Source organism: Enhydra lutris, unplaced genomic scaffold, assembly GCF_002288905.1.
Source record: "Enhydra lutris kenyoni isolate GAN:26980312 unplaced genomic scaffold, ASM228890v2 scaffoldscaffold1, whole genome shotgun sequence".
Lineage (NCBI taxonomy): Eukaryota > Metazoa > Chordata > Mammalia > Carnivora > Mustelidae > Enhydra > Enhydra lutris.
In genome coordinates, this window is record NW_019154085.1 from 14,129,531 (window position 1) to 14,201,204 (window position 71,674).

At 41.2% G+C, this 71,674-nt stretch overlaps 1 protein-coding gene across 3 annotated transcripts; it reads left to right on the forward strand.

Annotated features, from left to right (window-relative positions):
* Nucleotides 1-12,054: 12,054 nt before the first annotated feature.
* LOC111143108 (NOP58 ribonucleoprotein) lies at nucleotides 12,055-42,805 on the forward strand. 3 transcript variants are annotated; one of them, XM_022496610.1, is made up of 16 exons: nucleotides 12,110-12,357; nucleotides 19,747-19,823; nucleotides 21,635-21,687; nucleotides 21,894-22,010; nucleotides 24,324-24,445; nucleotides 27,380-27,516; nucleotides 29,964-30,028; nucleotides 31,161-31,295; nucleotides 32,259-32,404; nucleotides 33,163-33,289; nucleotides 34,845-35,008; nucleotides 36,520-36,654; nucleotides 36,853-36,914; nucleotides 39,689-39,822; nucleotides 42,019-42,185; nucleotides 42,539-42,805. In XM_022496610.1, exons 5-16 carry the CDS (start codon nucleotides 24,338-24,340, stop codon nucleotides 42,587-42,589), a joined length of 1,431 nt encoding a protein of 476 aa, XP_022352318.1. In that variant the 5' UTR covers nucleotides 12,110-12,357; nucleotides 19,747-19,823; nucleotides 21,635-21,687; nucleotides 21,894-22,010; nucleotides 24,324-24,337; the 3' UTR covers nucleotides 42,590-42,805. The 3 variants fall into 3 exon arrangements, with proteins under 3 accessions (XP_022352301.1, XP_022352318.1, XP_022352309.1); XM_022496593.1 differs by lacking the exon at nucleotides 21,894-22,010 and having other exon boundaries at nucleotides 12,055-12,357; XM_022496601.1 differs by lacking the exon at nucleotides 21,894-22,010 and having other exon boundaries at nucleotides 42,043-42,185.
* Nucleotides 42,806-71,674: the final 28,869 nt, after the last annotated feature.

Sequence of the window (71,674 nt, forward strand, 5' to 3'; positions counted from 1 at the left end):
CTATTCCCCCAGGACTCAGTAGACACATAGTCTGCTGCTCAAGTAATCTCAGGCAACAATTTTGCCAAACGTTTTGCCACTGCATCTCACGACTAACCTTCTTTCCATGGACAGATTTTAGATGCACCGCAGCCCATGACCCAGTTACTGTGTAGATGCCGCATTGGTTTGTTGGTCTGTTTGTTCTTATAGTTGTATCCTACTGTAAGGAGTGAACAAAACACATAAAGCCTCTACTCTTACTGAGCTTACATTCTGGAGTATTCCTCTAACTTGTCAGCTGGTTTTATTTTAGGAAGGGCATGATTGTTTTAAATTGTGCTTGGGATTTGTTTTCATCAGGTACAGTAAAACATGGAGACACAGCAACTGTCATAAAGGAAGAAGTGTTTTTATACTCACGGATCCCTAGAAGCAGGGGGCACACAGCACATCACAGAAGACCAAACAGCAACCATCATGAGGCAGACAAGATGGGGCTGGGAGGAGGGAAGGCAAAAGCTTTTCTTTTGGTTTTCTCAGGAAGGAACAGGTGAGGCAGGGTAAGCAAGCTGAGCAGTTTAGGATTGGATAGTTTGACTTCTGTGAGCTCTCCGCAATAGGTGTGGTCCCCAGATGCCCAGTACCTGGCCCTGGAGTGATTTAGGGCAGAAGGTTAGGGTCCTGAACTGCAGGAACCTGACCAAAGGAGGTGTGGACTCAGGATTCATTGGTTTGCATATCAAAGACCTTTTCCCAGGAAAGTCCTTGACGGTCTCCAGGAATTTGCTAACTCTGGAAGGGGCATTCCTTGCTGGGTCCTTAAGGTCCCAAGACGTCAAAGCATCATAAAATATAAAACATTTTTTTTTAAAGATTTTATTTATTTATTTGACAGAGAGAGATCACAAGTAGGCAGAGAAGCAGGCAGAGAGAGAGAGAGAGAGAAGCAGGCTCTCTGCAGAGCAGAGAGCCCGATGCGGGACTCAATCCCAGGACCCTGAGATCATGACCTGAGCCGAAGGCAGCGGCTTAACCCACTGAGCCACCCAGGCGCCCCGAAATATAAAACATTTTAAAAGGTGAGGAACACTGGGGGCCCCAGCTGGCTCAGTTGGTAGAACCTACAACTCTTTGATCTTAGTACTGTGAACCCAAACTCCACATTGGGTATAGAGATTTCTTTAAAAAAAATTTTTTTTAATCTTAAAAAGAATTTAAGGGGCACCTGGGTGGCTCAATTGTTAAGCCTCTGCCTTCCGCTCAGGTCATGATCCCAGGGTCCTGGGATCGAGCCCCGCATGGGCTCCCCGCTCAGCAGGAGGCCTGCGTCTCCCTCTCCCACTTCCCCCGCTTGTTTCCTCTCTCGCTGTGTTTCTCTCTGTCAAATAAATAAATAAAATCTTTCTTAAAAAATTTAAATGTGAGGAATACTGATCTCTCTGACTAGAAGATAATCCTATTCCCTACCTAGTTCCCTTCGCCTGGATCAGTCCCGTCCACTTAGCAGCACTCAAATGATACCTCCTTCAGCCACATTTTCTCATCCCCAAATATACATCATCCGTATTCAAAAAGCATCAAGATTTTGCACACTTCCTTCCTCTCTCTCATCTTCTCTCTCTCCTGAATTTCTCTTAAGGCAACCCCAGACGTGTCATTTCATCCATACATACTTCAGAATGCATTCCTTTAAAAAAATGGCTATTTTCTTAAATTACCATATTATTTAGAAATAAAATCACTCTTCTCTTTTAAAAGAGTAATTAGTATTTTGAGTTACGGTGCTTCTCTGTGGTAGCCAGAATAACCCCCACCCCCACCCCCAAAATGTCCATTTTTAGTCTCTAGAACCCATGGACATGTTACCATGCATGGCAAAAGGGACTTTGCAGATGCAATTAAGACTCTTGAGATGGTATAGTTATCCTGAATTATTCAGATGGGCCAAATATTATACAAGAGTCCTTAGAATTAAAAGAGGAAGGCAAGATAGCCAGAGTCCGAGAAGGAGATGGGACAGCTGGAGCAGGGCCAGGAATGTGAGAAACCTTCAGAAGTTGGAAAAGGCAAAGAAACAGATTCTCCCCTGGAGCCTCCAAGCTCTAGCTGTCCTAATGACGCACTGATTTTAGCCCAGTGAGGCCAATTTTTCTTTTCTTTTCTTTTTTTTTTTTAACTTATTTGACAGAGAGAGACACAGCGAAAGAGGGAACACAAGCGGGGGGTGGGGGGAGGGAGAAGCAGGCTTTCTGCTGAGCAGGGAGCCCGATGCAGGGCTTGATTCCAGGACCCTGGGATCATGACTTGAGCCGAAGGCAGACACTTAACGCCTGAGCCACCCAGGCACCCCAGGCCCATTTTTTACCTACAACTATAAAATAACAAAATCTGTGCTGTTTTAAGCCACTAACTTTGTGGTAATTTGCTACAACAACACTAGCAGACTAATGCACTTTGTATGTGAATATGAATGTATTCTAGCTGACTTAAAAGTACACTATTACTGAAACATACATCTATCGATAACTGATAACATCTTGATTATATATAATTACTTTATAGAAATTGAGCTTTCTTTTTCTTTTAAGATTTTCACCCAACATGGGGCTTAAACTTACAACCCCAAGATGAAGAGTTACATATTCTACCAACTGAGCCACCCAGGAGCTCTGAACTTTTCTTTTATTGAGCAGTTCTTTGTAATTTTGAGCTTGAGAAACAAGAGAACTTTCATAGTCGTGCTGAAATAATTAAGTATCTGGAGAATGCCAAAGATATTTAATTATGATTAGCATCATCTCCTTTAACCAGGTGAAAGTAAACTTCTTTGTGGTTCATCCATTGCTACCTAGGAAACTCCAAATAAAGTTTAAGTGTAACTGTTTTACTATTTTGAATTTGAGGTTTGAGTGTAAGAACAATATTTTAAAATCTTATTTTTAATTTAATTTAATTTTAAAATTTTTCATTTTTTAAAGATTTATCAGAGAAGACAAGATATGAACATAAGTCATATAAGCATTAATATTTATAAGCCAATCAAAATAAGAGTTCTGTTAAACTTTAGATAAGTGGGGACACCTGGGTGGTTCAGTGGGTTAAGCCTCTGCCTTCTGCTCAGGTCATGATCTAGGGGTCCTGGGATGGAGCCTTGAGACAGGCTCCCTCCTTGCTAGGGAGCCTGCTTCTCCTTCTGCCTGTTGCTCCCCTCCTTGTGCGTGCTTGCTCACTCTCTCTCTCTCTCTGGCAAATCAATAAATAAAATCTTTTTTAAAAACTTTAGATAAGTTATAATCTAATTTATATATATTTTTTGGAAATGGGCAAAAGTCTACTGCATGTTTACTCAGAAAATATTTCACACAATAGAAGAATCTTATGTAAATCTTGGGCAAGCTAGGAATTTCAGAAGAATTTTATAACGGGATTTCTCCCTTTGTCATTATGCATTGTGTTTTGTAATACTTTTAAGTCAGGCTATGGACCAAACTAGGGGCATAACTTTAAGATTTATTAATATCTTGTCCATACATAAAGCTTTGCTCCAACTTGGCTTAGTTCATTTGTATATTTCCATAAGGCTTTCCTATTTCCCTTTGAAAAAGGGAGAGAGAAAAAGTCATGCTTCTAGAACCCTTTAGATTTCTTGAGAGATCATGAAGCTCCAGACAAGTCAGAAACATCAAGTCTTCTCTAGATTTCCATTCTATCACGCATTCAGGCTCATTCATGTAGCTGTTATATAAACCAAATGAATCACTTTTTTTTAAGATTTTATTTATTTACTTGAGTGAAAGAGGGAACATAAGCAGGGGAAGGACAGTGGGAGAGGGACAAGCAGTCTCCCTATTGAGCAGGGAGCCTGACATGGGGCTCTATCCCAGGACCCTGAGATCATGACTTGAACTGACATCAGATGCTTAACTAGCTTAGCCACCCAGGTGCCCCTCAAATGAATCATTTTAAAGTTCTCTTATCTCTTCTCTAAATCTATATGCCTGGAGTTAACCAAACTGCAAAGTTTACAGCCAACTGTCATGTTTAGGGAACACACAGTCCTCCACAAGATTGTTCTTACTCTGACACTAAATGCAAATTTTAAGGGGTTCCCCAAATCACCTTGAGGCTTGATAGTGTACTTGAATGACCCAAGGAATTTACTGAAAGCTGTTGTACTCATGGTTACAATTTTTTAAAAGATTTTATTTATTTATTTGACAGACAGAAATCACAAGTAGGCAGAGAGGCAGGCAGAGAGAGAGGGAGGAAGCAGGCTCCCTGCTGAGCAGAGAGCCTGATGTGGGGCTCGATCCCAGGACTCTGAGATCATGACCTGAGCTGAATGCAGAGGCTTTAACCCACTGAGACACCCAGGCACCCCCCATGGTTACAATTTTTCTAAAAGATTTTATTTATTTGAGAGAGAGAGAGAGACAGAGATAGTGACAGAGAGCACAAGTGGGGAGGAAAGGGAGAAGCAGGCTTCTCGCCAAGCAGAGAGTCCGATGCAGGGCCCAATTCCAGGACCCTGAGATCATGACCTGAGCCGAAGGCAGACATTCAACCAACTGAGCCACCCAGGCGCCCCCATGGTTATAATTTTTTGCTTTTAATTAATATCCACACCCAAAGTGGGGCCCAAACTGCCAACCCTTGAGACCAAGAATTCCAATTCCACTGACTGAGTCAGCCAGGGGATCCTCATGGTTACTATTTATTATGAGGAAATGATAAATATCAAAATCAGCCAATGAAAGAAGCACAATAAGGCAAAATCTAGGAAAGCTCCAAACACAAAATTTCCAACATCCTCTCCCATCGAGTTAGTATGTTGTTACTGTCCCAGCGTTTGTGTTTGACAATATTTGTGGACTTCCACCAACCAAGGAAGCTCCCTTGACCTTCCAGGTCCAGAGTTTTTATTAAGGCTTCATTACATAGGCATGACTGATTGATTGATTGTCCACTGGGTTGAACTCAGTCTCCAGCTTAGTCACATGGTTGGTCACATGACCAACCCCGACCCTAAACAAAGACACTTCTTTCAAACAGAGATTACCTCCCAGAAGCCAAGAGCACAGGCCAGACCTCTCTTTGAGAAAAGTCAAATTACTTCCCACAGATCTTTGAAAAGAATTTCAGTTTTTTTCTTTCATTGCATTCATTTTCTTCCCTTAGATGGTAATCCTTCTGATTGCATACAAATGACAGATTTTTATGATCAATTAGTTTTCAATAGTTTTCAGAGAGAGGTGGGTAGTCACAGATATAAATATAAATGAGCCTGGGTGGCTCAGTGGGTTAAAGCCTCTGCCTTTGGCTTAGGTCATGATCCCAGGGTCGAGCCCTGAATCGGTCTCTCTGCTCAGCAGGGAGCCTGCTTCCTCCCCTCTCTCTCTGCCTGCCTCTCTGCCCACTTGTGATCTGTCTGTCGAGTAAATAAATAAAATCTTTAAAAATATATATATAAATGAACCATTATAAAGGCTCCCGACTTTTCTCTTTCAGTGAAGGAAAATATTTTCTTCATTTATGCACAAACAGAAAACTAGTAGCCACAGTTTTCCAATTCAAGGGCTGAAAGGAAACACAGCGTATAAAATTCACCAGCTGGTTATGGCTGTTCCAGATGTCAAAGAGTTGTTTTCTGTTCACAGACACATAGAATGTTTTTAAGCTCATAATGACTCACAGAACAAACAAAAAGACAAACCAACAAATAACCAAAAAATAAAAAAAAAATTTAAAAAAGACAGCTACTCATGTATATTAACTGTATTCAATTAAAAAAAAAAAAAAAGACAGGGGCTCCTGAGTGGCTCAGTGGGTTAAGCCTCTGCTTTCAGCTCGGGTCATGATCTCAGGGTCCTGGGATCGAGCCCCGCATCAGGCTTTCTGCTCGGCAGGGAGCCTGCTTCTGCCTCTCTCTCTCTCTGTCTACTTCTGATCTCTCTCTCTGTCAAATAAATAAAAAAAAAATCTTAAAAAAAAAAAAAAAAGACAGACTTTCTGACTTCTGCTACCCAACCATGACCAGACTCCCTGTGTCTGTCTGCCATCTGGCCTAGAACAAATGGTTATATCGTAAACAAACAAATAAATAAGTGCCAGATTCCATGTTTCTGCCACCAGCAATTGTACACAAATCAAAACCAGAGCTACATCCAGACCTGGTCATAAACTAGAAACAGAATCAAACAGAAAAAGAATTTGAGCGAAGTGCTATAGCCACAGGAGAGTGAACTCAGAAGCTAAGAAGATTACATCCAGGTAAAAATAGCCCACATGGTACCCTTCTCTGGCACTGCAGTCAGTCGAGATCTGATAGGTAAACTCTACCTGGCTTCCCAGTGGAATTGGTAGAACTGCTGAGGAAGTCTAAAAGAGAAAGTCATTTAGGAAAAAATTTACTTGCCAAGGAAGTTATTAAAGGGGCTAGTATTTAAAACACTTGCTCATCACAAACCAAAACGATACAAAAGAACCAAACATGTATTAAAAGGAAAATACTCATTTAATTTGGTTACCAAGGTTATTTAATAAAAAAAAAAAAGCAGCTTTTTCACATGAATATCTCATCTATCGAGCTTTTCCCTGTCTGCAGGTATTAACATAGCAAAAGGGAGGGATGGAGTTGTTTTTGTTTGAGAGTATAATTTACATTAAATTGCAAGATTTCATTTAACTAGGGATCTACAACAACTAAAATCTGGTTGTGTTCTGTTTTGTGTTTGTTTTCTTGGGGGACAAGTGGCGTGTGTGTGTATTTATTTCCTATCTGTAGGATGCGATATGCATGTTTACTCCTTTTTTTAATATTTTATTTATTTATTTGACAGACAGAGATCACAAGTAGGTAGAGAGGCAGGCAGAGAGAGAGGGGGGAAGCAGGCTCCCTGCTGAGCAGAGACCCCCCCCAATGTGGGGGGGTCCCATCCCAGAACCCTGGGATCATGACCTGAGCCGAAGGTAGAGGCTTAACCCACTGAGCCACCCAAGCACCCCTGCATGTTTACTCTTAGTGGAAAGAAAGCATGTCAATTTTGTTCCACATTTTTTAGTTTCCTTCTTGATCTCTCCCTCCTCTGGTCTATTTGAATTACAGTCCTTTTTTTTTTTTTAAAAGATTTTATTTATTTATTAGACAGAGAGAGAGAGAGACAGAGACAGACAGACAGAGTGAAAGAGAACACAAGCAGGGGGACTGGGAGAGGAAGAAGCAGGCTTCCAGCTGAGCAGAGAGCTCTAAGCGGGGCTGGATCCCAGGACACTGGGAAGGTAGTTGCTTAATGACTGAGCCACTCAGGCGCCCCTGAATTACAGTCTTAATTTAATTTAATTTAATTACATGGTAATCATTGCCATTTACTGAGCACTTAAGTAAGGTCAACAAAGATATTATCTTGCTTAGTAGTCACAATAACTCTGTGAGGTAGATGTTACTCCTATTTTACACACAAGAAAAGTACCAAGAAGTTAAATCATTTACCCAGGGACCTAAAGATCTGTTAAGTAGTAAGAGGTGAAGCCGAGATTTGGACTCTGGCTTACTTTTGCTGTGTTGTAATTGTGTTGTACTAGTCTGCTTTCCCCACAAATCAGCAGCAACTTGAGGGCAGGGATTATGTATTCCATATCTTTGACCAGAACAAAGTATAGGGTCTAGAATGTAGTAGATATATAAGTGAATGAGCTATCCTTTTTTTTTTTTTTTTTTTGAGAGAGAGAGAGAGAACATGAGCAGGGGAAGGGGCAGAGGGAAAGGGAGAAGCAGACTCTCTGCTCAGCCAGGAGCTCAATTGGGGCTCAAAGGCAGATGCTTAGCCAAGTGAGCCACCAAGGCATCCCATGAATGAGTTACCTTTCAGTATTTTAGAATTTTTAAACATGCATAGGTCTTATTTTTGGAAAAGCTACTTTGAGCTCATTGTGGGCAAGGAATGTTGAAGTTAGACTTGAGGTACTAATGTCAAAGATTAGAGGCCAGCTAACAGTCTTTTCAGGCCCATATCAGGATGTCGTTCAGGGTCTGGACCTTAGCCTTATAAGTAAGAAACTCAATTTTGACCAGGAATCCAGAGTTGATTAGCTTAGAGAGGATTGTTCATTTTGTCCAAGTTCACAAGAAAATGAGGAAAGAGGGGCACCTGTGTGGCTCAGTGGGTTGAGCCTCTGCCTTCGGCTCAGGTCATGATGTCAGGGTCCTAGGATGGAGCCCCGCATCAGGCTCTTGGCTCAGTGGGGAGACTGCTCCCCCAACCCCTGCCTGCCTCTCTGCCTACCTGTGATCTCTGTCAAATAAATAAATAAAATCGTTAAAGAAAGAAAAAAGAAAATGATGAAAGAGCGTAATGGTAATTAACTGGTCAGAGATGAGACTTTTTTGGGCTGTTCAGAGTTAGGTGACACAGCTTCCCAGAACACAGATCACTTCTGTGTTCTCTAGGTAGGCTACCCTCTCTGAAGGCTATCCAAACTGTTATGTCTCATTGTTCTGGAAATCTTTTTTTTTTAATTCAGGAAACTTTTTAACTAAAATAGTCAGGAACTCAATTGAAACATGCTCTTACATAGGATCTATAGTACATAGGGCAAATAAGGGAAAGTCATTAATATTTTCATTTAGGGGGTGCCTGCCTGGTTCAGCCCATAGAGCGTGTGACTCCTAATCTCAGGGTTGTGAGTTTGAGCCCCACTTTTGGTGTAGAGATTACTTAAAAATAAATTCTTTCAAAAAAAGAAAAGATTTTCCTTCAAATACTGATCTGAAGAGGGTTTCTGAGGAAACCCTCAGAAAATGCCAGGCTGGAGAGATGACAACAGGCTCATGAAAGGAAATCATCCTGAATCTGGTTGCATGAGCCAGATTGAGCAGGAAAGAAGGCATGGCTGTTAGAACGGGTGGCCTGAGACTTGAGCCTGTTTCCAACCCATGTCCTAACTGCCTCTTTCTCCTCCCAGTACCATGGGCTCTTAAAGGAGAGGACTTTGGCAAAACAAAAAATATGTCTCACAAAAGAACAGGTGAAGAAGCACCAAGCTGCTTCCCTGCTACTTGGAGAGGAACAAGAACCCTTGAAGGTGGTGTCGTACAGAAAATGGGCCATGGTGTGGGCAGCACCTGTGTTCAGTGATGTGGCAGCTGTCACCAGAAAGACAGCGCTACTAGCAGACAGCAGAGCACAGGCAGCAGCTCAACAATTCTATGACAGAAACAATCTCTACGGCCCAGCCTCTGGGGATTCCTAAAGGAAACCATGAAGGAGGTTGTGTCATCATGGGTTCTTAACTTCTTTGAAAAGGCAAGTGAGGGTAATAATTAGAGTACTTGTTGCCTAAGTTTGTTGTGAGAATTACATCATATGATGAGCATTGAAAACAAATACTAATTGTTACATTGATAAACATGTTAATTCATTAATTTTAAATGGGGTCATTTATTAGTCAATACTGTCATACTGGTCATATTGGTCATACTGTTCTGAGAACATACCAGGCACACTCTTGCTTGGGTGTCTTTAAATAAACTGTTCTCTTTGCCTGAAATAATTTTCCTCCAGATATTGTGAGAGCTGGCTCCCTAAAGTCATTTATTCAAATGTCAACTCAATGAGGCATTTCCTGGCCATCCAGGAATATCTTATTCCCCTATCCTGCTTTCTTTTTCTCTGTAGCACCTAGTATTCTCTAATATACTAGATATTTATTTAGTTTCCCCTCACTAGAATATAAGTTCCATGAAGTGTGGAGATTTTTCCATGTTTTGTTCACTCTTATGTCCTTAGTGCCTATAAGAATGTTTGACAGAGAGTAAAGACTCCTATCTGTTGACTACATAAAGATGTTTACTACTTGAACGACATGAAAGATCCAAACATCTCCTTCCGTTTATTACAAGACACATGGGAGGTCTCAGAACAAAAGGATATATTTTGCTAATATCAGTTGGTCCCAAGAAGTACAGGGAGCCTGTATTAGCGCCTTGAAATTTAATCCCATTATTCATTCCAGTCTTTCATTCACTCATCGCTAGTCATATTTATGGAGTCCCTACCATGAGCCAGATACTAGCTTGGTACTGGGCATCTATCAGTGAAATTTCATGGAGCTTATATTCTAGCTAGGTCAGGGTTGGGGCTAGACGGTGGGGAGAGAACCGAAGAACCATGTTTCTTATCTTTGTCGTTTCACCATGCTAAGTCATTACTGAAGTTATAAGTCCGTCTTCTGGGTTATCTATACTCTCCCATGTTCTCCTCCTCATACTTCTTTGTGCTATCTCCCCTTGACCTAGTACTTTGTTTAATCAAGTATTAAATCTCTTATTTTTCTCTTGCAGCAGGGAATTTTCAGACAATTACTGTATTTGGCCAAGATCCAAATCCAAATCCAGAGTCAGCTCTGAACCCCGCACTAAAGCAGCACTGAGCTGATTATATAAATGCCAACGTGCAAAGACAACTTCTCGGAGAAGCCACAGTAAAGAGGGTGCTCCGTGAATAAGTGGTTTCATTTCTCTCTGAGTAAAGGATGGAAGCTTTATTTATTTATTTTTTAAATATTTTATTTATTTATTTGACAGAGAGAGATCACAAGTAGGCAGAGAGGCAGGAAGAGAGAGAGGAAGGAAGCAGTCTCTCCCCTGAGCAGAGAGCCCGGTGGGAGCTTGATCCCAGGACTCTGGGATCATGACCCGAGCTGAAGGCAGAGGCTTTAACCCACTGAGCCACCCAGGCGCCCCAGGATGGAAGCTTTAGAGGCAAGAAAAAGAATTTTACTTCCTGCAAACATTTATTCATTAAATGGTTAAGTTTTTTGAAGAGGGGCACCTGGATGGCTCAGTCGGTTGAGCATGCGTCTTTTGATACTGGGGTTGTAAGTTTGAGCCCCATGTTGGGTGTAGAGATTACTTAAAAAAATAAAATCTTAAAAAAAGAAAACTAGACCAATAAAGATATATCTTATGAAATGATATGATACCACAAACAGATGCACTGCTTCCACTTCAGCCATCTACCCTTCCTTTCCCAGTGAAGCCATTTTGGTTTCTTTTGCCTCCCTGACCACACTGAATCCTACAGGTATAACGAACAATGTTCTTGTCTGTGCCGTAGATTCCCCCATCCCTTGATTTTCCCCCATGTTCATTTTTTCTGTTATTCAGTCCAGGATTTTCATTCCTCTAGATCCTAGGTTTCAGAGCTGCTTGAAAAAAAAAAATCAAGTTACTTAATGTTTCAAAACTTTCAGCAGGTTGCAACTTAATGTTTACAGACAATCCGCATATAAGGCCTGGGAAGTGAGGAAGGAAACTTCACTCCTTTTGAAAGCCAGGCTTGTGGAATAATAGAGGTATTTAAGTCATTCATTCAAACTGAAAAGTCCCAGAAAAGCCAATTCCACTAAGACAAGGACGTAATGCCTAAATGTCTACCCTAGAATCACTGCAGCAAAAATAGGAGAGACCTACATATACATGAAAGACATCTGTGCTAAAAACCAGTTTGGCCTGGGGCGCCTGGGTGGCTCAGTGGGTTAAGCCGCTGCCTTCGGCTGGGGTCATGATCCCAGAGTCTTGGGATCGAGTCCCGCGTCGGGCTCGCTGCTCAACAGGGAGCCTGCTTCCCTTCCTCTCTCTCTGCCTGCCTCTCCGCCTACTTGTGATCTCTCTCTGTCAAATAAATAAATAAAAAATATAAAAATTAAAAAAAAAAAAAACCAGTTTGGCCAGAGAGAAGAGAACGGCCAGCCCGGCTCGCACGCACAGGGATAGTCATGGTGTCATCCTGAGAACCTCACTTCAGGGCAGCGCCATCCAGGGAGTAAAATTAAGGGGCTAGCATTTCCCAAATTTCAGATGCTTTGGGCAAACGCACGAAACAACTCCGCATTTCTCTCATGGTAAAATATATCACATACAGGGATTTTAAAAAATAATAAAAAGCAAAGTTTTTCCCCTTCAGGTTTCCGTACCGCATAAAAGCTCGCTTTAGTCCCTAAGAAATCTCGCGACATTTTCTTCCTTTCTCTTTTTTCCCTTCTCCCCCTTCCCATCCGGTCGGCGGGAACAAACCGGAAGCGACGTCCCGTTACCTGTCGGAAGTGACGTCATACCCCAGAAGCCTTGGAGAAGGAGAAGCGCGTTCCGGCGTTCTACACACAGTCGAGTTTGGAACGTTTGGACAGCGTGGTCTGAGTCTTCGCGGAAAGGCGTGCACATTTGTGCGCGGCCCGTTGCAGCCTTGCAGGCCTTTGGGGGCCGAAAGTTTGGTGTGTTTTCGTTGATATAGAGCCGCGGCGGGCCGCGCAGCCCCCTGACTCGGCCTCACCATGTTGGTCCTATTCGAAACGTCCGTCGGCTACGCCATCTTTAAGGTAAGTTGCAGATTGAACCGTTGGAGGGGCAAGGCTTGTGTTGGACAGGAGAGGACAAGGAAAGACGAAGGGGAGGACTACATTGCTCAGGGTCGCGTGGGAGCCGTTTTCTTTGAAAATTAGCAGAAGACTTTGGGCCTGGGAGGCGCACGTTTCGGTGAACACGTGGCCGCGCCGTTTTGGGCGCCTGGTTCTGTGTTACGGATTTGGCCCGGTGAGATGGATGGGCAGGAGGCTTACAGAATTTCACAGGTAAATGTATGGAGTTTGGGGTTTATTCTGAGTGTTTTTGAGGAATGTTTGAAAGGTTTTAAGCGGAGGAATGACCTGATCTGAAGTTGGCTTTTAATGAAGTTGGTTTCCTCTGTGGAGAATAGATTACAGGAGGCAAGAAAGGAACCAAGAATATTTTTGTGTTAATCGAGACAAGATGAAATTGCTTGGGTCGAGGTTGGTATGGAGGGAAACAAATACCAGGAGAAATTTTGAAGGTAGAACTGGTGGGATTGGTTGATGAATGGAGAATGTGGGTTTGGGGTTGCGTAAGTGGGTACGTGATGGTGGGGAAGAGAAAAAACGAAGTTTTGGTGGGGGGCTTCTCCGGGGGAAGATACTAAAAAGGTCCAGTTTGGGCTGTGAAACTTGGGGTATTAGTTAGACGTGGAAATGCAATCGTCATTTTAAGTTTCAGGCCTAAGGGAGAAATCCGGGCCGATGGTAATCAATTTGAGATATGGTTGTCTTAATAGGGAAAGTTTGAAATTTAAAGATTATCAGCCCAGAGCTGATTGAACCCTGGGGCATTCGTGTGGTAGGATGCTATTGAGATGTTCTAAAGGAGGAGATAAACTGAGTACTATCCATGTGCCAGGCACTCACTCCTCTGAGCTCTACAAATGTAGCAACGAAAAACAGAATTTTCATTTATATGCTCATAAGGTAAAAATCCTGGATAAAATGTTTATAGTATGGTTCTTTGAATCAAAAAATTATGTATGTGGTATGAGTGCAGAAAATCTGGAATCAGCATTCCAAAATGTTGATTTAGAGGAGCTTTTTTTTTTTTTTTTTAAAGATTTTATTTATTTATTTGACAGAGAGAGATCACAAGCAGGCAGAGAGGCAGGTAGAGAGAGAGGAGGAAGCAGGCTCCCTGCTGAGCAGAGAGCCCGATGCGGGGCTCGATCCCAGGACCCTGAGATCATGACCTGAGCCGAAGGCAGTGGCTTAACCCACTGAGCCACCCAGGCGCCCCTTAGAGGAGCTTTTGAGGTTTTTTTTTTTTTTTAAGCTTTTTTTTTTCAGACATTTGAAAATATTTTCCATTTGCACTTGTTACATTACTTAACTATTTTTAAGAGATAAAATAATACAAGCCGAAAGCTAGCTTTGCTTATTTTTTCTCATTGGGGTTGTCTGTAATTGCAGTAGTAGAAATTTTAAGGGACTGTAAAAGGCTTTAGATCTTGGGAGTGTGTCTGATTTTACTTTTACCCAGCTTTTTGCAGTCTTTTCTAAATTCTTTTTTTTTTTAAGATTTTATTTATTTATTTGACAGACAGAGATCACAAGTAGGCAGAGAGGCAGGCACAGAGAGAGAGGAGGAAGCAGGCTCCCTGCTGAGCGGAGAGCCTGATGTGGGGCTTGATCCCAAGACTCTGGGATCATGACCTGAGCTGAAGGCAGAGGCTTTAACCCACTGAGCCTCCCAGGCACCCACTTTTCTAAATTCTTAAGTAGAATTCTGCACATGCCCCCAAATTTTCTTAGCCAACATATTCATATTCGTATTTTGAATTAGTGTGTGTGGATGACTTATCATCTAAGTAGATGTTAGGTATACTGTCCAGCACTAAGACAGGGAGGCACAACTGCACAGTCCGTCCACTGGTTGCTGCTGTTGGTAGGGAGGAATTGGCTTAGCAATCGTCTGGTTTTTAAACCTGGATCATAAAATATTCAGTCATGTCTCTTGATGAATTACTGATTCCTTTTAATGAAGGGTATTCTCCATAAAAATAAGTCTGGAGTATTCTGTCAGTTTTTAATGGTATCCATTTGCAGGTTACTGTTCAAAATTACTGAATTGTGGTTTATGGTTTAACGTTATAGAGAAATAACTAAAGGCTTGAATACATTGGTAAAATAATTCGATTCCAAATATTTCAGTTAATAGCAGCTACTAATTGTTAATAAAAGAGACATAGAAAATGTTCTGGAATTGGTGGTTGCATAGTTTTCTGAAAATATACTGAAAAGTTGTACATGTTAGAAGGGTAACTATTATGGTGTATAAATTATACCTTAAAAATCTATTGTACAAGGTTATTAGCTCTATTTCCCATAATCAGAATGCTGGGGTATAAAATTACATTGGGTGCATAAAATTCATGCTTTAGTGGGAATGCTTTCAGAAATTTTTAGAACTTTTTAGCTTAGGCCATAGGAATACATTTTATATCGTGATCTAGTGTACATATATGCACATATACAGAGTGATTTACAAAGAATTAATTTGCTTGTAAAAAATTACTGGATGTTAACAAGGTTATATATGAATGCAAAGACAATACTAAATGAACTGTTAATATTTTTAGGGTATTGTAAAAACTCAGCTTCTGTCCGTTGTATCATGAGGCATCCTTTAGTTTTACTCATCCCAGACCTTGTGTGGCTGTGCTGCCCAAAATGATTGCCACTGGCTATGTATTTAGCACTTTATCTACATAGCTGTTTAGCACTTAAGATTTGGCTAGTAGAGCTGTGGAAATCAATTTTTAGTTTAATTCATTTAAATTTCAGTAGTCAAATTGGGTAGTACAGCCACGTGGTGTAGTGTTGTGTTCATTTTCTCACACCTGGAGGAAGAGATTTTTTTAAATGTGTATATCAGAGTTTATGTATTGATAAGATTACTGAGCAGTATGTTTTTCCAGCTTCATTTATTGGGTATAGTTTACATACTGTGTAACCTACTATTGTAAATGTGCAGTTTGGTACATTTTAGTAAAATCTGTACAACTGTGCAAGTTGCAATCCAGTTTTAAAATACTTCCTCTTAAAAAGTTACCTCCTGACCATTTGCAGGTCAGTCAGACCCAGCTCTAGGCAGCCACTTGCTGTATAATTTTGTCATTTTTTAAAATTTCATGTAAATGGAGTAATAGTTTTTTTGTGTCTGGCTTTTTTCACTTAGCTTGCTTTTGAAGCTAATCCATGTTGCATGTATCAGTCTGTTCCTTTTTGAGTAATTCGCTTTTGAAACTATTCCAGGTCGTCCTGTACAACTCAAGTTTCCTAAAACAGTACTTACCTTTTTTGTTTGTGGAGTAACTCTAAAAAGTTAGCATTTTAGCTTTGAATGTTTAGATAAAACATAGGAAATCTCAAAGTAAGCAGTTAAGTGAAAATTAAGGACACTTTTGATATAGGGTGCCCTTTCCTCTATAAATTTCATGCCTGTCTGGAATGGAGGAAGATACTCTAAGAACATCTGGCATGCTGTGGATGCATTTGTGTTTGTGTTTTACTCTTTTTGTGAAAAATTTCAAGGAGACAAGTGGTAGATTATAAAGAACCTCCATGTACACCATCACTCCGTTTCAGCAGACCCATTTTGTGGGCCAGCTCTCCCCTTCGCCTCCCCACATTGTTTGAAGCAAATTCCTGCACATTTAGTTTTATCTGTAAATAAGTATGTGTCGTGAGTACACTGTGAAGGTGCACACCCAAGTGTCTTTCCACAATGTCACCCCCCCGCATGTTAGCTTTATTCAGTTTTAAAGCAAAGTTAGTATGATTATAATGCAGGACTCCAAACATGATGACATTTCACTACCTGCTTAACTTGGCTTACACATCACAGCAAAGCTCAACAACAGCAAACAAGACAGAACAAGGGGAATTGGAGGTAGGAAGTTAATGCAGTCTTTGACTGCACAGTTGAAATAAGGCCTAGGTCTGGTCCAGGTCAGCTCATAGCACTAGTTGCTTATTTTCAGGCAGTGGAGGACCTTTTTTCTTTTTAAGATTTTTATTTATTTATTTGAAAGAGAAGTGCACGCTGGTGAGCCAGGGGAGTGGCAGAGAAGCTGACTCTCCACTGAGCAGAGAGCCCAGTGTGGGACCCGATCCCAGGACTCCAGGATCATGACCTGAGCTGAGGGCAGATGCCCAACCACCCAGGCACCCAGACAATCTATATTTTGTTCAGAGGTCACTTGGGCACTGCGTTCCATGGCAGCTACCTCTCTGATGTGGTCAGATGTGAGAGGCTTAAAAAGGTCTTGACGAATTTGCTGTGCAAATCTTTCATTTCAAAAGGGATTTATTCAGTCTTGATTAGCAAACTTTTGTTTCTGCTGGTTATAGTTTCTGAGTGGGTCTCAGCCGGTGCTGGTTCGGCAGTATTTGGTCTTAGCTGCAATGCCCTTGGTTGCTTGTGCCGCTGCTTGGCAGAAGTTACTGCTTAACAGGAGTGACTCCATCTTGCTCTCTCTAGTATGGACAAGATAAAGACTAGTATTAAAACTAGCAAACAGTAGCTGCTGTGCTTAAGATTTTAGTGTCAATAACTACACACCATTTCTGCTTGGAAGTGGAGATAATTCCATCTTAATCCAAAATGGACTGAAATATGGACTTTGCATACAAATGTTTTCAGATTTCTTTGTGTGAAAATGAATGACTAAAATTTGAGGCATATTTTTCAGGAAATGTAGCAGTTATTTCTAATTATTTTGTTCAGACTGTTTTGGTAATTTTCTCTTAGGTATGTTGTAGCACAATTGGGAGTGCCAAGGTTTTATCTGCCATAACAGTGTCTTTGGAGACCTTTGAGTAGTCATGAATGTTTCCATTACATTTCCTTTGTTACTTTAAGAATGCTGATAATATCTCTTGAATATGCCGATTGTTACCCAAATGTTATCTACAAATATACTTGTTTTTCAACTAGGAAAAAACGTAAATTTTATTCATGAGTCATATCCCGTTTGGTACATATCCTCTCAACAGTTCCTGAACTTTGGATATGGTTAGTGGATTCTCTGAATAAACTATTTCCAAAAATCAGGACTGTTCTGTGAACTTCCTTTATCAGAAAATAACTGAATTAATGTTTCAGCGCATTCATGAGGAATGTCTTTGGATTCTCATGAATGGAAAGTTCTCATGATAGGCAAAATAGAACTGTTAGTGGCTTGTAACTTTTAGTATGTGTGAAGATTTTATTTTTAGTAAACTCTGTGCACATCATGGGGCTCTGAGTTCAGAAGTTGCATACTCTGTGGACTGAGCTAGCCAGGTGGCCCAGCTTGTAATTTTTTTTTTTTTAAGATTTTATTTATTTATGACAGAGAGATAGCGAGAGAGGGAACACAACAAGCTCAGGGGAGCTGGAGAGGGAGAAGCAGGCTCCCCGCTGAGCAGGGAGCCCAATACCGGGCTAAAATCGATTTAACTAACTTCTCAAGTTCTGTAAATACATCAGTTCAGCTGTGTGTGATTGAATTTAACCAACACAACAGATCCTTAAAATCCTCCAGCCACACTTGCCTGACAGAAATTAAGTGCAATTTGTAGTGTTGTATTCATGCTTTATCAACAAAAATACGTACTAGACTATAACTGGGCAGTAAATCCTACTGTGTAAATATTCTGTGATAATACAGATTTGGTGAAATGTTTATCAGTATAGTTTTTAATTTTATCAGCTGGAATTTCCCCCCCTAAGAAGACATGCATAATATCTACTTGCATCTTATTTCACCAAGTTGTTTTTTTTTTTTTTAAAGATTTTTATTTATTTTATTTGACAGAGAGAGATCACAAGCAGGCAGAGAGGCAGGCAGAGAGAGAGAGGAAGGGGGAAGCAGGCTCCCCGCTGAGCAGAGAGCCCGACGCGGGACTCGATCCCAGGACCCTGAGATCATGACCCGAGCCGAAGGCAGCGGCTTAACCCACTGAGCCACCCAGGCACCCCACCACCAAGTTGTTTTTTTAAAGATTTTATTTATTTATTTGGCAGAGAGATCACAAGTAGGCAGCGAGGCAGGCAGCCATCAAAAGTAGACAGGCAGGGACGCCTGGGTGGCTCGGTGGGTTAAAGCCTCTGCCTTCGGCTCAGGTCATGATCCCAGGGTCCTGGGATCGAGCCCCGCATCGGGCTCTCTGCTTAGCAGGAAGCCTGCTTCCTCCTCCCTCTCTGCCTGCTTGTGATCTCTGTGTATCAAATAAATAAATAAAATCTTTAAAAAAAAAAAAAAAAAAGACAGGCAGTTGGGGGGTGGGGGTGCAGGCTCCCCGCTGAACAGAGAGCCCGAAGTGGGGCTTGATTCCAGGACCCTGAGACCATGACCTGAGCCTAAGGCAGAGGCTTAACCCACTGAGCCACCCAGGTGCCTCATTTCACCCAATTTAATATGCTCTTATTTTACACTGCTAACTAAACTTACTCCCATCAATTATAAGGCATCCCAATTTTAAGAATGTTAAGTATGGGGAAGTGCATTTTAGAACTGATTCTATCCTGTGAAATACTTAGGCAGTTGACTTACTACATTGGGTATTGATTGGAGTATAGGGAAATAAGTTTAATTAATTCTTGATTTAAGTGAAATTAATAGACTCTTTTGAAAGCAGTTTGGTGGCATCTGTCAGATGTACAGTAATGCGCTTCCCACGTGGCTGATTAACTCCACCTCCAGTAAGATATGTCTTATAGAAGTACAACATATATACATACAAAACTGTTTTCCGAAGGAGAATAAGGAAAATTTAGAAGAACCCTGAACATCTGTAAGGGCATAAAATGATGGTATATTCATACAGTGCAGTTCTAGGTTGTTAAAACCTAGAATGGTGTCCATGTTATGCTAAGTGGTATTGTATGATTCCTAAAGGTATGTGTAAATAAAATGTTGACAGTCAAAAAGCCTTAAAGATTATATATACCTAAATGTTAATGACTTTTTTGTAAAGTGCCCCCTTTTTTATCTTTTTTAAGTTTTCTTATAACAGGATATATCTTAGGATTGATGGTACCTTAGTTTTAGAGAGAAATCCATTAGCAGTAAATAAAACTTATTCCTTATTCTAGAAAGTAGGCAAAAGAAGTCTTTTGATGTTATGTGAATATGATAGGCTTTGTGAAGGGGTTAGTGGCTCCTTCAAAATAGGAAGTTTTCATCAAAGACCTCAGCTAAATTCCATTCAGTTTCTCAGTATTAATTTGACCAAAACTTTATGGTGGATAAGAAAACGGTCTTGTTACTTCAGTGAGAAAAATAGCTTCCACACTCATTTTACATATGCAGTTGCACTTGAAGTGTGTAGTTATGTATGCCCAAGGATCCCATTTAAATAAAAATATTTAAATATTTGTTACAGGTTTTGAATGAGAAGAAACTTCAAGAGGTTGATAGTTTGTGGAAAGAATTTGAAACTCCAGAGAAAGCAAATAAAATGTAAGCCATCTTGAAACTAAGAATTTAGCAGTTAACATTTTGTTCGTGTTTGTTAGTGGTGGTGGTGGTGGTTTTAAGATTTTTATTTATTTAGAGAGAGAGCCGGGGTGGGGGCAGTAGGAGCAGAGGGAGAAGGGCAAGCGGACTCTGGTGAGCATAGAGCCTGGCATGGGACCTGATCCCACAACCCTGAGATCATGACTTGAATGGAAATCAAGAGCCAGACGCTTAACTGTCTGAGCCGCCCGGGCACCCCTGTTGTTTTAATCAACCCCAGTGTGGGGCTTGAACCCATGACCCCGAGATCCAAGAGTCGCATGCTCTACTGACTAGGGGCCCCAAGTGTTGAAATTATTGAATAGTAGTATATCTGTAGATCTCTTACTGACTTGGAGAGAGGTCAGTGGTATACTGAGGAAACCATGCTTCAGAATGATTGTATCATGGGATCCCATTTTTGCAGGATTCTTGTATATCTCTATATGCTCTTATGCAAGCAGAGAGAGAGATGAACAAATGCCATTTCAGAAAGGTGAAGTGAGGCAGAATAAGATGAAATTACTGCTTTTCCTAAAATCGTTGTGTTGTTAAGTGTGTATTTAAGGGGACCCCCCCCCCGGGGGGTTTTGTTCCATGGCAGGTAAGAAAATCTTCCTTAAAACACCACTATTTTAGGTATAATAGAAGACTAGTTTTTCTTTTTCAAGAGCTGTATGCTTCATTTGTCTGAGTTAACCTGATTCATTGTTGTCAATGATGTATTCTTGTTGGAACTGAATATAAATGATCTAACTCAAATATTCGTCACTACCACTGAGACAACAATGAATTATGAATTAATTGTATATTTCTGTTTCAATATAAAATCGTGTTACCTTGCATATACCCTGCATGGGGGGGAAGGTGGCTAAATAAGGGTAACAAGAATCAGATTTGATGATAAGCTATTTCTTTCTTTCTTTTTTTTTTTTTTAAGATTTTATATATTTATTTGACACAGAGAGAGAGAAATCACAAGCAGGCAGAGAGAGGGGGCAGGGAAGCAGGTTCCCTGCCGAGCAGAGAGTCCAAAGCGGGGTCCCAGGACCCTGAGATCATGACCCAAGCTGAAGGTAGAGGCTTAGACCACTGAGCCACCCAGGCACCCCGATGATAAGCTATTTCTTAACAGCATTTGTACTAGATAGACAAATCAGTGTTGTGAGATTCCTGACTTAGGAGGGACTCTTTTTTTTTTTTTTTTTTAAGATTTTATTTATTTATTTGACAGAGAGAGATCACAAGCAGGCAGAGAGGCAGGCAGAGAGAGAGAGGAGTAAGCAGGCTCCCTGCTGAGCAGAGAGCCCGATGCGGGGCTCGATCCCAGGACCCCGAGATCATGACCCGAGCCGAAGGCAGCGGCTTAACCCACTGAGCCACCCAGGCGCCCCTTAGGAGGGACTCTTAATACCTTTTCTAAGGTCTCTTCTTTTCTGTGTAATACAAGGATGTGTGTCCAGCTTCATAAGCAGCAGAGGTGATGCTGAAGCTTCAGCATCTTTCCTGCGGTCGGGATGTGGTATCAGACCGCTTTGCTGATGTTCATTTTCCTTCAAAGTCTCCAACCTCTGCAGCAGTCCAGACATTACTCATCTAACATTTAGAGAAACTGGTTGTTTCAAGAATTTACCTAACTTTGCACCCCGATGCCTAGTGATGGGAAAGTTTATTTTGTTGGTACGTGCTTTGGAAACAGTCCAAAACCTTTTTCCTAAATACGTGGCTTTTACACAATCAATATGCCCTCGTAACTCTTCTTTTTTTCCTTCTAGAGTAAAGCTAAAACATTTTGAGAAATTTCAGGATACAGCAGAAGCATTAGCAGGTAAAGTGAAAGACTAGCTTTTTTTGGTTTTGTTTTCAGTCTTGTCAGTTGATTATCCTTATCAAAAGATTATTTGCTTCAGTTGCCTGAGTTAACCTTATTCAATGTTGTCAATGATGCATTCTTTCTGGAATTGAATGTAAGTGATCTAACTCAAATTCGTCACTACCACTGAGACAACATTGAGTTAGCTTTTTTCACCATAGGGTTTGTTCCCCCCCATGTGATGAGAGGTGAGAAGTGGTTAAATTGATCTCCCTGTGGAAGCCAACAGCATAATGCTGAAGCACAATTCAGTAAAAGCTGTACTGCAAGGGACCAAGGTAATGTAGTCAAGTACATAGCTCTCTGATAATTTTAATCCAAGGGTAAAGTTGAGAATAGCTAGGGTTCACAATTGAAGTAATAAAGCAGCTCTCCAAAAGTATGTTTTTAGTACAGATGCGCACATTATTATTAAAAGCTTTAGGAAAACTAGTAGGCTTTTGTATGTATGGTTTGGTTTGGTTTTTAATGCAAAAACTACACCTAGGGGGAAAAAAACTACACCTAGGGGGAAGAGTTAATCCGAAGGGAACATAAAGAATGGATGGCTCCTGTCCTTCAACCGGTCCTCAAGATGGGGGAACAGACAATAGGGTTTACTAACTAGGCTTGGCTTTAGTAGGCAGTTGGTCTCAAGGTTGTTTTTTTTTAACGTTAGGAAAAACAAGAAGACTGGATATATGGATTTTTCAGCTGCTTTAATTCCGTATATCAAATCAGCCAACTGCTTGGCAGTGTAATTTGAAAATGTAGGACCATAAGGAAGAATATGGCATATAATTAGGAATTTCACAGACCCAAATAATTTTGTTCATCAGCCCCAATAAAAGGGTATAATTCTCTTGTAAAAATTGGGAATGTAATCAGACATGCTGGAATATTAATGGGCTGCCCCAACATTAGCAGTAGGGTAGCTGAAAGAAGACCCAAATATGGGGCCAGTTTTTTTAATTTTTAAAAATAGTTCAAATAAATAAATAAAGTATAAAAAAAGTAAAATAGTTCTAGGACTGCTTTATCGGTTAAGTCAATAATTAAAGCCTCATAGAGCCATTAAAGCACAACTATGATAATTTTTGCCTGGAGGGTTTATTATTATTATTATTATTTTTAAATAATCTCTACTTCCATCATGGGGCTTGAACTCACGGTCCCAAGATCGATGGTGTAGTTGGTAACTACACAATTCTTGGTTTCGGCTCAGGTTATGAGATGGAGCTGGCTGGCATCCGTGTGGAGTCTACTTGCTTTCATATTCTCTCTAAATCTTCAAAAAAAAAAAAATTATATTGGTCGTAGAGGTTCAGATATACATTTGTATGGAGAGCTTTATTTTCACAGTCTGATTTTTCAAGTTGCAAGTCTTTCAAATACTGCAGAAAATTTTGGTACTACCTCTCTCTCTGACAAATAATAAAATTAAAAGAAAAAGAAAAGAAAAAAATTTTGGTACCAGCCTACATTTGGATGAAGTGGAAAGATTACTAGGGGATGCCGAAAAGTGGCTAGTAAAGTACAAGACTCAGTTTCCCCTTTACCTTGTCACCATTTCTGGCATCTTTTACTAGAAAGATAGAAACTTACTAGAAAGGTAGGTTATAAGGAGTCAGTGTTATACAGTATGGTATATCAAAGGTTTTAACCTAACAAAAGTAGCTTGAGACTCTGCTACTTAGAATGTGGTGACCTCTGTAAGAGCTGTGTCGTAGCTAGGTGATTTTTGTCCTCACCATTCATCTTCCCAGATAACAGATGAAATGGACTTATAACTCAAATGGATGGAGATGTGGTCAGGAGGAAAGAGAAGGTACCTGGCTGATAAAGGATTAACTACCTGGCCTTCGAAAATGTGGCCTACTTCTTCCTGGAAGGCATACTTTAAATTCAGCCCAAACTCTGACATATAGCAGAAGAGATGTTAACCCATGTAGGTCCAGAAGATTCTAAGTGTAGGCCTAAGGAAGGGTGAGAGTTAACAAAGTTGCAGATTTAGAACCTACCAAAAATGAAAGCAGTCCCAAATGTAATAGCCTGCCTTTGGGTAGTGAGTTCTCCATCACTGGAGGTTTGCAAGCAGAGGCCTGATGCCATATCTGGATCTGGAATTAGCAAAGCCTCCACTCAGGCGTGCTTAGACTGCAGCAGGACCTTCCAAATGAATACCCTCCTTTTTACCACAGTCTTGACAGGATTTTAGTATATTTCCCAGAGCATCAGGCCAGTCTATCTTCAGTGACACTGGAGAGTGAATCTATTTGTCATTCCAAGATAGGTTGTTTCTAACATTTTATGATTCTAGTTCTGTCTGGATTCAAGAGTAGATTTCATGTGACACAAGGAATGTTGGATCTGCTTTTAACTTCTGGTTCTGGAGCTGAAATGAGAGTGGAAGATCGGATGAGACTGGAATGTGTAACTCCTTCACTGTTAACTGCATTTATCATTTCATTTTAGAAGTAGTGTTAAATTCAGAGTTTTTTTAAAGGAAATGCTTATTTTCCTTTATTCTTTAAGTTTAAATGAGATCTTGAAGTTCTTAACATTAAAAAAACTTGAGAGTTAACTCTTTTGTTTTTTCTTTTTCCCAAAAGCATTCACAGCTCTGATGGAGGGCAAAATCAATAAGCAGCTGAAGAAAGTTCTGAAGAAAATAGTAAAAGAAGCCCATGAACCCTTGGCTGTAGCTGATGCTAAACTAGGAGGGGTCATAAAGGTAAGTTATGTTTTTTGTGCCTGCTCATCAGAGCTCCCCATACAGCATAGTAATGACAAAGCGTAGCCTTTGTATTGAGTTGTTTCTTATAAGTTCTCATACATGATCTTTTTTCTCCCTATGCTACAGAATAATTGATTTCCAATATGATTATCAGGACTAAGTACATACAAGTAATGCCTGTTCATTGTAGAAAATAATTAATAACCCCAAGAAGTAATAAAAGTTAGCTTTAACCTTGCCACCCAGAGATCTTTTAATACTATGTATATCCTGCCATGTTTCTGTTGAGTCACATTTCTTTTTCTGAAATTTCAACAGAAATGAGGACGTGACATTTCTTTTTAGTGTATGTATTTTATTAGAAAACTTTCTCGCAGGGGGTAGAGTCTCTGGAGATGAAAGTGGAAAGACTGGAAAAGTGGGCTCCCAAGCATGAAAAAGCAAAACAGTTTGAAAGCTGGTTGTGATAGTTTGATCTTCAGTGGTTATAGTAAATACTGTAGGGACAGTGAGCATACCTCTGATTTTTTAAGTAGGATTTATATTATGTTGTAGGTTTTTTTGTTTTTTTTTTTGTTTTTGTAATAAAGATTTTATTCATTTATTTGACAGATCACAAGTAGGCAGAGAGGCAGGCAGCGAGAGAGGAGGAAGCAGGCTCCCTGCTGAGCAGAGAGCCTGAGATCATGACCTGAGCCAAAGGCAGAGGCTTTAACTCCTTGAGCCACCGAGGCGCCCCTGTTGTATGTCTTCTTAGGTAGAAAAATGCTAAGGACATTTGAGAGGCTGTTTTTTTCGGTCAGGGTTGTGAATTTAAGAAGTTCAGTTAAGGGGCGCCTGGGTGGCTCAGTGGGTTAAGCCGCTGCCTTCGGCTCAGGTCATGATCTCAGGGTCCTGGGATCGAGTTCCGCATCGGGCTCTCTGCTCAGCCAAGAGCCTGCTTCTCTCTCTCTCTCTCTGTCTGCCTCTCTGCCTACTTGTGATCTCTGTCAAATAAATAAATAAAATATTAAAAAAAAAAGTTCAGTTAAATTTATTTCTAATTCTCTCTGGTGAGTAATGAAGTTTTCTGTGATGATGCAGTCTATCCTCATTCTTTGAACTGCCCATAATTCTTAGTTTGTAATTTTTTTTTTTTTAAGATTAAAAAAAAATTTTTTTTTGACAGAGCAAGATGCAGTGAGAGAGGGAACACAAGCAGAAGGAGTGAGTGGAGAGGGAGACTAAGTGTGGGGCTCAATCCCAGGACCCTGGGATCATGACATGAGCCAAAGGCAGACACTTAAAGACAACCACCCAGGTGCCCAGTTTGTAATTTTCTGTTAAAAAAAAAAAAAAAAAAAAAAACAAAAACATTAAATTTTAGGGACGGGGATCCTACTTCTTGTCCCTCTACCTGCTGCTCCACCTGCTTGTGCGCTCTCTCTTTCTCTGTTACAAATAAATAAGATTTTTTTTTAAAGATTTATTTATTTATTTATTTGACAGAGAGAGAGAGAGAGAGATCACAAGTAGACAGAGAGGCAGGCAGAGAGAGAGAGAGAGAAAGAGAGAGGGAAGCAGGCTCCCTGCTGAGCAGAGAGCCCGATGCGGGACTCGATCCCAGGACCCTGAGATCATGACCTGAGCCGAAGGCAGCGGCTTAACCCACTGAGCCACCCAGGCTCCCGATAAGATTTTTTTTTTGTAAGATTTTTTATTTATGTGAGAGAGAGAGAGAGAGAGAGTGAGAGAGAGTATGAGGGGGGAGAACAGACTCCTGTAGAGCTGGGAGCCTGATGCAGGACTCGATCCTGGGATTCCGGGATCATGACCTGAATGGAAGGTAGTGGCTTAACCAACTGAGCCACTTAGGTGCCCCAAGATCTTTTCTTAATTTTTTTAAAAAATATTTTATTTATTTATTTGACAGATCACAAGTAGGCAGAGAGAGGGAGAAAGCAGGCTCCCCGCTGAGCAGGGAGCCTGATGCGGGGCTTGATCCCAGGACCCTGAGACCATGACCTAAGCTGAAGGCAGAGGCTTAACCCACGGAGCAACTCAGACGCCCCAAATAAAATCTTAAAAAAATTCTGTGTATAATTTCTGACTCCCCCAGAATTTTACTACTGAAAGCCTATTGTTGACCAGAAGTCTTACCAATAACGTAAATAGCTGATTAACCCATATTTTGTACATGTGTTAGATACTGTGTTCTTAAAATAAAAACAGAAGAGAAAGATTTTACTTATTTGACACAAAGAGAGAGATCACAAATAGAGAGGCAGGCAGAGAGAGGAGGAGAAGCATGCTCCCTGCTGGGCAGAGAGCCCGATGCAGGGGGTCTGTCCCAGGACCCTGAGATCATGACCTGAGCTGAGGGCAGATGCCTAAGTGGTTGAGCCAGCAGGTATCCCCAAAACTGTAATTTTTCTCTCTCTCTCTCTCTTTTTTTTTTTTAAAGATTTTATTTATTTGTCAGCAGAACCATCGAGAGCAGCAGAGGGAGAAGCAGGCTCCCTGCTGAGCAAAGAGCCTGATGTGGGACTCCATCCTAGGACCCTGGCATCATGCATGACCTGAGCTGCAGGCAGCCACTTAACCGACTGAGCCACGAAGGCATCCCTATTTCTCTTTCTTTAAAGATTTTCTTTATTTTGGGGGCATCTGCATTTAGCTCAGGTCATGATCCCAGAGTCCTGAGATCGAGTCATGCATCAGGTTCCCTCTCACTGTCTCTCTCTCTCTCTCTGTCAAATAAATAAAATCTTCAGGAAAAAAAAAAGTTTATTTTGAGAGAGAGAGCATGAGTGAGGGGGAGGGACAGAGGGAGAGGCAGACTCCCTGCTGAGCGGGGAACCCAGTGGTCCAATCCCAGGACCCGTGATCATGACCTGAGTCCCCTAGGTGTACAAAACTTCTATTTCATTAATACAGATGTTCTTCTTACAGGAAAAGCTGAATCTCAGTTGTATCCATAGTCCTGTTGTTAATGAACTTATGAGAGGAATCCGTTCCCAGATGGATGGATTAATCCCTGGTGTAGAACCACGTGAAATGGCAGCTATGTGTCTTGGATTGGCACACAGGTGAGATTTACTGGAGAAGAAAGTCCACTTACTCCTGTTTAGTAAGCAGCTGCGTTGCACTGGTTTAAGCATATTAAAATACTAATTTAATTCTCAATAATCTTTTGAAGAAGGTAGTAGTGGTATCCTCATTTTATAGATGAATCTGATGCCCAAAATCAGTTCACCTGGTAAGTAATGAAGCCTGGATTGGAGCCCAGGCAGATTCGTCATAGATATTCTCTATCCTTCAAGTGTTGGGCCCCACAATTCTTGGGCTTTCTCTTTTCCCTAATCTCTAACTGAATCATTTGGTATTCTTCCATCTCTTCATCTCCCCAAATCTTCTCATCTGCTGTGGTCTTCTGTCTGTATCTGTTGTTTTATTCTGATTTGTATTGACTTTTTATAGTAAGGCAAAGAGAAGCAAATTGACCTATCGTGTTTAATCTGAGGTCCATCAGAACCGCATTTCTGCTGAGCTGTGATATGTTCTGAAAAGCTTGGCATTCTGTGAAATTGCACTAAAATAACAGGTTTTTTTTTTTTTTTTTTTTTTAAGATTTTATTTATTTATTTGACAGAGGGGGCTGGGGAGCAGGCCCCCTGCCGAGCAGAGAGCCCGATGCGGGGCTCGATCCCAGGACCCTGAGATCATGACCTGAGCCGAAGGCAGAGGCTTAACTCACTGAGCCGCCCAGGTGCCCCAATAACAGGGTTTTTAAGTGAGGAAAAATAGGGTTAAAGGTGGGCTTCTGGGAACTTATGTGACATTATAACTGGAGCACTGTCAAAACTAGCGCTACGTACTAATGCAGTTAGAAAGATGTGTACATTTATGTTAAAGGAATAACAAAACAAGCAGAGGTCTGTACCTTTGGACAAAAAATAGCATCAGTTAACAGAAGGGTTAAAGCTGCTGAGTTACAAAGATGAGCAAAATACATAAAAATCAATAACTTTGTAATAAGCATTTTTAAGAGCACACAAGCAGCTAAGCTGAGTGAAGATTCAAGCTTGTGATTAATTGACATTGTATAACAGTAGTGGTTCTCATTCAAGGGCAGTTAAATATCAGAGGACATTTGGCAATGTTTAGAGACATTTTTGGCTGTTACAGGTGGGGTCAGATCTCTACTAACATAATGGGTAGAGGACAAGAATATTACTAAACATCCACAATTCACAGAATAGGCCCCTACAACAAAGAATTATCAGGCCTACATTGTTAACAGTGCCAAGATTAGGAAAACCTTATGTATAATATTGTTCCTCCATATCTTTCTGTTTTCAGGTGTTAATGCTACACATTTATTTACCTGCTGGTATCCTTGAAACCCTGTAAACATTGTATATGGACCAATGTGATTTGTACTACACAGCATTATCCTGTTTGTCTTTCACAAATTAATTCATATTTCAGGAACATGGGTTATAGCAGGACGTATATTCTCTTTTTTAAGATTTTATTTCAGAGAGCAAGCTTGAGTGAGGGGGAGGGGCAGAGGGAGAAGCAGACTCCCTGTGGAGCAGAGAGCCCTATGTGGGGCTAGATCCCAGAGACCTGGGATTATGACCTGAGCCAAAGGCAGATGCCCAACCAACTGAGCCACCCAGACGTCCTTGTATTTGCTTTTTAAGTGTGTATTTCCTAGTTTGCACATTGTATTCTCATTCAACTGGTTTTCCTATGTTGGGAAAATTAATGTAGCTCTAAGGAGAAGGATGTGGGGGGGGTTTTGTGGGGTTTTTTTTTGTTGTTATTTTGTTTTTGACAGACTCACAATGAGAGAGGGAACACGAGCAGGGGAAGTGGGAGAGGGAGAAGCAGGCTTCCTGCTAAGCAGGGAGCCCGGTGCAAGGCTTGATTCCAGGAACTGGGATCATGACCTGAGCTGAAAGCAGATGCTTAACGACTGAGCTACCCAGGTGCACCTAGGGATTTGGGTTTTTAAAAAGTTTAAAAATAGGGGCGCCTGGGTGGCTCAGTGGGTTAGGCCGCTGCCTTCGGCTCAGGTCATGATCTCAGAGTCCTGGGATCGAGCCCCGCATCGGGCTCTCTGCTCAGCAGGGAGCCTGCTTCCTCCTCTCTCTCTGCCTGCCTCTCTGCCTGCTTATGATCTCTCTGTCAAATAAATAAATAAAATCTTTTAAAAAAAAAAAGTTTAAAAATATATAAATAAAAAGTTTTTTAAGATGTTAATTAAACTCATTTCGGGGGCGCCTGGGTGGCTCCGTGGGTTAAAGCTTCTGCCTTCGGCTCAGGTCATGATCCCGGGGTCCTGGGATCGAGCCCCACATAACTCTCCGCTCTGTGGGAGCCTGCTTCCTTTCTTCTTCTCTCTCTGCCTGCCTCTCTGCCTACTTGTGATCTCTGTCTGTCAAATAAATAAATAATAAATAAATAAATAAACTCATTTCGTCAGTAATGCTGTCAGTAATTTTTTATTTTCCCCCTTTATCCCCAGCTTGTCCCGATACAGATTGAAATTCAGTGCTGATAAAGTGGACACCATGATTGTTCAGGCAATTTGTAAGTATAGTGCATATGATGTCTGATCCTTATAACTTTGCTATTAAAACTATCTTTTAAAATTTTATCAGTTGGGGAAGGAAAAGGAGATTAATTAGAATTTTTAATAGTGAAGTAAATAACTAGAAAATGCAGAATAGAAAAGGCAAGCCACCTGTAATTTGACTAGTTGGAGATAATGTGAATTAACACTAGTGATGTTAACAGATTTGTTTCCCATGAGGCAGATCAATACATGGGATCTATTGCTTTGTGCTTTTTACACTTGGCTTTATAATAGGTCAGTCCTGTGCCATTAAGTGAATTTTGGAAACCTCAAATCCTTGTTTCCACTTTTAAAAATCCCTTTAGATGGCAATTACATTTCTGGATATGTGCTCCAAAGAACCGAAAGCAGGTACTCACAGATAGATACGCACCTGTGTCTGTAGCAGCGTTATTCACAATAGCCAAAAAATGCAAACCACCTAAATACCCATAACAGATGAATAGATAAACAGAATGGGGCCCATTCACACAATGGATAATTTTTATTTTTACTTTTTTTTTTAAAAACATTTATTCTTAAGTCAGAGAGTGTAAGCATAAGCAGGGGGAGTGGCAGGCCGAAGGAGAAGCAGGCTCCCTGCTGAGCAAGGAGTCCTATGTGGGACTTGATCTCAAGACCCTAGGATCATGACCTGAGCCAAAGGCAGCTGCTTAAACTGCTAAGCCACCCAGCCATCCCAGATAATAACTATTTTTAAACCATAAAAAGGTTTACAACATGGATGAATTTTGAAAATATGCTGAGAAATAAGCCATACAAAAAAGACAACTGTTGTGTGATTCCACTTATGAGGTACCTAGAACAGGCAAATTGATAAAAGACCGAAAGTAGAAGAGATGACCAAGAGATGGGGGAAGATGGGGGATATGAGGTGTTACTATTGAATGGGTGCAGAGTTTCCCTGTGGATGCTGAAAGAGTTCTGGAAATGGGTAGTGGGTGATTGTTAAATAACATTGTGAATGTGCTTGATACCACTGAAACCTGCAGTTGAAAATGGTTAAAATGATAAGTTCTATGTATATTTTAGTTTTATAAAGCCATTTTATGTTCCTCTTTTCTCTTTCATTTTAATCTACTGCAGCCTTGTTAGATGACTTAGATAAAGAACTAAACAACTATATCATGCGGTGTAGAGAATGGTATGGCTGGCATTTCCCTGAATTAGGAAAAATTATTTCGGATAATCTGACATACTGCAAGTGTTTACAGAAAGTCGGTGAGTAACTATCCTTTAAGGCATTGAAAATAACAATTTATTTGCATCCCAAAACATGAGTTGTAATATTTTTTCTTAACAAGCTTCCCAGAGTTCCTTATGCCTTGTGTGTATTTTGGGAGTATAGTCAAATTAGGGTCTATTAGAATTCAGAGACCCTTAACTTGAACTTTGACTTCAGGGGCGGGTACAGCAAGAGATCATGGATCTCATTTGGTTTTTCTTAAAATGGCTTCTTTTTTTTTTTTTTTTTAAGATTTTATTTATTTATTCGACAGAGAGAGATCACAAGTAGGCAGAGAGAGAGAGAGGAGGAAGCAGGCTCCCCGCCAAGCAGAGAGCCCGACGCGGGGCTCGATCCCAGGACCCGGGGATCACGACCTGAGCTGAAGGCAGAGGCTTTAACCCTCTGAGCCACCCAGGCGCCCCTCTTAAAATGGCTTCTTAACGTGGAATGTATCTCATAGGGAATTTACCATTAATAGGGGCAACTGTAGACTTGGAATATCCTGCATATGTTATAATACTAAAGTTGGTACTGCTCTCTATACTGTTAGTGTTTGTATTCCATACCAGTGTACAGTAATATTAGTAGAAAAACCTGAATATTGTTAATAAATAGAATTTACCAGGCTTATATTGCTGCCCCAAGAATTCATGGCCCTGGATTTAATAAAACCTTAGCTATAAATTGTCTGTTACAGTGTTATTAGTTCTATTGTGTGGGGTATTTTGTTTTTATTCTAATTTATATCTTTTTAGAGGGAGATGATGGGGAGAGATTTTAATCTCTAAAAATCAAGCCTTGCATAAGGAAAATTAGTAGGTCAAACTTGTTCGCTTTTTGTTTTGTTTAGGCACCTTTTTCATTGGCTTACCTCTACTTTTTTTTATTTGACTATTTGGATTTTATATAATTTGTTGAAGAGTGATTCTCCCTCATCCTCTGTAAACATTCTGTAGGCGATAGGAAGAATTATGCCTCAGCCAAACTTTCTGAACTACTGCCAGAGGAAGTTGAAGCGGAAGTGAAAGCAGCTGCAGAGATATCAATGGGAACAGAGGTTTCAGAAGAAGATATTTGCAATATTCTGCATCTCTGCACTCAGGTAAACTGTACACATGGGGAAACTAGTTGTGGTGGGACTGGCTATGTAATAATAACTTTCTGATGGCGATGATGATTTTTATACTTGATCCACCTGATAAATATGAGGGTGTTCAGTCACTACCTCATCTGATGCCATCTTGATTTATATACTTTAGGGGGGAAATACATACTGAAGTAAGTTGAAAGAAGATTATCTAATTTATTTATACTAGCATTGTCTGGATAATGAATTATGAATCCCTTAAGGGAACAGAAATACAGCTTGAGTTACTTAATTCCAGCCTTTATGTTTGTAGCCTGGAATGCTTCTCCCCGCCCCCACACCCCATTTGGAGAGCACTGAAGAAGAATCACAAAAAGGAGCCTGGCCCAGTCAGTAGAGCATGTGACTCTTGATCTTGGGGTTGTAAGTTCAAGCCCCATGTTGGGTGTAAAGATTACTTAATAAAATCTTTAAAAAAAGAATCACACACGTAAAAAAGAATCACAGAGAGGATGACATAATGTCTAGCCCTTAGAGTTTTTAAAAATAACAGTAATATTGACTAGTATTTTTAAGCAATATATTAGGTTGATTGCATTTATTATCTCATAAAATTTATGAAAATGGGAAGCTGAGAGAAAGGATACTTTGTTTTCCCAGGATTACACAGCTTATCTATGACAGTTTAGGGCTCCAGTGTTTTCAGACATGTGGTTTTTATGTGATTTTTACACAAGTCATTTATGGTATATTCATCTTGTTCCTTATACTAGGTAATTGAAATCTCAGAATATAGAACCCAGCTCTATGAATATCTACAAAATCGAATGATGGCCATTGCACCAAATGTTACAGTCATGGTTGGGGAATTAGTGGGAGCACGGCTCATTGCTCATGCAGGTGATGATTTTAATGTAACCTATAAATAGGGATACCTAGAGTAGATTATTTTCTACCTAGGATTATTTTTTCATCTTCAAATTACGTTGATTAGAAATTATAGGTAATAAATATAAGTAGATGGTATATGGGAGAGGACTAAGGACCAAGTAAGTGTTCAGTGATGATTCTGATAACTGTGCCTGATTTCCTTTTGGATAATGAAGGCATCTTCAGTCACTACCTCTTCTGAGACACTTGTGGTCCGTTGTCAGAAGTTTATTACCATTAATGAGAATAATCAGATGAATGCAGGAGAATGAAATCAGTTGATATTTCCTAATACTAAAAATTTAACCAGATTAGGGGCTCAGTTGGTTAAGTGCTTGACTCTTAATTTTGGCTCAGGTCATGATCTCAAGATTGTGAGATTGAGCCCTGCATTGGACTCCACTCTGGGCATGGAGCCTGCTCAAGATTCTCTCTCTCCCTTTCTGCTGTCCCCCCGCACACACACCCCTCTAAAACAAAACAAAACAAAAAAATCATCAGATTAAATAGCAGTAGTTCTCACAACAGGTGATACATACCCTTGATCAAGAATCTGGTTCACTGCTGAATTTGCTATTTTAATGTATTCGACATGCAAAATATTTTTAATGAATTTATAATAAGACTTCATGTATGTATATGGTGATGTTACAAAGAAGGTACGCTATAAAAATATACTGTATAATTGAATATTCGCAAATAGAGTGAAATACTATTATATTATTGGAGTTAATCGTTAAAATCTGTCACAGAAGATCATAAAATATCCTCTATATCAAAGTATCTAAACTAGAATAGCCCCTCTAACGACATCATTAATCCGACAGACAGGCCATTCAGATGCCCTCAGCTGTGAGGCTGGGATTGTCTGGTTGGTTTTGTTTTCTGCATCCAAATTTTCATAGCCTTAACTACACTTTGGGGGTACGAGATGCAGGGCTTAACAGAAGTCTGTTGAATTTTAAATAGGGATCTAGTGGTTGGGCATTGATACTGGGGGTCTGTTCTGACAAAATCTATGCGATAAATCTAACAAAGCAGCGACTTTTTATACCTGATTAGTATGCTTCTATCTCCTCATCCGTATCTTAAACAACAGATAAGAGTGTGAGAAAGTTAACGCATAGTGATACTGTTGAGATGTCCTGTGAGTGTCCCTCTGATTGTATGTTTTTTTTCATATCTAAAGTAGAATATTTGATGTCTAAAGGCCTCAGTGGTATGCTAATGGAATATAGAATAGTATAATACCATCTCTGGGGCAAATAAGTATATAATTGAAGTAATAAGCTTAACCTTCAGTTCGTCCTCAGTGTTCACTGTAAGCCTCTGCTTATGCTGCTCCGTGAATGAACCACAGACACTGAGGCTTTTTAGGGAATCTCAGACTGGAATCTGTATTGTGTCAGATTTTTATTTACTCAGTGCCTGTAATACTAAGATTATATGTCTTACACTTAATACATGGAACTTTTAAGTACTTGGAATTGCATTCCTTGTAACTACTTCTTTTTTTTTTTGGAAGGTTCTCTTTTGAATTTGGCCAAACATGCAGCTTCTACGGTTCAGATTCTTGGAGCAGAAAAGGCACTCTTCAGAGCCCTCAAGTCTAGACGAGATACCCCCAAATACGGTCTCATTTATCATGCTTCACTCGTAGGCCAGACAAGTCCGAAGCACAAAGGAAAGGTGAGTTGTGTGTCTTCTGAGGCAGGTGGTTTTTTGCTTTTTTTCCCCCAGATGACTCATCTTCTGCCTGTTCTATGGTATGCAATAAAATTTTTCCGTTTTCTTTTTCATTAAATAGAGAATGATGAATTCTTGAGCTAAAAAGCACTTTTGTGTACTGAAAGAAAATAATATTAGTAAGTGTTGCTGGGGGCGCCTGGCTGACTCAGTTAGTAGAGCATGCAGCTCTTGCTTACAGGGTCGTGAGTTCCCAGCCCCACGTTGGGTGTAGAGCTTACTTTAAAAAAATATATATATTATTACTAATATTTTTATAAGATAAAGTATTACTAATTTTTTTTTTTTTTTTTTTTTTTTAGATTTTTATTTATTCATTTGTCAGAGTGAGCACAGGCAGACAGAGTGGCAGGCAGAGGCAGACGGAGAAGCAGGCTCCCACTGAGCAAGGAGCCCGATGTGGGACTCGATCCCAGGACGCTGGGATCATGACCTGAGCCGAAGGCAGCGGCTTAACCAACTGAGCCACCCAGGCGTCCCAAGTATTACTAATTTTGTTAAACCCATTTTCTTTTGCTGTATTAGGATTTTTCTAGAATCCATCTGTTTGTGAAGGATGGCGTGGATGGCACATCAAAAGTTTTCTATGTGGCAAGAAATCAACTTAACATCATCATTTATAAATTATAAAATAATAACCATGCACTGTGCTCAACTCTTAGTGGGACTTAAGTGAGTCCTTTTAATAGCCCTGTGAGATGTAGGGTATCTGTTTTACAGATGAAAAAGCTGAGTCTGGGGCACCTGGGTGGCTCAGTGGGTTAAAGCCTCTGCCTTCAGCTCAGGTCATGATCCCAGGGTCCTGTGATCAAGCCCTGCATGAGACTTTCTGCTCCGCAGGGAGCCTGCTTCCCTTCCTGTCTCTCTGCCTGCCTCTCTGCCTACTTGTGATCTCTCTCTGTCAAACAAATAAATAAAATCTTTTTAAAAAAAAAAAAGAGAAAACTGAGTCTTTGGCACTTTAAGTACTTGTAAGCTTTTTGCTTAGGGCACATAATTTAACAAGTTGAAATGTTAAAAACTTGAAATGTTACAAAATTCAGAGCTGATTGATGAAAGGGGCTGAAAAAAATGTTAATTAGCTTACAAGGGCGGTTGTGCCTTTTCCAGATGACATCATGGTGTAGAACTAAGGCCATTGAGTAGAAATTAAAGGAAGACATCAGAAGGATAGTTTGAGCTTGTTTTAGATGTGAACTACTGCAGGATCATCTCACCCAACAAAGTGAATGGAGTTGTGTGTAACCAGTTAGCCACTGAGAGATTCAGATAGAGCTAGGTGGCTTGGGTTGTATGATTCATAATAATTTTATAATTTCTGACTTAAAAAAATCCTACAGTGAGTGATAGAGTTGATGATGTGCTCCAGTTTTCTTATGAGTAAGTTATTGAGGATTTTAATGTCTCAACTTGGAATATAGTTTGAGTGCCTCTAACTTCAAGTTCTCTATCAGATTTCTCGAATGCTGGCAGCCAAAACTGTTCTGGCTATTCGGTATGATGCTTTTGGTGAAGACTCCAGTTCTGCGATGGGAGTTGAGAACCGAGCCAAATTAGAGGCCAGGTTGAGGACCTTGGAAGATAGAGGGGTAAGGACCATATCCTGCCTATTGGTAGAAATGTTAGCTGTCAAAAATGAATAAACTTCAACTGGTTTATGTACTTACTCATTTGACCTACTAAGCAGTTTTATTTTAATGATTAATATTACCATGTCTAATTATGTTTTTTTCCCTGCTGTTAAACAGTTACCCTTGTATTTACTAAGAATTGATATCTTTTCTTAGATAAGGAAAATAAGTGGAACGGGAAAAGCATTAGCAAAAACAGAAAAATATGAACATAAAAGGTGAGTACATTTGGGGAAGATGGGTGAGCAGTACCTGCTTGATGAAATTTTAATTGACAGCTGCAGTGTTTATAATAAAATGTAAACACTTCAGTGTCCTATTTTTCTTTGCTATTTATAATTTTCCATATTTTGAATTTTTAATCACAAACATTTTTATATTGTAATAAATATATACATAGTATATATTTTGGATTTTCTCTTTTTTTCCCTCTTACTTAAGTAATGTCTGTACCCAGCATGGGGCTCAAACTCAGAATCCAAAGATCAGGAGTGATGTGCTCCTTGAACCAAGCCAGCCAGTGCCCCTTGGCTTTTTTTTTCCCTTCTTAATATTTAACTAGTTCATTTTCGGGTGTTGATAGTAAATATTTGTCATTCATAGCTTCTGTATAGTATACCATCTGTCAAAAAGAAAATCAATTCGTTAATTCACAATGAAACCTAAAGACAGAAAAGTCTGAAAATAGCTAAAAGGCATAATAGTAAAGTATTCAAACCTCACCATGAAACAAAAGATACGTGTAGGGAGAGGTATTGTGGCTATTTGAGGTGATGTTCAGTACTACTAAGTTTCTGATGATGAAGTACAATGTGGCGCAACTTTTCTGAGAAGTGGTTTGACAGTATGTACAGGAGCCTTTAAAATGTTTCTAGCATTAACCCATACATTTTCCCTTAGGACTCCTGTAATTCCTTAAGAATTTTAATAGTAGGGGCACCTGGGTGGCTCAGTGGGTTAAGCCTCTGCCTTTGGCTCAGGTCATGATCTCAGGGTCCTGAGGTCAGGCCCGAATCGGGCTCTCTGCTCAGCAGGGAGCCTGCTTTGCCCTCTATCTCTGCCTGCTGCTCTGCCTACTTGACATCTCTCTCTGTGTCAAATAAATAAATAAAATCTTTTAAAAAAAAAAAGAATTTTAATAGTATGCTTTTAAACTGGGAAAGGAGTAACAATCTTACTGTGTGTGTATATATATATATATATATATATATATATATATATATATATTTAAACATGTATTTAGAAAAATTGTTTCCTTTATTCTGGAAAGAAAGCAGAAGCGTTCTGTGGGCATTAACATTTTGTTTTATGAATTTTCCAAGTTTTCAACAATGATTGTATATATATATATTTTGTAATGTTTAAAGTTGAATTTGGTGTCTTTATTTGATAAGTGTGGATTTTATTTTTTTTTAAAGATTTTATTTATTTATTTGACAGGGATCACGAGTGGGCAGAGAGGCAGGCAGAGAGAGGGGAGGAAGCAGGCTCCCTGCTGAGCAGAGAGCCAGATGCAGGGCTCGATCCCTGGACCCTGGGATCATGACCTGAGTTGAAGGCAAAGGCTTTAACCCACTGAGCCACCCAGGCGCCCCTGGATCTTTTTTTTTTTTTTTTTTTTAATTAATGTTTTTAATGTGTAAAAATTAAGCAGACATGACTCTACAAATAAACTTAAGAAATGAAACGTTCCTTAGCTTGTTTTGAACAATTTTTTAATGTTCTCATGCCATTGTACTTTTGACCTTATTATTATTATTTTTAATTTTATTTATTTAGTGACAGAGAAGAGACACAGCAGGGGGAGTGGGAGAGGGGGAAGCAGGCTCCCTGCCGAGCAGGTAGCCCAATGTGGGGCTCTGTCCCAGGATCCTGGGATCATGACCTGAGCCTAAGGCAGACGCTTAACAACTGAGCCACCCAGGCGCCCAATGTGGGGCTCTGTCCCAGGATCCTGGGATCATGACCTGAGCCTAAGGCAGACGCTTAACAACTGAGCCACCCAGGCGCCCTACTTTTAACTTCAGTAAATGTGCTACCGAAGCAAGCACGCTACTTTTAACTTTAAAGACATGTACTTGAAGCACCAATTAGGAGATTTATTCTTGTTTTAGGCACTTAGTGCTTCAGTTTTTTCTGAAAAATTTTTTCTGCTACATTAGAACAAAGGCAAATGTAGGCTTTTAGGGAATCTTTTTTTTTTTTTTTTTTTTTTTTTAAAGAATATATTTATTTGAGAGACAAAGTGAGAGCGTGAGAATGGAGAAGGTCAGAGGGAGAAGCAGACTCCTTGCAGAGCTGGGAGCCCGATGCGGCACTCGATCCCAGGTCTCTGGGATCATAACCTAAGCCGAAAGCTATCGCTCAACCAACCGAGCTACCCAGGTGCCCCTGAATTACCCTATTTCTAAAACTTAAATTGCTTCAGTTTTTAATTTCTAAAATAATCATTTGTTGTAAAGAAATTTTGTTTTTCCCCATACTGACTGTTTTTCTTTTTCTTTTTTTTTTTTTTTTTAAGATTTTTATTTATTTATTTGACAGACAGATCACAAGTAGGCAGAGAGGCAGGCAGAGAGAGGAGGAAGCAGGCTTCCCGCTGAGTAGAGAACCTGATGCGGGGCTTGATCCCAGGACACTGGGATCATGACCCGAGCCGAAGGCAGAGGTTTTAACCCACTGAGCCACCCAGGCGCCCCGACTGAATGTTTTTCTATACCATAGTCAGTCATCACATTGATTACTAAATGAGAATTCATTTTAGCTCACCACTTCCTTTGAAGTGTGATTGACTTACGTGGAAAATAGTGATTGATACCTCCTTACCTTTTGGAAATTACTAGTTTTCATAAACTGCCTCAAAACCACTAAAATGAAACAGTATTATATGCTTATGTAAGTATTATCTAATGGCATTTCTTTTAAACTACCTTAGAATTATTTCATTTATAAGTATTTATAGAGATTTTCTATAATTCTTTGACTCTTACAGTGAAGTAAAGACTTATGATCCTTCTGGTGATTCCACACTGCCAGCCTGTTCTAAAAAACGCAAGATAGAACAGGTAGATAAAGAAGACGAAATTGTTGAAAAGAAGGCCAAAAAAGCCAAGGTTAAAATTAAAGGTCAGTTTGAATTTTTTAAATATTGTTTATATTCATATTCTTTAAGAAAGACTTCGTGTGTCTTGGGGAAGTATATGCCATTGAACTTTATTGAGAAACCACCCATATTGAAAGTTAATGGTGTTTTAATAAGCCATTGTCATGTTCCTTGATAACAGTTAAGGTATTAAATTTATCAGACTTCATAGAGGAGTGTGAGAAGCATTTCTTTGAAAATATGGAATCACGTATTATGTTAAGTTTACCAAACTTTAGTTTCTACCACGTGAACTATTTTGGTAATTAGCTTAAAAAGAAAAAAAGTTCATGGTTTTTAAATTAGTTGCCAAAATATTTTTGTTATATTGTTTTCTGTTACATAGAATGGACTAGAGTAATAACATTGGTAACCTACCATTATAGTAATAATATTTAATAGTTACTCTCCAGTGAACTCAGCTATCTTGCAAAGCTGATAAGCAAGTAACCCCATTTACTAACAATACCTTTGTTGAGTTTGGTTTCTAAATAGCTTAGTGGTCAAAAGTATATTATCAGCAAATGTGGGTTCCTGCCCAGGCTGAAGACAACATAAACAGCTATTTAACTCCTATGTTTCTCTTTGTTTATTGAACAGTGAGGTGATCCCTAAGCCCATTAGTAGCATTTGAAACAGCAGACTCTAGTGTCTTCATTTGGACATCCAGTAAATGTTTCAAACTTAACATTCCTATGTCCTTGTCACTCTCAGTCTGTTGCTCCACAAATTTGTCTGTCTTACTAATGGCAGTTCTAGTTGCTTTAGCCTTTAACCTTGACTGTTTTCTTAGAACCCAAATCTACTCTGGCACCAAATCCTCTTTTTTTTTTTTTTGGTAAATTTTTCTTAAGTAAACTCTGTTCCCGTTTGGGTCTCAAACTTAAAAAAGTCCCAAGATCAGGAGTCACATGTTCCACCAGCTGAGCTAGCCAGGTGCCCCTATTCTGGCAACAAATCCTGTCAATGCAGTTCTGCTTTGAAAATATATATCCAGAATATAACCACTTGCCTTATCCACAACTGCTTTTCTTAATGTAGCAGCCACAAGGGCACACCCCCCATTAATTCTCTCATTCAGTTTTACTCCTTTTAGCCACACTGGCCTCCTCGTTATTCTTTGATCCTGCCAACGCTCCTCCTCTTCCAAAATAACCTTAGCTTTTGCTTTTCTCTTTACCTGGAGTATTTTGCCTCAAGACAGGTGCCATCTTTTCTCTCCTTTGCCTCTTCCAGGTGTTGCCTGACTGACTGTCCTGTCTGAAGTACCCGCATGCACTGCCTTCCTCAGTGTTCCTCTTCCTGCCTTATTTTCATTCTTAGCACAGATTACTGTGTAAAATATTATATAGTTATTCTTTTATTCCCTCCAGTCCTTGAAAAAAAAAGGCTACATAAGGACAGGGATTTGTCTGTTTTATGTCCTGTTGTGTCCAGTTGTCTAGGATATAGCCTGGCACTTGGTAGGTGCTAAATAAATTTTTTGGTGAACGAGTTTCTAGTGATATGTATATGTTATGGAGTCCTTTTTTTTTTTTTTTTTTTAAGTCCTTATTCTTAAGAGCCAAGCAAGATACGTTATCTTGTTAAATCTGGTAAGATGGGCAGTAAATGGGGTTTAGAGAACTCAGTGACTTCTCAGGGTCACAACAGGTTGAAACAAACCCAGGTCTTTTAACTCCAGAGCACACTTTTTTTTTTTTTTTTTTTTTAAGATTTTGTTTGTTAGAGCAAGAGAGCACAAGCAGGGGGAGCATCAGGTGGAGGGAGAGAGAGAAGCAGGCTTCCCGCCAAGCAAGGAGCCTGAAGCAGCACTCAATCTTAGGACCCTGGGATCATGACCCGAGCCAAAGGCAGATGCTTAACCCACTGAGCCAACCAGGCACCCTTCCAGAGCACAAATTCTTAATCCTTTCTAATAAAGTGACAACTGCCAAAAAACATTGAGTTTGGAGATCCAATGATCTGTCTCGATCCTAATTTCCGTAGATAGCTGCATGACTTCATAAAGTTAGTGATCTTGGACTAGGTAGGTGTTTGAAGGACCTTTCCACTTAAAGAATTTTATAATAAACATTGGATAGTCAATCAGAATGATGGGAAAAAACTGAGATTTGCAAGGTGGGAAAGTGAGGTCTGATATAATGTTAATTGTTGTGTCTATACTTAACCCCACTCAGTTGAAGAAGCCCCAGTAGCAACAGAGGAAGAAGAAGAAGAAGAAGGAGTACTAGTGGTAGAAGAACAGGAGACATCTGTGAAGAAGAAGAAAAAGAAGGACAAAAAGAAACATATCAAGGAAGAACCACTTTCTGAGGAAGAACCATGCACCAGCACAGCAATTCCTGTATGTTTGTTTTTAATACTTTGTTGGCGCAGGCCGGGTTTCTATTTTATTGAACTGTCTGTATTAGAAATGAGCAGGCAGTTGAGGTGGTTTTTATTGATGGAACAGTAGAATAAAAATGATGTTGTAAAAAGGCCAAACCTAAAATCTTACTACAAAATGGGTTTACTTTGAGGAAGAGAGAATATAACTTGATACAGATTTTCAGAGAGGTGATTTTTATATTTTTAGGTCTTAATCGTTCACCAAATTTGTTTTTGAGGGAAATTGATCTACTTCGCTTCTTATAAAGTTACTGTTCCTCACCCATACATTTACAGCGCTTTCAAAGCATTCTTATTTGTTACTTTCAGAGTCCAGAGAAAAAGAAGAAAAAGAAAAAAAAGAAAGATAATGAGGACTAATTGAAGGGAATCATCTTTGAGTCATCGGGACACATCACACCTAAGATTCAGTCAGGAGTGTATCAGAAATGTTCCGTAATTGAGCGAAGGTTGGATGAAACAGAGTTCCTACTCATCGATACCTTTTCGAACCTACGTGTCTTGACACCAGTTCTATTAACTTGATTATGTCATTTCTCAGTCTTTGTTATACAAATAAAAATATTTTCTTTGTATTTTAAGGTAGTTCTGTGATCTCTGTATTTTAGTACACAATTATGATCCTTTCTATATTTAACATTTAATGATGATTATTGCTTTGATAAGTATAGCTGAAAAGTGAGAGTTGTGAATTGTTCATTTGAAACCTAACCTCTATCCTTCTGGAAGGCTGTGATTAGGTGGACCAATTTAAGAGCTTTACTCTAATGTTTCTTTTTCCCTTTTTGACTTTTTTCTCCTGTTTCTCTGCTTCTGTATTTATTTAAATAAAGCTGTATTTTGTGTTCAAAATTTTAAAATTAGGTGAGCAAAACTTTCCTGTATCCCTTCAGAAAGAAAAAAAATTGTATCCATAACATGATTTTACTTCGTAGTTCTGACTGGAGCAACAAAATAATTATTAACATTAACATAGATGGAGATTTTTTTTCTAAGGTGACATTTTTAAAAGGATAACAAAATGATTTTATAATAGTAAAGAATGGGCAGGGTAACAGGAAAACAAGATGACCAAAAATATAATGTCCATCGGTATAAACCAGGACATAGAACACCAAAGAGAAATCCTTGTTTCTAAAATAGTGTTTCCTGGAAGTGGAAAACAGCCTGGTGGACAGCTACGAGTTTCGTAGGACCGTTCAGTCTTGCATCACTTGTGTGCCGTGGGTGTGATGGAGAAGCCCAGCTCAGTAAAAGCATTCAGCAGGTGGATGAGCCAAAGTGATTCTAGTTTTGGGACACCTGGGTGGCTCAGTCAAGTGTTTTGATTTCAACTCAGGTCATAAGCTTGGTGTCTTGGGGTCAAACTCTATGTCTGGCTACCTGCTTAGTGGGGAGTCTGCTTCTCCCTCCCACTGTGCATGCTCACTCCCCACCGCCGCCGCGTGCTCACTCGCTTGCTCGCTCACTCAAATTAATAAATAAAATCTTTAATGAAATGATTATAGCTTTGAGTTCCCTTTGCTTTTCATGTAACTTTTGGCAAGTCCACAGACCCTCCTAACTTCAGTTCCTCACTTGTAAATTAGAGATAAGGTCAACTTTACATCTCCATCTAACAGTGGTTTGTAGGGGGAAAAAAAGATAAAAATTTTCAGAGGTGTAAGTACACTTGAAGTAAATGCTACAGGAAGTACATGTAACTATCCCTAGACACAATTACAAAATAAAACTGGTTATTTTTCTCCCAGAAGAATGTTACCATCATTAGTACCTCAGACACATTCTTGACTTGGGATGTAACAGATTTTTAGTTACTTTTATTTTTTTTAATTATTTTTATTATTTTTTTTTACATAACAGATTTTTAACAGCTTTTGATGAGAGTTGCCCATAGACCTGCCAAGGGCTGTAAAAGTTTTCTATCTGAAACAGGATAAGACTTTGAGAATGCTAGTTAATAAACTTCTAATCACTTTAAATGGTCTCATACAGGCCTGGGGGGAAAAAATCTAGTTAATCACAGAGCTATCAATTTAATTAACATATACTATATTACTAGTTTGAGATAGAATTCATCAGTTACATACACAGTACCCGGTTGATTACTTCACATGCCGATCCTTAATGTCCATCGCCCAGTTACCGCATCCCCCCCCACCTCCCCAAGCCATCAGTTGTCCTAACTGCTAAACTCTTAACTGTTCAAAACACTAACCAGAAGGTAGGTTCTGGTTCTTTGTACTGAAATGGAGCCTTAGGATCTTCGTCTGCAATGGGAAGTGCAGGTGGGTTTTATAGGACTTAATTTTGATGAGCAAACTATTTCCATGAGTGGGCCATATAAAATACTTCAGACCTACAGATTATCTGGGTGCTGGCTGACAGTTGGTAGAGCTTGGGACTCGGGTTGTGAAGTCAAGCCCCACACTGGGTGTAGAGATGACTTGAAAAAATTTAAAAAGCTTGCTGATTCTCAAAAAATGAAAAAGCAATGATTCTCCACTGTATTCCACATCCCTTCAAAAGTGTAAATTTAAATTTTTTGGTTTGAACTACTGTATCAGGGCACCTGGGTGGCTCAGTTAAGCATGGGACGGTGGCTTCAGCTCAGGTGGTGAGCTCCGTGTCCTGGGTCAAGCCCTCTATGAGGCTTGATCTCAGGGTCTTGAGTTCAAGCCCTGTGTTGGGCTCCAAACTGGGGCATCAGGCCTACTTTAAACAGTTCACAGGGGTGCCTGGGTGGATCAGTGGGTTAAAGCCTCTGCCTTCAGTTTAGGTCACCAAATCAGAGTCCTGGGATTGAGTCCTACATGGGGCTTGGCCCCAGGACCGTGAGATGATGACCTGAGCTGAAACCAAGAGTCAACCCACAGCCACCCAGGTGCCTCCCAGAGCATCCTTTACAACTGGTTTCAGGCCCATCCTCTATCCCAGCTGTACCACTTAGAATAATGGGCATTAGGGCCAAGTAATTAAAACCTTTAACATGTATGAGAATCACCTGGGGATCCTGATAAACGGCAGATGAGTCCGGTAGATCTGGGACTGAGCCCATGAGTCTTCATTTTTAGGAAGCTCTTAGGTGCTTCTTTTTTTAAAGATTTTATTTATTTATTTGTTAGAGAGAGAGAGAGAGCACGAGCACAGGCAGAGTGGCAGGCAGAGTGGCAGGCAGAGGCAGAGGGAGAAGCAGGCTCCCCGCCAAGCAAGGAACCCGATGTGGGACTCGATCCCAGGACGCTAGGACCATGACCTGAGCCGAAGGCAGCCGCTTAACCAACTGAGCCACCCAGGCGTCCCTCTTAGGTGCTTCTTGTTGGAGGTCACACTTAGGGTATATGGTAAAGTACTCGGGCAGATTACTTAAACTTGCTCTGAGAATAAAGTGAGAGAATGCTTAAAGGGGTCTTAAAAAACATTCATTTCCTTCTGTATCTCTTGAATATCTCCATTCCCCAAATTGTAGACCTTCCTGTGTTTTCTTACCTGTAAGGGCCTTAATCTTTGTGTAGTGAAGAGTGAATGACCTGTGGACGAATTAACTAGATTTTTGTGTTACTTTCAGAAGAAAATAGAATTAAGAGCACCGGGGCACCTGGCTGGCTCAGACATTAGAGCTCTGTGACTCTTGATACTGAGGTTGTGAGTTTGAGCCCCATGCTGGGTGTAGAGTTTACTTAAAATAAAAACTAAGAATGCCACTTCTGAGTTTGTTTTTCTCATCGTGAGCTTTTTTTTGTTTTTTAATTCTTATTTTTTTAGTTTTTATTTTAATTCCAGTTAACAGTGTTATTTGTATTTATTTATTTAAGAGTGCACAAGCTGAGGGAGGGACAGAGAGAGGGGGAGAAGGAGGAAGAAGACTCCCCACCAAGCCTGGAGCCTAACACAGGGCTCTATTCCACAATCCCGAGATCACCCGAGCCAAAATCAAGAGTCAAAAACACTTAACCTGCTGAGCCACCCACGTGCCCCAGAAAAAAAAAAATTTTTTTTTTTTAAAGATTTATTTGTCAGAGAGAGAGAGCGAGCACAAGCAAGCAGAGTGTCAGGCAGAGACGGAGAGAGAAGCAAGTTTCCTGCAGAGCAAGGAGCCTGATTCGGGACTTGATCCCAGGACTCTGGGATCGTGACCTGAGCCCAAGGCAGCGGCTTAAACAACTGAGCCACCCAGGCGCTCCCCAGAAATGGTTTGAAGCAAAAAGGTGTTGGGGCGACTAAGTGGCTCAGTTGGTTAAGTGTCCAACTTTGGGTTTCCACTGCAGATGTGATCTCAAGGTCGGTGGTGATCTCAGGGTCCTGAGACCAAGGCTCACTCCCCTGGTGGGGCTCCATGTTCATAAGGGCGTAGGCCTGAGATCCTCCCCCTTCTGCCACTCCCCCAACTCACTCTCCTGTGCGCGTGCTCTCTCTCTCTCTCTCTCTCAAATTAAATCTTTAAAATCACTTCTTACAGCAAATGTCAAATGGTAATTCTGGAGTATTTTACAGTTGTACTGGGTTTTAAGGAGAAATTGGAAGTAATTAGAGAAATGGTTCTCAAATCTTGTGGGAACTTCAGACATCTGGAGAAATTTTTTTTTTTTTAAGATTTTATTTATTTGACAGAGAGATCACAAGTAGACGGAGAGGCAGGCAGAGAGAGAGAGAGAGAGAGAGGGAAGCAGGCTTCCTGCTGAGCAGAGAGCCCAATGCGGGACTTGATCCCAGGACCCTGAGATCATGACCTGAGCCGAAGGCAGCAGCTTAACCCACTGAGCCACCCAGGCGCCCCTGGAGAAATTTTTTTTAAAGCCACATTTCTGGGATCCCTTGGTGGCTCAGTTGATTATGCATCTGCTTTGGGCTCAGGGGTCCTGGGATTGAGTTCCACATTGAGCTCCTTACTCAGGAGGGAGCCTGCTTCTCCCTCAGCCTGCCGCTCCCACTGCTTGTGCTCTTTCTCTCTCTCTCTCACAAATGAAATTTTTTTTTTTTAAGATTTTACTTATTTATTTCACAGACAGAAATCACAAGTAGGCAGAGAGGCAGGCAGAGAGGGGGAAGCAGGCTCCCTGCCGAGCAGAGAGCCTGATGCGGGGCTCGATCCCGGGACCCTGGGATCATAACCTGAGCTGAAGGCAGAGGCTTTAACCCACTGAGCCACCCAGGTGCCCCTCACAAATGAAATCTTAAAAAAACAAACAAATAAATAAATAAATAAAAATAAAACGTACATTTCTGTTTTGGCAGATCAAGGATATAGGCCTCAAGAATATGCACTTTGACAATTTTGAGAAGCTGATGATGCTTACGCCTTTACCACTGTACTAGGAGGATTCTTTTACCTTGCAAACTAGTACCTTCTTTGATGCCCACGACGTCAGGCCTTTGCCTCTTAAGTCAGCATCCCTGCAGTACCACTGCCGGCCAGCGGCTGTGCTGTTTCACTAGGTAATTTTGAGGAGACACAGGCTGGGCACTTGACGTGTGCAGTGCTTTTCCCACATAAATGGGGCAAACTTCGGATAGGTACGAGAAGTACCACCATCAGCCTTGTTTCCTGTCCCAAGAGTTTGCTTTTGAAGGAATGGAATTGCTGATTCTGCAGGTGTTCTGTACACATCTAATATAACAGTGAAAAAACTTAGTCATTGTTTTACTAAGTTTGTGAGAATAAAACCCCAGATTTAAGGCAGCACACACACAGGGGAAAGTACATAAAAGTGTCTTTGAAAGAAACATCAATTAGAAATGTATGGTCTAGCCCCAGATGTGTAAGTGGCTGAGAATTTCTCAGTCTGAATTGGTTGACTCTAACCTTAAAGAATGTGCAAATCACATGAAAACTGATTTTGTGTCATTTTTATACTAGCATCATTTTATCATGTCCAAGGGTCTACTATTTAGTATTTTTCTTTGGGGGACTTTCAAATTTTGTTTTTTCTTACATTGGTTTTTGTTGCCATTTTATTACAAAACTGTAATGAATGCCTTATACGTTTGTCTTTATATACTTGTGTTTCCTTAGGATACATTTCTAGATGTAGAATTACTGTATCAAAGGGATACAAGTGTAAAATAATACCAGTTTGTGGGGCTAGCCGCCTCGGTGAGTAGAGCATGGGACTTCTGATCTCAGGGTCATGAGTTTAAGTCCCATGTTGGGCGTGGAACCTACTTAAAATAAAACAGAGGCGCCTGGTGGCTCAGTCGGTGGAGGGCCTGCCTTTAGCTTGGGTCACAATCCTAGGACCCTGGCATCAAGTCCCACACTGGGCTCCTTGCCCAGAAGGAAGTCCACTTCCCCCTCTCCCTCTGCTTCCCACTCCCCCTGCTTTTGCTTGCTTTCGCTGTCTGAAAAATAAAACAAATACGATTTTTAGAAAGAAATAGTGCCAGTTGGCTTTCAAAATATTGCAGTAATTTATACTCCAACCAATACTGTTAAGAGAAAGTTCCTTTTTCAGGAACTGTCTCATAATTGTCTTTATTAGCATCTGCTCTTAACCACCCCCCCCTTTTAAAAGATTTTATTTATTTATTTGTCAGAGAGAGAGGCAGGCAGAGGGACAACCAGGCTCCCCACTGAGCAAGGAGCCTGAGATGCTGGACTCGATCCCAGAACTCTGGGATCATGACCTGAGCCAAAGGCAGATGCTTAACCGACTGAGCTGGTCACTCATCCCAACCCTTTACTTTTTAGCAAAGCTTTTGCACAATTAACTTTTTAAAAATATTAACTTGAATTAAGTGATTTTAAACTGGATCATTTTCCTTTTCTACCTCTTAAAATTGTGCAGTCAAGATGTACAAAAGGACTCCAACTTATCACTACATAACTGAAATCCCATTCAAGGATTAAACTCTCCCACCCAGCCTTTTGCAATTAACCCGAAGTGGGAATTTGTGTGGATAGAAAATTAACCTTGTCTTCAACACACTACACCTCTAGGTGCCAGAAAATTGTCCTAACCATAATCCAGTGACAAGAAGATGACTGCCCACCCTCCCCCCAGGTTTATGCAAAGAACAGCCCGTACAACCGTGCACAGCCCTGCACTGCTTCTGTGGCTCTTAATTATGGTCTTTTATCAATTGTTAGAAAGTACAAAGTAGTAAGCTGAAAATGATTAACATTTAATGATTTTATTTATTCTAGAGAGAGTGTGAGCACACGCAGGGTGGGGGCGGGGCAGGAGCACAGGGAGAGGGACAAGGAGGCTCCACACTGAGTGCAGAGCCTGTCTCACAGCTTGGTACCCGACCTCAAGATCACAATCTGAGCCAAAACCATGAGTCGGAGGCTCAACCAACTGAGCCACCCAGGTGCCCTGATAATTAACGTTTATTGAGCACTTACAATGTGCCAGGTGCTCTTGACCTCCCATCTAGCAACCTTTCTAATAAATACTATAATCATGCCCACTTTATACGTGAGGAAACGGAGGCACAGAGAGCTTAAGGAGCTTAGTCAATGTCACTCGAGTCATTAGGAGCGCCTCTCAAATGCTTCTGAAAAGTGCAAGCCACTCTATGTTGGAACACTTTCTTAATAGCTCGAAGTTAACACCAATCTTTTTGAAATAATATCTGGTGGGTATATAGATGTCCATCATTATTTTCTCTTTTTTTTCCTGTATGCTTGAAAGTGATCGTAATTAAAAGTCGTATTCTTTGGGGCGCCTGGGTGGCTCAGTGGGTTAAGCCGCTGCCTTCGGCTCAGGTCATGATCCCAGGGTCCTGGGATCGAGTCCCGCATCGGGCTCGCTGCTCAGCAGGAAGCCTGCTTCCCTTCCTCTCTCTCTGCCTGCCTCTCTGCCTACTTGTGATCTCTCTCTGTCAAATAAATAAATAAAATCTTTAAAAAAAAAAGTCGTATTCTTTAAAAGCAATAACATGCTATTTATTTTGCTTTAATTCTATGTTTTTTTAAAAAAGATTTTATTTATTTGACAGAAATCACAAGTAGGCAGAGAGGCAGGCAAGAAAGGGGGGGAGGCAGGCAGCAGGAAGCCCAATACGGGGCTCGATCCCAGGACCCTGGGATCATGACCTGAGCCAAAGGCAGAGGCTTTAACCCACTGAGCCACCCAGGCACCCCTAATACTATGGTCTTTATCTCCAAAAACTTCGAAGTTCAATCTTTACAGCATTCTTGGTCAACATGCATTTGGAGACGCCCTCTATGGGCCAGGTGCTTGTTAAATAGCCAGAACTCGCCCAAGGGAGCAGAGAGGATGTAGCTGCAGCTGCCCTCGGAGGGCACAACGGGAACCGCAAACCTTAGAGCCTCCTGAGGAAGGCCATACTCTCCTAACCTTGTAAGTCCTTTCTTGCTTGAGAAACGGAACACAGGGAAGCAACATATACAGAGAGAAAACAAGAAATGGGGGCACCTGGGTGGCTCAGTCAGTTAAGCATCTGCCTTAAGCTTGGGTCATGATCCCGGGGTCCTGGGATCGAGCCCCACATCAGGCTTCTTGTTCAGCGGGGAGCCTGTTTCTCTCTCTGCCTGCTGTTCCCCCTGCTTGTGCTCTCTCTCTCTCTCTCTCAAATAAATAATCTTAGAGAAAATGAGATGAAGGCAAAAGCTGCAAAGTGGAATTTGAGTCTATGGAAGAGAAATCCCACTCCCTCCCCCTGCTAGCCCGGAGATGCTACCCACCGAAGAAAGTAGAAAACAGAAATCGCAGCAACAGAGACCTACTCCTGGCAGGTCACAGAGTTGTAAGCACAGACGCGCCCCCGGTCCTCCGTATCCCCACCCTCAGACCCCTTCCCAACACCTCTCGGGCTGTGAGTGAGAGAGCGGCGCTGTGCTGTGCAAGTGTAGGGAAGCCTCCAGGCGACTTCTTGGCACTTCCAGCCGCTTTCCTTACCTGAGCTGAGAAGCAGAGATGGCCTTGGTTTCTAGCAGAGGTGGATGGAAGTGACTGACTCCAGGAAGAGAAATGATCAGGCAACAAATGCATCTATTTATAACCTGTAATCTGCTGGGCCAGCAACACGCTAATAACCAGCTGGGCGTGACGGAGCGGCCGCAAGCCGATGGTCAGAATGGGACGATCCTTGCACTGGTGGGCAGAGAAAATGATACACGTGAAAGTGCTGCGTGAGCCAAAAAGCACTGTGAGAAGTGTCCTTGCTGTTATAAGCCGGTTTCCCCACTTACTAGTACGTGTCCTTGGGCAAATCAACCTGTGTCCTCTCTGAGCCTCCGTTTCTTCATCCATAGAATGGAAATAATAACTCTTTATCTTACAGGCCTCTTGGAAGTTCAGATAATCTATGCAAAAATTCCTTATAGGGACACCTGGGTCACTCAGTCAGTTAAGCGTCTGCCTTCAGCTCAGGTCATGAACCCAGGGTCCTGGAATCAAGTGCAGTATCGGGTTCTCTGCTCAGGGGGGGAGCCTGATTCTCTCCCTCCCTCTCCCCCTGCTTGTAATCTCTCTCTCTCTCTGACGAATGAATAAATAAAACCTTTAAAAAAATGTAAAATAGGGACACCTGGCTGGCTCAGTCAGCAGAGTATGCAACTCTTGATCTCCAGGTCATGAGTTCAAGCCTGACATTGAGTGTGGAAATTACTAAAAAATAAACAAACAAACAAAAAAAACTTTAAAAAGTTTTTTAAAATGTAAAATGAGCCTATAGTCAAAAGCTATCATGATGTATGTTTTGTCTAAAGCTATGAGATTGGCTGTTTGTTTTGTTGTTTATTGGTTTGGTTTCTCTGTAGAGATCATAAGGGGGTGTATTTTTTTGATTAGTTTTGTGGTTTCACCAGTGTAATCACCAAGCCTTTTCCAGTAAAGAGTAAAATGGGAAGTATAAATGAACAAATTATTTGAGATTAATCATTTCCCCACACTTGCCCTTACTTAAGCCCCAGTTACTAGTCTTTATACTTCAGGCTGAGAAATCAGTCTATGATTTTGCAGATTTTGAAGGTCTCATCCCCATTTTGTAGAACTAGAATCACAGAAGAATTAAGGGGACAGAATCATAACTCCATCTTCTACCTGTTTAACATACTTGAGAAACATGTTTGTGAAATGCTAGACTGAGGACCAAAGGGTTGTAAATATAAATTAATGCAAATGATCTGATTTTATCTTACGTGATCTATAATAACTTAGAAGAGCGTAAATAGCTATTAAGATTTTGCGCTTCATTTTCTACTTATTCTAGACGGGTTTTTCTCTTTCTCACAGTCTTCCGTGGGGCCTTCCTCCCTCTCTGAACAATTCTTCCCAAATCACAAATGTTTTCCCAGCCTGTGAAATGGAGGGACTCGCTCGCCAGAGCATTACAACAATTGTGTTCTTCTGAAGGAAATCCTTTTTTTAACTGCCAGGAATTTCAGGCTCCAAACTTGGCGGGGCCGGGTGGCGGGCGGGGAGAAGGAGGCGGATATTTTGGTGTAATGCCAGGTAATTGCCTACTTTCCCTTGAGCCATCTGAAGGCGACTGGCAGGAACCCAAGGGTAAAACCACAGTCTCCCAGGGCTAGAAGGGAGAGACTTTCAGGGATCTTGGGAGACTGAGACCAGTCATTTCTCCTCCAAGCAGACAGGACCTCTTTCCAACCACAGCCTAGCCGAGCATAACGCCTTACAAGGAGAAATCCCAAGATTCCATTCATCACAAGAGTGTTAAAGCCAGTATCATGAAACATTGTCTTTGATCTACAGAGTCTGGCAAACTTTTCCTGAAAAGGACCAGTGCGTATTTTAGACTTCGCAGACCATATGCCTTCTATTTGCAATGACTTTACTGTCTGCCATGTGGTACAAAGTAGCCACAGACAACACTGGAGCAAACAAGCCCGAGTTCCCACTAACCTTACAGACGCTTACTTACCTGAAACTAATGTAACATTGTGAGTCAACTACAATTAAAAAAAAAAATTGTGGACCCTGAACTGTGAATTGCATTTAATTTTCACATCACATAAAATAATTCCTTTGTCCCCCAGCCATTTACAAATAAAACAACAACAACAACAACCACAAACAAACATTTTTAGCTCATGGCCTGTAGGAAAACAAGCAGCTGACTATAGTTTATTGACCCTTGATCTAAACCACTGCTTTTCAGACTGCTTTGGCGAGTCCTCTGAGGGCAGAAAGTGCTGGTAGCACTAGGCAGTCCCTGTTCGGGCTTTCATTACTGGAGCCATTCCCCTTTTTCCTGGTTTATATATGAGGTGCTCAGGTTTGGGGGATTTTTGTTTTGTTTTGTTTTGTTTTTGTTTTGTTTTGTTTTGGGGCCTTTGGAAAGCTTTTTTTTTGCATTGAAGTAGAGTTGACATATTTGTTCCAGGTGTGTTTTTTTTGTTTTTGTTTTTGTTTTTTTTTAAGATTTTTAAAATTTATTTCACAGAGAGAGAGAGATCACAAGCAGGCAGAGAGGCAGGCGGGGTGGGGGGGAGCAGGCTCCCTGCTGAGCAGAGAGCCTGATGTGGGGCTCGATCTCAGGACCCTGGGATCATGACCTGAGCCAAAGGCAGAGGCTTTAATCCACTGAGCCACCCAGGCACCCCTTGTTCCAGGTGTAAAACAGTGATCTGACATTTATATACATTATGAAATGATCACTACAGTAAGTCTTGTTACCATCTGTCCCCACACAAAGTTATTCCAATATTACTTACTACTCCTTAAGTTACATCTCTTTGACTTAATTATTTTATACGTGGAAGTTCGTGCCTTCTGGGGTTTTGTTTTATTTATGGGAAGGTTGCCACAACAAAAAGTCACTCATCTAACCAAAAGCCTCTTTTTGCAACTTCAGTCCATTTTCTTTTGGTCTTCCCTCAGTGAAGATACAGACTAGTTTATCTAGCTCATTTTGAGGGCCTTTCAGGAAATAATCAACAATTCAATCTTTTTTTAATTTAGGTTTTTAGAGAGGAGGGCAGAGGGAGAGGGAGAGAGAGAATCTTAAGGAGGCTCCACACCCAGTGCAGAGTCTGACACAGGGCTCGATCTCACGACCCCGAGATCATGACCTGAGCCGAAATCCGGAGGCAGGCGCTTAACCCACTGAGCCACCCAGGTGCCCTAATCAACAATTCAATCTTATATAAGCCTTGTCTTTTCATCTACCTCATAAGTCTGTCATATTGTGCCAATTCTTTAGTTTATATTCGCGATTTTTCTCTCCAAGTTCTCAAAGTCCTACAAAATTCCGCAAACTGAAATAATACATCCCTGGGAAGAGCACCTGACTGTGTATCCACGCTTCTCTGTTGATCAGCGTGTCCAGCAGCACCGTGGCTAGAGGGAAAGCCCAAACTGTGCTAGAAAGAAACAAGTGGCAAGGCCAAGGAGACTGCTGGGAGTCTGGTCTGAAGGCTAAGAGAATCCCTACGCAGGCAAAAAAGGCCTGAGGCCAGAATCCAGGGAAATCTTGACCAGACAAGAAACGAAGTGGGAAGTAGGGAGAGCAAGCCATTTAGGATAGGTGCCTTGAATAACATAGGGGGGCCTCAAGATCATCTCCTATGGCTCCCTGTTTGTTTTTTTTAAAGATTTTATTTATTTATTTGACAGACAGAGATCTACAAGTAGGCAGAGAGGCAGGGAGAGAGAGAGAGGAGGAAGCAGACTCCCTGCTAAGCAGAGAGCCCGATGTGGGGCTCGATCCCAGGACCCTGGGATCATGACCCAAGCCGAAGGCAGGGGCTTTAACCCACTGTGGCTCCCTGTTTTTAAAAAATAAACTCTACCTCCGACGTGGGGCTCAAACTCGTAACCCAGATATCCAGAGTTGCATGCTCTTCTGACTGTAACCAGGTGCCCCCCCATGTCTCCTTTTATACAAAAGTAATACATGCGTCATCACAGAAAAAAAAATCATATGCTAAATCATCTGGTCGATTCAGTTGATGGAGCGTGCCATTCTTGTTGGTTTTTTTTTTTAAGATTTCATTTATTTATTTATGTGCGAGAGAGACAGAGTGCCTGAGCGAGCAGGGGAGGGCACAGGGAGAGGGAAAAGGAGAGAATCTCCAGCAGACTCTGTGCTGAGCACAGAGCCCCATGTGGGCCTTGATCTCAGAACCATGAGATGGTGACCTGAACTGCTTAACTGACTGAACCGCCCAGGTGTCCTGCAGCATGTGATTCTTGATCTTGGGTTGCAAGTTCAAGCCCCACGTTGGGTGTAGGGATTATGTAATAAATACATAAATAAATGAATAGACACATCTTTTTAAAAAATTACATACTCAAGAACTCAAATCACCCATAATCCTGTCACTCAGAGAGGGTAACTGTTAAAAAGTTGGTGTGTGTCCTCCCAGAATTTTTTCTATGACCATCCCTATTTATAAGTTTTATATATTCAGTTGTGTCATTTGGATGTCTCATGGGCGATTCAAATTCACTGTATGCCAAAAGTGTTTCTTTATCTCCTCTAAACCTGCTTTACTGATACCTACTGTCTTTTCAAAACCCTGGCATTCCTGGCCCTGGTTTTCCCTCCCCACCATCCCATGGGTCATTAACTCCCTGGTTAGCTCTTCTCTTCCAGTCAGATTAGCTACACTCTGACCCATTCTTTCTAAAACATAAATCTGACTTTTTTTTATTCTTAAGCAAATATAAAACATGTTTATTTCAGAAAAGAGTCTTGGAGTACCTGGGTGGCTCAGTCAGTTGGGCATCTCTTTTTTTTTTTTTTAAAGATTTTATTTATTTATTTGACAGACAGAGATCACAAGTAGGCAGAAAGGCAGGCAGAGAGAGAGAGGGAAGCAGGCTCCCTGCCGAGCAGAGAGCCTGATGTGGGGCTCGATCCCAGGACCCTGGGATCATGACCTGAGCCAAAGGCAGAGGCCTTAACCCATTGAGCCACCCAGGCGCCCCGGCATTTGACTCTTGATTTTGGCTTGGGTCCTGATCTCAGGGTCATGAGATCAAGACCTACCTCGGGCTCTATGCTATATATGGAGCCTGCTTGGGAGTTTCTCTCTCCCTCTGCCCCTCCCCCCACTTGCTTCTCTTCCACTCTCTCCCTCCGGCGCCCCCTGCTCCCCCCACAAGAACAAAAGAGAGTCTTTACATTTGCATAACTAAAAATCACGCTCCCTGGTGTAGAGTGGGCAGTGTCACTGCCCGCTAATGTTTTGCTACCCGCTGGACATCTGAAAGTTAACGTTGTCAGGGAAACCAAAAAAAGCTGCTCCCGCAAAGCCATCCTTGGTCCCTATGAAGTCATGCTTCTGTACCTGAAAGCTGAATTCCAGAGCCAGAAGGTACCTTTGGAGCCCAGCTTTAAAATGAATTAGCCATGGGGGCACCTGGCTGGCTCAGATGGTAAAGTGTGCTACTCTTGACCTTGAGGTCGGTAGTTCAAGCCCCACATAGAGTGGACAGATTACTTACAAGTAAAATCTTTTTTTTTTCCTCCAAAGATTTTATTTATTTATTTGACACAGAGAGAGAGATCACAAGTAGGCAGGCAAAGAGAGGGGGGAAGCAGCCCCCCCGCTGAGCAGAGAGCCCGATGCGGGGCTCGATCCCAGGACCCCAAGACCATGACCTGAGCTGAAGGCAGAGGCTTAACCCACTGAGCCTCCCAGGCGCCCACAAATAAGATCTTTAAAGTGAGCTGGTTGTGGAGGTGGAGGTATCTGATGTTGAGTGTACCTTGTAATTTAGAATCTAAGGACTATTTGGAAGTGGGTAATTAATCTCCATTAACACTGGTGCCTTCTCCTTAGGGTCTGAGGCTCTCTGGAGAGAGGAAGTGTCCCCAGATAACAGGTCTGCTCTCACACTCTGCTGTACTAATAACAGGGAATGTTCACCGAGCGCTCGCTGTGGGCCAGGCACTGTGCTGAGAGCTTGGTTTTCCTGATCTCTCTGACCCCTACCCCAGCACTCTGAGTGAGGCGTGTGTATCAGAAGAGGAAAGGGACGCTTAGATGCTAAGTTAGGTAATTGGTCTGAGGCCACAATAGCTAGAAAGTATAAGGGCTGAGATGGGACTCAGGCTAAGTGACTTCAGAGTCCTAACTTTTAGGGCATTTGGCCATTGCCTCCACAGTGAGGACGAGGGTCAGAGAGAAGAGGAGGTTTCCCAGGAGGATGAACCCCTGCGGTCTGGTGGAAGTGAGGGCCTGGGCATAAACCCCCACTCTAGAGAGAATAAAATTCAGGCCCAACTGTGACCCCAAAACTTCTGCAGGGGAATGAAGGCCTGAACCAGACAAAGGCCCCCGCATTGGAATGGGCCCATGTAGACTGTTGAAGAGACTCCGGGTAGGGAGTCAGCTACCCTGGAGAAGGCGGCCTGAAGCCAGCCAGTCGGCCGCTCTCCTGTGTCCACTGCTGTTGGGGCGGCTTCTTTACCTGCTGTTCGTCTCCTAATTGAACAATCCATATGCGGAGTCAACTGAAACCTTCAGGATTCCAAGTAACACTCGTCACCTCAACCATATATTGCCCTTGCAAGCTACCAAATGCCTGAAGATCAGATGTATGTCCATTTAGTGATTATTTCTTGGATATGGGCTTAGCTTCAGGCTCCGTGTCAGATGCTGGGGAGATAGCAGCGAACTAGAAAAACAGTCTCTGGGCGCCTGGCTGGCTCGACTGGTAGATCATGTGATTCTCTTTTTTTTTTTTTTTTTAAGATTGTATTTATTTATTTACACAGAGAGATAGAGAGAGAGAGCGCACTGGTGGGGGGAAGTGGCAGGCAGAGGGAGAGGGAAAAGCAGGCTCCCTGTTGGGCAAAGAGCCCAACTCGGGGCTCGATCCCAAGACCCTGGGATCATGACCTGAGGCGAAGGCAGACACTTTAACTGACTGAGCCACGCAGGTGCCCCAAGCATGCAATTCTTGATGTCGGGGTTGTGAGTTCAAACCCCATGTTGGGCATACAGCCTACTAAAAAATAAATCAATAAAAAAATTTCAATCTAAAAAAAAGAAAAACAGTGTATTCATGGAGCATTAGGAGAATATAGACAATAAGGTGTGAGGAATGATGTAATGGGACAGTACAGTACTCTAGGAAAACACAAGCCAAGAGATTTTCCAACTCAGAGCTTCAGGAACATTTCCTTGAGGAAGGAACTTTTAAGCTGAGACTTGAAGAAACAGGTGTTAGCCAAGGGAAAGGTGAGCCAAGTAGGCAGAGGGAAGGTAGCCTGGAGGAAAGGACATGGAGAAACTGCCAGAGAAGAGTGAGGTCAGCAGTTGGAAGGGGAAATGGAGTCTAGGGAGGGGCTTTGGTTGGGTTTATTATTTTTTTGTTTTTGTTTTTGGGTTTTTTTGTTGTTGTTTGTTTTTTGATATAATGTTCAATGATTCTTTGGTTGTTGTTGATATTTTTATTTTGCAAAATAGAAGAGGTTTTACAAGATGGGAGAGAAAATGAATTAGGGTGAAAGATAAACGTGTGTAAAGGGTAACAGGAACAGCTCCCACCTTGCAAGAAAAATGAGCGGATCTTGTTAATTTCCTGCTTGTAACTAACTCTCTAATGGCTTCCCATGACACGGAAATGAAGACTCATTAGGATCTCCATGGTCCCTGAGAGGCAGACTCTGAGTATCTCTCTGGCCCCATCTCCTTTCCTTCTGTTCTTTGATCTCAGCCTTGCCCAACCACCTTTCTAACATTTCTCTCACCCATCTCCCCCGGACCGTCAGGATCTGTGTTCCGTCTCCAGCAGACGGTAAATCCCCTGAGGGCAGGATCTGGTTTGTCTTGAACATCACCCCACCTCCTGCACCTGATTCAGGAAAAAAGGATGTGCTCAATAAATAGCTTTTGAGTGAACACATTAACAAATGAGGAAGGAGATCGTTGCCAGAGAGCACATTAGTGAAGGAAGTGAAATGGTGTTGATGATGAGGTCCGGGTATAAACGTGAATCCCTCAGTGCGTTGGGGGCCGTTTGGTGAACGATGAGCGAGGAAAGTGGGTGTCTATGAAGTACAGAACAGCGATGTTGCACCAGAGGAACAGACAGTTTCTACCGTGTCCCCATTGCTTTCCCTTCCTTGGAAGCTGGAAAAGGAACTGTCAGGGGTTAAGTAAGGCATTTGCTTCTACTCATCCTTGGGAACCTTTAAAATTGCATTTGAATCTTTGCTGCTCTCCTAGAGTATAGAAGCTGGAAAGTGGCCCAAGGGAGCCGAAATCCTGACTTTGATTCATAAACATGTTTTTAAGAAAGAAACAAAGAAGCAAAAAGAAACTGTGGTTATGACCTAACCGTACTCAAGAAATCTCTTTGACTTCCATTGGTTTGGTATTAATGGAAGGTTTTTATCTTTAGAACTTTGTGCTTGTGCTGCCGAGAGCGGAGGACAGGACGGGCAAATGCGGAAAGCTCTGTCTAATCACTCCCCTGCGGGCCCTCCCCAAATTCAGAGCTTGCTGGAGGGCTCACCTCCCTGGCTCTCAGAGGTCCCAGGCTAGCATGAAAAATCAGTGGGAAAATGTTCCTTTAGATGTCAAAGCCACAGCTTCTCCCAGAAAACAGGAACAGATGAATAAAGCCGCAGGCAAGGACAGGCAGGTCCTTATGTTGCTTATGTGAACATTCTAAAAATTTCCTCGTAAATGCTGAGCCTGGTGTTCCTAGACAAAATGCTAATACCTTCTGCCCTAAAACACAGTCAGTAAAATGAAGGGCACCTCGCCTCACCCTCATGGTCTCTGTCTCTTGGGACGGCCACATTCAATGCGAATAATGGAAATAACTTGTGAAAGTGAATAAGGGAAATAACTTATTTAAAAGTGTATTATACAGCCTATGGCTCCCGCCAAGAATTACCCTTTCTCCTGTTTTCTGTAAGAATTTTTTATTTTATTTATTTTATGTTTATGTTTTTTAAAAATATTTTTAAAGGTTTTATTCATTTATTTGACAGAGAGAGTGAGCAAAAACGGGGAGCGGGAGAGGGAAAGCAGTGTCCCTGCTGAGCAGAGCCCGATGCGGGGCTCGATCCCAGGACCCTGGGATCATGCCCTGAGCTGAATGTGGAGGCTTAACCCACTGAGCCACCCAGGCACGCCTTTAAGAATTTTTTAAATAAAAGTTTTAACTTTGGAATAATTTTAGGTTTATGGAAAATTTGCAGAGATAGTACGGAGTGCCAATACACCCCTCATCCAGTTTCCTCTTAACATCTTTTTTTTTTTTTTAAGATTTTATTTATCCATTTGACAGACAGAGATCACAGATAGGCAGAGAGGCAGGCAGAGAGAGAGGAAGGGATGCAGGCTCCCCGCTGAGCAGAGAGCCCAAGGTGGGGCTCCATCCCAGGACCCTGGGATCATGACCTGAGCCGAAGGCAGAGGCTTTAACCCACTGAGCCACCCAGATGCCCCCAAATTTTTTTTAAATTAAGCTCTATGGGAGCACTTGCTCTCCCCCCTCTCTCTCTCTGCCTGCCTCTCTGCCTACTTGTGATCTCTCGCTCTGTCAGATAAATAAATAAAATCTTAAAAAAAAAAAAAAATTAAGTTCTATGCCCAACGTGGGGCTCAAACTCCTGACCTGGATATCAGGAGTCGCATGCTCTGATGACTAAGCCAGCCGGGTGCCTGTCCTTAGTTTTTGATGACCTGAGTTTTGAGGAGTATTTTGTAGACTGTTCCTCAGATCAGGATGGTCTGATACTTTTTTCACAATTAGATTGGAGTAAAGGGTTTGGGGAAAGAACACCTCAAACCCGAAATGTTCGGCTCATAGTATCAGAGGTGGGAGACGCTACATGGCATCACCAGTGAAGCTAAGTTTCATCACCTGCTTAAGGCAGATTTTGCCAGTTTCTCCACTGTAAAGTTACTATTTCACCCTTTTTGTAATCTGTTCTTTTGAAGCAAGTTAGTAAGTCTAACCTATTCTCAAAAAGGTGGAAGGGACGCCTGGCTGGCTTAGTCGCTGGACCATGCAAATTTTGATGTCCAGATTGGAGTCTGAGCCCCACTTTGGGGTAGAGCCCAACCTCCCCCCACCAAAACCCCCCCAAACCCCCCTAAAAAACCCAAACCAAACCAAAACAAAACAAAAAAACAGGGGCGCCTGGGTGGCTCAGTGGGTTAAAGCCGCTGCCTTTGGCTCGGGTCATGATCCCAGGGTCCTGGGATCGAGCCCCGCATCGGGCTCTCTGCTTGGCAGGGAACCTGCTTCCCTTCCTCTCTCTCTCTGCCTGCCTCTCTGCCTACTTGTGATCTCTATCTGTCAAATAAATAAATAAATAAAAATCTTTAAAACAAAAAAACAGGTGGAGGAGGATTGGGATAGGGAGAGGAGGAGAGATCAGGCTCACCTCCTGAAAGAGGGAGCATTTACTTAACATTAAATGGAATTCTTTTGCCAGGAGAATTTGTTTCTTATTTATTCATTAGTTTGTTTGTTTGTTTATATCTAAATGGACTCATATACTAATCTTTAGTTTGAGTTATAAACAAACAATTAATTTTGTTACTTAATTGTTTGTTACCCAAATTGTTCCAGTTTTGGTCATCTGGCATTCTTTCAGGTTGGTCTTCTTGTCCCATGGACATGTTCCAGTCCTTATAAAATTTTTAAAACCTACAAATTAAAACTGATCATTTATATTCTGAGGTGCTTTATTTACTTCTTTTAATTTTTATTTATTTATCAGAGAGCAAGCACAAGCACAGGGAGCAGCAGGCAGAGGGAGAAAGAGGCTTGCTGCTAAGCAGGGAGCCCGAAGCAGGACTCGATCGCAGGACCCCAGGATCATGACCTGATTGGAAGGCAGATGCTTCAATGACTGAGCCCCCAGGCATCCCCTGAGGCACTTTATTCTTAACATGACATACACGGTTTTGGCAATCTCCCAGTGAGTCTAGAAGATATTTCACTTTAAAAAGTTAACGTGTTCCTAATCTGATTGTGTTGGTATTATAATAAGTCATGATTTATCTTTAACTACTTTGATTTGTTCATTTTACTTTAAAAAAAATTTATACTAGTAGGGTACCTGGGTGTCTCAGTTAGTTAGGAAAATGACTCTTAGTTTGGGTTCAGGTCATGATCCCTGTGTCATGGGATCGAGCCCCATATTGGGATCAGGAGTCTACTTGAGGTTCTTTTCCTCTTCCTCTCCCTTTTCCACTGCTCCCCGCCCCCACTCACTCTCTCTCTCTAAAATGTAAAATAAATATATGTAAGTATAAAATCAATATAAAATAAATAAATAAAATCTGTTTTAAAAGATTTTTAAATTAATTGATTAATTAACATATTTTATTGAGAGAGTAAAAGCATGGGTATGAGCAGGGTGGGGGGACCAAAAAGGGGGCAGGGGCAGAGAGGGAGGGAGAGAATCTCAAGGAGGTTCTGCACTGAGTACAGAGCCAGACGTGGGGCTTGATCTCATGACCCTGAGGTAGATATATAGATACAGATTTTTTTAAGTAGGCTCCACACCCAGCATGGAGCCCAACCTGGGGCTAGAACTCAGAACTCAGATCAAGACCTGAGCTGAGGGTGCCTGGGTGGCTCAGTCATTAAGCAGCTCCCTTCGGCTCGGGTCATGATCCCAGGGTCCTGGGATCCAGCCCTGCATGGGGCTCCCTGCTCAGCCAGAAGCTTGCTTCTTCCTCTCCCTCTCCCCCTCTCTCGCTGTGTCTCTCTCTGTCAAATAAATAAATAAGTAAATCTTTTAAAAAAAGAAAAAAAAAAAGACCTGAGCTGAGATTAAGCATCAAACGTTTAACAGACTGCTCAGGTGCCCCAAGAGGCTATATATTTTTTAAGTACTTTGCATGTGAATGAAACAATGAAGTCTAGAGGGCGGAAGTGCCACACTGCCAAGTCTGTGTTCTAGACCCCTTCAGCCACCTCCATGTCCTTTAGTTTTCAACATGTCCTCTAAGTTCTCTGGGCCTCAGTTTTGTTATCTATAAAATGTGGGTTTGGACTAGCTGGTGTCTAAGGTACTGACGGCTTTAATATTCTTTGGTTCTACTTCATGTGATTCTCACACTAACTACACGAAGCAAGGTATGTAAAAGAGAGATATGTTTAAATATTTATCTAAAGCTTTTGATCTTGAATATCCTATTTTTCCCCATAGAGGACCCAGAGTGTCATTATATAGCAACTGTCCTTAGCAATGTAATTTGAGGAGCACCAGATATCTTTTTTTTTTTTTAAGATTTTATTTATTTATTTGAAAGAGAGAGACATCGAGAGAGGGAACACAAGCAGGGGGAGTGGGAGAGGAGAAGCAGGCTTCCTGCTGAGCAGGGAGCCCCGCGTGGGGCTGGATCCCAGGACCCTGGGATCTTGACCCGAGCTGAAGGCAGACACCCAACAACTGAGCGACCCAGAAACCCCTTTTTTAGGGTATCCGGAGAAGAGAGTCTGCTTCTCCCTCTACCCCTTCCCTCTGCTCCTACACGTGCGCAGTCTCTCTCAAATAATCTTTGAAAAAAAAAATCAAACAGTAAAATTATCTCTTTTACCTGGCTCACACCTCTGCACTAAACTTTACTACAAGCTCCTTTCCTTGTGTCACAGCTCTGCCGACCCCTCAGAGGCTTCCCGGCTAACGCCTCTATTCTGTTCACCTCCAGGAGCACTGGTGCGTCTGTGTCATATAGAAATGTTCCCATCATAACACAAGTGCCAACCCTTAAAAGAACAAGCATAACAGAGGTATGTGCAAAGGGTGATGGGATTCACAGGAGGGAGCGGCAACTCTTGGGAAAATTTAGAAAGGTTTCACGAGGAAAGTTGCAGGATAACTGGAATGTGAAGGGCAAACAGAATTTTACCTGGTAAACACAAAGGTTTTTCTAGGTGGAGAGAATAGCATGAACTCTAATTATAAGATACTTCTTTTGAAATAGAAATACACCGCTACGGATAACACAGGGATAATGCTAACACTTTTAAAAATATTTATTTATTTATTTTAGAGTGTGCGCAGGCAGTAGGGGGGGAAGGGTCCGAGGGGGAGGGAGAGAGTCTCCAAGCAGACTGCCCGCTGAGAGTGGAGGCTGACCCGGTGCTCTATCCCAGGATGCTGGGATCATGACCTGAGCAGAAATCCAAAGGCGGCTGCCCCACCGATTGAGCTACCCAGGTGCCCCAATACTATCATCTTAATATAAGTTAGTTTATTGATTTATTTTACCAATTGATTGGAAGTTCCAGAGTAGCCTAAGAATTCTGGTTCCTGGAAAAATGGGAAAAAAGGTTAGAAGTGGAAGTGCTTAAGATAACTCTTCTTAGGTAAGCTCTGGCTTAAAGCTCAGAAAATGTCTGATACGTTTTCAGACGAGATCGGGCGTGTTCAGGGTGGTACGGCCGTAGACTCGGAGATGTTTACAATACGTGATAACGTAGAACTGACACTGATACTGATCTTGAGGGCAAATAAAGGGCACTAAGCAATCAAGACTGATTTAATCATGGTGATTTCAAAGTAAAACAATAACAATCCTGTTTTACCTTTATATAGCATCTTAGAATGTTCAGAGCATTTTTGCCTCCATTAATTTATTTAACTCTGATTGAAGTAGCGAGGAATAAGGATACTAAGGCTCAGAGGGTGTTTTGATTGCAAGCTGAAGGATCACTTTCCTCACTAGCAGAGCTGGACTAAAATCCAGGCATCTCAACTCAGTCTAGCACGCTTTTCATTGCACTTCTGGAACAAATATGACTCTCAGGGTGACATGATGAGAGACTTTTGAAAGAATCCACAGGAAAGGATATATCCAATAACAGCAAGCTCAAGGCAAACACTGTGAAAAATTACAGTCTTTTGAAAAACAAAGGCCCATACCATGTAATGTTGGATGATTGTTTTTGAATTCCCTTGATTCCCCATCAAGTTGGGTCCTGCACAGACATTCAGGCTCACTCTTTGTTTATTACTTGGCTTGAGTCACTGAAGTCAGTTGATCACGCTATAGTGTGCAGCCCAAACACCCCAGGGCTGACTTCTTCCCACCTCTGCTTGGTGATGAAAATTTCTCAAGTAAGTAGGTGTTATGTGCCAAGAGAGAACCTTGATTAAAAATGCCTGACAGGGAGCAGAGTCCTGGTTTCTTTTTCTCAAAAAACTTTTGAATAAATAGGTGAGAAAATTTAGTTGAAAAAAAATTTTTTTTTTTAAGTAGGCTCTACACCCAGCATGGAGCCCAGTACAGGTCTTGTACTCCCCACCCTGAGATCAAAACCACCAGATCTGAAGTCAAGAGTCAGATGGTCAACCAACTGAGCCACCCAGGTGTCCCTTGAATTTTTTTTTTTAATTTTAATTCATTGGGGTTTAACTCTGTATTATTTTTTTATTTCAATTTTTAATTTAAATTCTAATTAGTTAAATATATGGTAAAATTGGTTTTCAATGTAGAATATAGTGATTCATCACTCACACCTCACAAGTAGCCTCCTTAATACCTATCACCCATGTAGCCCACCCCCTCCTTCCTCCCTCCATCAACCCTCAATTTGAGATAAAGCTGAGAGTCTTTTATGGTTTGTTTCCCCTTCTCTCTCTCTCCCGGTCTCTTTTCTCCCTCTTCCCCTATGTTCTTCTGTTTGGTTTCTTAAATTCCACATATATGACTGTATTATTTGATCATTGTTTACTTCCTTTTATTTTATCATAGCTTTTTCTAAGTTAAATCATTTGGAGGTCAGCTAGGGTATTTCTCTGAGTAATATCATTTTACAAAATGTACACACACAGTATATATAGGGGGTTCTTTTTTTTAAGATTTTATTTATTTATTTGACAGACAGAGATCACAAGTTGGCAGAAAGGCAGGCAGAGAGAGAGGGGGGGAAGCAGGCTCCCTGCCGAGCAGAGAGCCAGATGTGGGGCTTGATCCCAAGACCCTGAGATCATGACCTGAGCGGAAGGCAGAGGCTTTAACCCACTGAGCCACCCAGGCACCCCTATTTAGCAGGTTCTTGAAAGAATGAAGAATACATGAGAATACTTTCTGTTGCATTATGTATGAAAAACAGCCGAGCTGGGTGTGGGATTCTGGGATCACAATCATTTTCCCTCAGATTCTGGTGGTTATTTTTTCACATCTTCTACTAGTTGGTGTTAAAGAGAAGTGTGGTAGTATTTGATTCATTTTCTTTGAGGTGGAATTTTTAATAAAATATCTCAATTTTTGTCAGATTTCCTTTTTCTATACTTGAAAATATGTTAAATTTTTATTATAAAACTAAGATTTTATAAAGATTATAAAACTAAGATCTAGAAAATTTGGAAAGTAGAAAATTTAAAGAAGAAAATTAAAAATAACCAATGAAACTACTACCTCAAGGTAACTACTGCTAATATTTTTTGGTATGTTCCGTTCAGTCTTTATTTTCAATGTATTAAAATTACACTGAACGTAAGGTGAGATAACAGTACATGATTGATCACTGAATAACACAGGTTTGAACTGTGCAGGTGCCCTTGTTTTTTTTTGTTTCTGTTTTTGATTTACAGACTTTATTTATTTATTTGAGAGAGAGAGCAGAGTGAGAAAGAGAGACAGAGCACAAGTAGGGGGGAAGGACAGAGGAAGAGGGAGAAACAGACTCCCTGCTTAGCAGGGACCCCAATGCAGGACTCCATCCCAGGACCCTGGGATCATGACCTGAGCTGAAGGCGGACATTTAACCAACTAAGCCCCCCAGGTGTCCCTGCAGGTGCCCTTGTACATGGACTTTTTTTTTTTCAATGCAGTTCAGTACTATAAATGTATTTTCTCTTCCTTATGATTTTTTTTTTTTTTAAGATTTTAGTCATTTATTTGAGAGGGAGAGAATGAGAAGAGAGATGTCAGTGGGGAGAAGCAGACTCCCTGCTGAGCAGGAAGCCCGATGTGGGACTCGATCCCGGGACTCCAGGATCATGACCTGAGCTGAAGGCAGTTGCTTAACCAACCGAGCCACCCAGGCACCCCTCCATATAATTTCTTAACGTTTTCTTTTCCCTAGCTTACTTTATTGTAAAAATACAGTATACAATACATATAACATGCAAATATGTATTAGTCGACTGTGTTATCAGCAAGGCTTCCAGCCAACAGCAGGCTATTAGTAAAATTTTTGGGGAGTCGAAGTTAGATGCGGATTTTTTGACTGTGCAGGTTTGGCGCCCCTAATCCCCATGTTGTTTATGGGTGAGCTGTACTTATAATTTTACATACAGTAGAGAAAATTCTAAAATTATGTGAATTTGTAAACAATTCTAGGATATTTAATTGAAAGACAATGGTTCAGGGCACCTGGGTGGCTCAGTGGGTTAAAGCCTCTGCCTTTAGCTCAGGTCATGATCTCAGGGCCCTGGGATCGAGCCCTGAGTCGGGCTCAGCAAGGAGTCTGCTTCCCCCCTCTCCCTCTGCCTGCTGCTCTGCCTACTTGTGATCTCTCTCTCTGTCAAATAAATAAAAATCTTAAAAAAAAAAAAGAAATTTAGCACAGAAATTCCCACACAAGTAGGCACAGATTTATATAACAAAGATGCTCACTGGAAATTTAGAAATTAATGTTCTTCAAAGGGTGGTTGGGCAAATAAGTTATGATCTGTTCATTAATGGAGATTTTTCAGCCACTGAAAGATATTTCTATATAGGAATATAAATTAATTGGGAAAAATAAACAGCAGGTTACAGGAGGGACTGGAACTAAAGACAGGGCCTAGGCCTAGGGCACAGTAGGAAGGAGACACTCACTCTTTTTTTTTTCTTTTTTTGAAAGAGAGAATTTGTGAGAGAGAGAAAGAGAGGGAGAGAGCGTGCACGCACACGTGCGCACATTGGGCTCCCTGCTCAGCAGGAAGTCTGCTTCTCCCTCTGCCACTGCTGCTCCCCTGCTTGTGCGCTCCCTCTCTCTCTGACAAATAAGTAAAATCTTTAAAAAATTAACAATTGTATAATTTTGGTTACAGAAAAAGCAGGGAAGATTTTCAGAAATGATAGGATAAGCACACAGAAGAGTTTCATGTGCTACGTATGAATACTGAATTTGAATACTGAACTGAGTACTTTGTGTATCGTGGTTGATATCACATCGCCGCTATGCAAAGAATGAAATAATGAAAAAGATGAACAAGTATTAAATGCTTTTAAAATATGTATTTTATTTTATTTATTTTTTATTTTATTTATTTGACACAGAGAGAGAGATCACAAGTAGGCAGAGAGGCAGGCAGAGGGTGGGGGGAAGCAGGCTCCCCACTGAGCAGAGAGCCCGATTCGGGGCTCGACCCCAGGACCCTGGGATCATGACCTGAGCCGAAGGCAGAGGCTTTAACACACTGAGCCACCCAGGCACCCCAGAAACATGTATTTTTAAAAAAATGTATGATGGGGTGTCTGGCTGGTTCATTTGTGGGAGCATGTCACTCTTGATCTAGGGTCACAAGTTTGAGTCCCACGTTGGGTGTAGAGATTATTTAAAAATAAATAAACTTAAAAGAATGTATGACAGCATTCTCTCTGCTAAATTACATACTTGCGAAGTAGAAATTCAAGTTACACAAGCAAGAGCCAATTTTAGCTTCTATGTGAATAGTGTCTTCCCATACATGCCTTACTCTTCTCTCTAGATAAAGATCAGATTAGCTGTTTTTTATATGGGAATTTCAAAGCAGTTTAAAGATATTTATTAGTTCTCACAGTTCTGAAGTGGGGGTGTATTATTATGTCTGTTTTCCATATGATAAAACTGATAGGCTGAATGATTTCCCAGTATTCTATACCTCATATTATTAGTGAAACCAGAAATACCATTACCTAATTGGCCACGTTTTCTTTCTTGAAAAGAGATTAAACTAATTTTGGGGTGGATTGCCAAACTAAATAGCTATTTATGCATCAAACATTTTGTTAGAAATAGAAACATAGGTATTTTTATTTTTACACTTTCTAAATAATCTAAATTAAAAAATAAATAAATTTCTAAAAAATCTAAATAAATATAATTTCTAAATAAATGAATAGAAAAAATTATTTCTAAATAATCTAAGTAAATATAATATACTTTCTAAAAGGCTAAAAAGCTTTTAAAAACTTTTTAAAGTATTCTCTACAGGCAGCATGGGGCCAACTTGAGGCTTAAACTCAAGACCCCGAGATCAAAACCTGAGCTGAGATTAAGAGTCAGATGCTTGAGGGGATGCCTGGGTGGCTCAGTCGGTTAAGTGGCTGCCTTCGGCTCAGGTCGTGATCTCAGGGTCCTGGGATCAAGTCCCACATCGGGCTCCTTGCTCCGCAGGGAGCCTGCTTCTCCCTCTGCCTCTACCTGCCACTCTGCCTGCCTGGACTCTATCTCTCTGACAAATAAATAAATAAAATCTTAAAAAAAAAAAAAAAGAGTCAGATGCTTGGGGCACCTGGGTGGCTTAGTTAGGTAAGTGGCTGCCTTCAGGTCAGGTCATGATTCCAGGGTCCTAGGATCAAGCCCCGAATCATCTCCTTGTGCTTGCTCTCCATCTCTCCCTCTTGCTTTCTGTGTCAAAAAAATAAATAAAATCTTTAAAATAAAAGAAAGATGCTTAACTGACTGAGTCATCCAGGCACCCTTGGAGCATTTTAAATTTACTCTATACCCCAATAGATGATTGGAACGATATTTTCTAAATTAAAATTTTTATTTTAAAATATATAGACAGAGGGGGGCACCTAGGTGGCTCAGTGGGTTAAAGCCTCTGCCTTCAGCTCAGGTCATGATCCCAGGGTCCTGGGATCGAGCCCCGTATCGGGCTCTCTGCTCAGCGGGGAGCCTGCTTCCTCCTCTCTCTGTCTGCTTCTCTGCCTACTTGTGATCTCTGTCTGTCAAATAAATAAATTAAAAAATATATATATATAGACAGAGGTAAGCTCTGTTGTAGTTCCATCAGAGATCTGCTTTGGGTATTTTGTCAATTATAAGAAATGTACTTACAGACGAAGTAATGTGGTTTAGTGACTAGGACCTACTTTAAAAAAAGTTTTTTTTATTAACATAGAATGTACTATTTGTTTCAGGGGTACAGGTCACTTATACAGTTCACAGCGTTCTCCATAGCACATACCGTCACCAGTGTCCATCACTCAGCCATCCCTCCCTTCTACCCGCTTCCACTCCAGCAAACTTTAGTTTGTTTCCTGAGATTAACAGTCTCTTATAGTTTGCCCTCCGCTCTGGTTTTGTCCCGTTTCATTTTTTCCTTTCTTCCCTCATGATCCTCTGTCTTGTTTCTCAAATCCCACATATCAGTGAGACCATATGAGATACGATCATATCAATCAGAGAAAGATATGAGATCATATTTTTCTCTGATTGACAATTGACTTATTTCGCTCAGCATAATACCCTCTAGTTCCATCCACTTCGTAGCAAAAGGCAAGATTTCATATTTTTGATGACTGCATAATATTCATTGTATATATATACCACATCTTCTTTGTCCGTTCATCTGCTGATGAACACCTAGGCTCTTTCCATAGTTTGGCTATCGTGGACATTGCTGCTATAAACATTGGGGTGCATGTGCCCCTTAGGATCACTACATTTGTATCTTTAGGGTAAATACCCAGTAGTGCGATTGCTGGGTCATAGGGTAGCTCTATTTTCAACTTTTTGAGGAATCTCCATGCTGTTTTCCAGAGTAACTGCACTAGCTTGCATTCCCACCAACAGTGTAGGAAGTTTCCCCTTTCTCCGCATCCTCGCCAACACCTGTTGTTTCCTGACTTGTTAATGTTAGCCATTCTGACTGGTGTGAGGTGGTATCTCATTATGGTTTTGATTTGTATTTCCCTGATGCCGAGTGATGTGGAGCAGTTTTTCATGTGTCTGTTGGCCATTTGGATGTCTTCTTTGTAGAAATACCTGTTCATGAAGGAGACCTGCTTTTAAAGATCCTGGTCAGGACTTCTGAGGGGATACAATAAATTCTTAGAAAAGGCAGAGTTAAAATACACTTCACTTGTGCCACTACTATACTAACTGCTTTATTCATGGTATCTCATTTAATCCACAACATCACACTTCTCATTTCACAGATGAAGAGAGAGCCTGATGGTGAGACTTACCCAAGTCATGTGAAATAAGATAAGAAGGCAGGCAGGATTTTAAAAATCAAGTCAATAGGGGCGCCTGGGTGGCTCAGTGGGTTAAAGCCTCTGCCTTCGGCTCGGGTCATGAACCCAGGGTCCTGGGATCAAGCCCTGCATCAGGCTCTCTGCTCTGTGGGGAGCCTGCTTCCTCCCCCCTCTCTCTCTGCCTGCCTCTCTGCCTACTTGTGGTCTCTCTCAAATAAATAAAATCTTTAAAAAAAATCAAGTCAATAAAACCAATTTGAAAAAAAAAATGCCAATTTGATCTTGCCAATGTTCTCCTTTTTGTTTTTTATTCCCCCACTTGAATCAGGTGCATGATTTTATGCTGCCATTTTGACCTCTATTTATGAAGATACCCATTTAGACAGCAGTTATAATCT

Bases quoted from the DNA above. Each gene is read 5' to 3' on its own strand.
- LOC111143108 (XM_022496593.1), top strand. From the start codon at position 12,313: ATGTTGGTCCTATTCGAAACGTCCGTCGGCTACGCCATCTTTAAG. The intron at 31,296-32,258 runs GTGAGTAACTAT...AACATTCTGTAG, and splicing joins CAAGTGTTTACAGAAAGTCG to GCGATAGGAAGAATTATGCC. The intron at 35,009-36,519 runs GTGAGTTGTGTG...GTTCTCTATCAG, and splicing joins GTCCGAAGCACAAAGGAAAG to ATTTCTCGAATGCTGGCAGC.